Source organism: Siphateles boraxobius, unplaced genomic scaffold (assembly GCF_051911475.1).
Source record: "Siphateles boraxobius isolate OS27281-9 unplaced genomic scaffold, OSU_SipBor_1 104, whole genome shotgun sequence".
Classification (NCBI taxonomy): Eukaryota; Metazoa; Chordata; class Actinopteri; order Cypriniformes; family Leuciscidae; genus Siphateles; species Siphateles boraxobius.
Genome location: NW_027508705.1, coordinates 414,479 through 475,426, shown reverse-complemented (window position 1 = coordinate 475,426; position 60,948 = coordinate 414,479). Strand labels below are relative to the sequence as shown.

Here is a 60,948-nt window from a genome sequence, read left to right as displayed (position 1 = left end):
AACTTTTTTTTCATGGTCAAGATTTTAAGGTACTTGCAGAAACAACTGAACAAATCTAAACCTATTTGTCTGAGAAATATTCACTTGAGTAAAAAGCCCTGGTCTCCACAATGGCGTCCACAAGTTTAGAGCCACTGATTTAAGATATTTCTATTCTATTCTAATCTATTCTATTCTATTCTATTCTATTCTATTCTATTCTATTCTATTCTATTCTATTCTATTCTTGCAGAGTCTGCATTTACTCTGTGACTGATCTTAAGCAACAAGGATTACTGGACAGTCAAGACACTTGACACATTCCAGCCCATTTCCCTTCTTTACTTAAATGAGAGGGGGGAAAAAGCTTTGATCAAATTGATACATCCATGCCTGTTAAGCTCTAAGACTTGAAAAGACCAGCAGCACCACTCCAATTTGTCAGTCTCCTCTAGACTTTTCCATTTCTGCGATAACCTTCAGACACTTTCCTCTACTCTGTGCTAATGATACCAATGATTAGCACATTGTCCTGTCTTTCCTGGGCTGCCGTGAAGGACAAATGAAAGACGACAAACTTGACAAAGTAAAAAGCAAAGTCGGATTGATTACTGATTTAATTCGTGATTTAGTAATTGTTAAATGAATGGTTAAACATAACAATAAAATAATACGTTAATAGCTAAGTTTTAAATTTTAAACTTAAATCTTGGTCTGTTTCACAAAGCTATTGTATGGCTTCACAAAGCATGGAATGCAAGTCATGTGAACTACTTTTATCTATAGAAAGATATTGTGTGTAAATAAAAATGATCTATCTGTCTTCACATTCCTATGTACACAATATAACGCAAATGTTTCACGTTTTGCGAGTGAAAGGAATTTTTTTGCGATGGAACAAAGTTTCTTGGGGGAGTGCAAAATATTTGTGAGAGAACGTAAAACCATTGACTTATTAATATATTATTTAGAGTGTATGCTTTCTAATCTAAGTGTTGAGCTTCCTTAGACACAGTCTGACTTATAAGACAATAACACCTATAGGAAGTTCTACAGAGAGCAGGAGATTAATCTCCGCCTGAATTTCCTAACACACCGTCTACTAGAATGCATCCCATCTGCTAATGTAGGCGGTTGACTGGTGTTGGGTCGGATGATAAAGGATTCGGGATGATGTATCAGGGTGGGATGGATAAGCCGGACTCCAGTAACAATGAGAGGATGGTCCTGTCTCTATCCGGACGGCTGGGTTTTCATAGACGGGGGACAAGAGGACAGGAGAAGGGGTCAAGGGGAGATCGATGTCCTGTCCATGGGATGACAACAAACAAATTATTTACAGTCATTGTGTTAGACACATCCCTCATAATGACAGAGATAACAGACTCCACTATTAAACCACAAAGCTCTTGAAGTGACCACAAACTGAAGTGTCAAGACTGGAATGACAAGGTATACATCTGTGATTTTCTCACTTAATAAAATCCTCTCTACCACTGGACATGCTTTTCACATTGGTTGTACTTTTACAAGCTGTGAGTATTGCACAGGCCATAGGTAAGCACTTGTTTTACACTGCTTATTATTACTTGAGCTTTATTCTAAAGGATGCCATTTTGTTATTGTATTGATATAACCATATTTTTCTGAAGGACATTTGACTGGTGCTTGTGCAAAAGTCATGACCATTATGATAGAGTGTTGTGGGTGGTTGCTAGGGTATTGCAATGCAGTTGCTAAGGTGTTCTGAGTGGTTTCACTGTGTTGCTATGTGGTTGCTAGTAGGTATTATCTTAAACTGGTCCTTTCCCAAGTCTTTATGATATTCTGGTCTCTAGATATGGTTCAGATGACTCCTTCAATGACAATCATAAATCGAAAGTATCGCACTGAGTTCATTATGAGGAATGGTAATGGTATTTTTTTATTTTCTTTTGCAAGAACCCTTGCAAAATTATTTTAAATAGATGAAGAAAGCCACCACTACTGGTCACATCTATGTTTAGATTGATTTGTTTAGATCCTATAAATTAACTATAAATTATGCATAGTTAGATGCAACTAACCCTACAACAAATCTAATCCTAACCCTACCCTGTGTGTGCTATCTGGGTCTGGGTTAGTTGCTTGTGATTATGCCTAACTTACTATTATTACTGTAGTCAGTATGTAACTTGTGTAACTATGTAACCTCAAAATAAAGTGTAATGTATTTATTTAACTGTAGCTGTAAAGATAAAGATTTTTTAAATATTTTTTTTCTTTATATTTTTTCTAATTACATTTGTTATTACACTGTTGACCCTTCCCTTACACCTTAACCCACCCTTAAACCTACCCATACCACCAAACCTGTCCCTAAGCTTACCCACCGTATCACACCTCATTAGCAGCAAAGGTGTTTTACAATACAACATCAACACAATAAGTGCGTTGTACATACTTTTCAATGTAAGTACATAATACTTAAAGCCACGTAATATAAAGTGGGACCTATGCAGCAGATGTGAAAGAGGACATGATATATTATAGTGGTCTCCAGGAATAAAGTGTTTACAGCAAACATTCTTGACCTGAACATCCGTTTCTCCTTGACCTCCAGATGTGCTTGTATCAAATGAACATCCCTAATAGATAACCCTATCTACAGTCTGCCTGTGCTGATAGAACTACACTATTATTTACATTCAAAAAGATTTTGAGAAATGTCTCTAAGTGTGACATTAGTTTTCACTGCGGTCTTCTAAGGCAATATTACAATAAACCTATAACCCTAACTACCAAACTTTGATGCACAACTTGTTTGTACAAAAGGGATGAATGATACCACAAATCAATGGACATATAATGAGTTATCAGACATATCAGAATATCAGAGACTGGTGGGGCTCTTTTGCTTCGGTCTAGTAAACAATCTCCTGCAACCCTTCTGGACACCCAGAAAACACTCAGAATACCGTAGTAAACAAAAGGTAATGTCCTGGCATCATGGTGGTAATTTCCTTCAGATAATGCAAAATACACATTTAAATACATACACATGTATTTAAATTAACTATAAATTATGCATAGGTAGATGCAACTAACCCTGCATCATGCATCATGTGTGGATGGCAAATGTCCACCTACTTGAAAGTATTTGAGTTTGCACAGAAAGCTCTCTGTTGTGATGATTTGGAGATATGGCCTGGGAGAGTTGACCAGGGAACAGTGTGTTGCTGCCAATTTTTATTTGAACGGAGTTGATAATTTACTGTGGAAAGAATTCTCCCTCTATGCCTCATCAAGCGGCTGACGCTCCCTGGCTAATGGTCATTCACACTTCATGCTGCTTCATTTTTCATTTCCACATGGTCCAGCAGAGCAGCCCAACTTCATATAAAGACCTAAGTCATTTGTGGGGAGTGTTAGGGAGAGAGCAGCGATGCAGTGCAGAGTATTGATTAGACGCCTTTTGAAATCTACCAACCAACTGAAGGAAAATGGTTTTGCACTGACAGATTTTAACAAGGAGTTTTATATTCTCACTATAGAGTGCAATACTTCCTCTGTACTGCTTTAGTCATCTTTCTCTGATTAAAAACACATTCCTCGCTTTCCTCAAACCACTTCTGACAATACCTGCTTAAACCAGCATAAATTTCCATGATGGTCCTGAATGGTTAATCCATGTTATTGTTAGTTGATGGTAGTCTAAGCATGTGCAACAAAACTTAAAAACTTGTAAAGTGAAGCTTGCTGGTTAGGTTAGATATAGGTTAAGTGTGTGATTTCTTGCCTCTAGCATCACCAAATATTAAACATATAGATTTTTCAGTAACACTTTCTATGAAGACCATGCTTATAATTATTAATTATAGCTCCATTTATACTTATTTATAAGTAACTATTTATATTTTATAAATACATTTATAAAGACGACCTATACTGGATTATAAGAACAATTATAGTTACATTTATATTATTTGTATAATTACTTATAAGTCATGCATTTGTGTTTTCAATGCGCATGCTCATAATCCATTATACACTGATTTATAAGTATTAATAAGTCAGTCATATGGTTCCATGAATGTATTTATAAAGATGTAGCCTGCATTGTTATAATGTTATTATATTATAGTTGCAATGACTTTTTAGTAACTCGGATTTATTTCTGTCAAATAAGTGAATATGTTTTTATTATTAGCTGTGTTGTGTTCTTATAAATACTTATTGTGAGTGATAATACAGTTACTAACCTTTATAAATGCATTATTGATGTGCTCATCATACATTTTAAATTTATTTTTAAATGTAACAAATGAACAATAATTCCTGTAATAAAAAAACAAAGAGTTGAAAAAAATATAATATTCAATGTGGCATACTAACAAAAAACTGCAACAATATTTTTTAAAGTATAATTCCAAACTGCTATAAGCAATCATGCATATGACTGAGGAGATATAGATTTTAACAAATCATAATTACTATTCATGACCTCTAGTCAAGTCACCTTCATTTATATAGCGCTTTTAACAATATAGATTGTTTCAAAGTAGCTTTACAGTGATAATAGGAAATTAAAGTAACAGTGATTGTTTTGGCTTTACAGCACCTCTAGAGTAATGTTATTAACTTAGGGGCGGCTAACACGACACTGTCTAACAGAAAACCCTTAATGAGATCAGGCCGCTCATTTGCAAAAAACAATGAAATAGGTTCCAAGGTACAAGCCTTGAAAAATTTATAATACAGAATTATTTATCGCTTCTGCATAGCCACGTGACCCGGAATTATCCCGACAACGTTTTATCAGTACAGAGGTAAAGGGAAGGAGGCCTTCACAAGGGAGAGACTATTTGACACTTCAGGACTGCGTTGTCGTCGTGTCAAGGCGCAGGTCCTTCATCAGATCCGGATACGGCCTGGATCCGGCGGACTGCGGTAAACCTCTGGATAAACAGAGAGACTAATATTAGTGTAGACGCCATCCTTCTTATGATGTACCAAGTACATCTGGATTTATGGGAAGTGTTCCCGGTTCCGGCTGACCTAATCAATGCAGCCTAACATTGAATTTTAGAAGTCTATAATGTATTATGTGTATGCTACTGTAGGTCAAAGAGTTTTTGTGCAGATGTGCAGACCTCTAAAGCAAATATTAGCCATTAAAGACATAATTGATAACTAATTGGTACAGTAAACAAGGGTCTCTAGAACTATTTTATATTTGATCATTTATAAATCAGTGTATGTTATGAGCATCTGAAAAAACAAATGCATGACATAAGTAATAATAAAAATAATATAAATGTAACTATAATTGTTCTTATAATGCAGTATAGGTCTTGATGAGTCTTTATAAATATATTTATAGAATTGTAATACTTCTAAATAAGTATAAATGGGGCTATAATTCATTATAAGCATGGGCTTCATAGAAAGTGTTACCGATTATTCTGTTAATCGCAATATTAATTTGAATGATCCTGATATCAGTTCTTAAAATCACTTACTGGTGAAGTATGCAAATGCTTATTGACACGGCCCCGATCTAACTTTGGTCAACAGATTGTCCCCTCCACATGTCTTACTTATAGTTGTCTCTGTATATTAATTTGGAACATAGGAAAATATGCAGGTGTCACCCGTATGTAACAAATAATCTGTTGTGACCAATTGTTACCTGTCTCTGTCATTGGTCAGCCCTAGATCCCTGCTCAGCGTATATCAGTCTGAACGAACCGTGGCGGAATACAGACTACCATGTCAACAACTCTGCAGGAGTCCCCCTGTGCGATCGGCACGTGGCGGGGGAATGGTATCGCTTTACAGGGATGGCAGGGGATGCTATGCCAACCTTCTGTATCGATGAGAACCATTGTGGTACCCATGCCCCCATCTGGTTGAATGGCAGTCACCCTCTGCCTAGTGATGGTATTGTTACCCTACATGCTTGTGCTAGCTTCAATAATAACTGCTGTCACTGGACAGCTAGTGTGGACGTAAAAGCCTGTGCTAAGGGTTACTACGTCTACCGCCTTCCCCGACCCTCAGTCTGCTTCCACGTCTACTGTGGCCGTAAGTCTTCCTGCTGCCTCATTAGGTCTTTCTGACATGTTGGTTAAGAATTGACCTCCATCAGACGGTTTCGTTATGTGTTCTGCCATAGATTTCTATGACATATGCGATGAGGTTGAGTGTAATGGAGCTGACTGCCCTATCGAGCCAGAATGCCGCTGTTCTGAGGGGACGGTTCTAGGCCCTGATGCACAGACATGTCTGGGTGAGTAACAGTGTGGTCTAGGCCTGGGCAAGAGAAATGCTTATAGAGCAGAAGAGTTATTGCGATAAGAATGAGAGAGAGCTTTTGCAGTGATAGGAAAGAGACCACAAGACTGTTGAGAAACAATCCATTAATGTACAAAGGGTAAAAAAAAATATATAACAGAGTGCAAATTATCCAGCAATTTTCAGGGTGTCTATATTTTTAAAGGAATTTCTGTTGGTAAAATTAAGGACGCAATCTGTTGAAATTTGTCTTGCAGAACCCAAGTTGTTTATTTGCTCCCAATTGGTACTGTTGCTACGGTTACATCTCAGGATGTTCACAAGTCTATCTTTTAAGGATATGCAGTTGTTATAAGAACAGCCAGAGGCCAGGGGTAAATGGATGTTCAAGACTGTAAGGCATGGGTGTCCAATCCTGCTTCTGGAGGGCCACTGTCCTGCAGAGTTTAGCTCCATCCCTGATTAAACGCATCTAAACTCAAAATAGTCTTCAGGATTATTCTAAAATTCCAAGCTGATGGTTGGAGTAGGTTAGACCTAAACTCTGCCCTCTATGAGCAGGATTGGATACCTGTGGTGTAGGTGGCCAAGTATCCTGACACAATCTGACCCATTTGAAACTGTTAAAATGTATACTTAAAAAGAAAATGTACTTTAAAGATCCTCCAAACTTCCGTTTTTACTTAGCTTGGGGAATTCAAGCCTTAATTTGAAGAGTCAGACTCATCATGCTCCATCTGTAAAAAGACTTTCCTTTTTAACAGACATTTCCTGTACAAGTCTTCCTTCTTTCATTTGCATAATGAACACATTGGGTGAAGCAGTTCTGCTTCATAAGCTGGTAAGATAAAGTGTCAACTTTAAATGCTGTATTGAAGGGCAAAGATATAGCAGGACAAAAATGAGTAAATGGAATAAGTGAAAACAATTATATGTAATTGAAAGTGTTCATTTGCTGGATTAAATGTAATTAAGGACATCAAGCCCTCTGTCCCCTCATTGATCTTCCGTAATGCGTATTTTGGTGTTATTGTACACGATTAATAAGTTTGCTTTAGTCCAAATAAAAAAAAGTTTGTCTTTTTACTCTAATAATAAAGTTGCTCTATCTGTAAAAAGACTTTCCTTTTTAACTGACATTTCCTGTACAAGTCTTCCTTCCTCAATTTGCTTAATGAACACATTGCGTGAAGCAGTTCTGCTTCATAAACTGTTGTAGTGTAAAAAGTGTAAGTGTCAACTTTAAATACTGTATTGAAGGGCAAAGATATAGTAGGACAAAAATGAGTAAATGGAATAAGTGAAAACAATTATATGTAATTGAATGCGTTCATTTGCTGGATTGATTGTAATTAAGGACATCAAGCCCTCTGTCCCCTCATTGATCTTCTCTCTCTCTGTCTTTCAGTCTTTTACGTTAGCATATCGTTACCTTTTTATACGGTGGCCGAGAGGGCTCAACATGCTGGAACTGAAGAAATCACATGCAAATAGATAAAAACACCAGCAAATTAAGGAAACATCTTCATCAGTTTGACAACACGTGTGCTGCAGTAACTACTCACAATGCAACCAAATACAGAAACACACTGCAAATACTCCCAATGCACATAAGATCAGGATATTAAAATAAACAAAACAAAAATCACCTTTCAGGTCATCGACGACAGCACTGACGAGTAGACATAAGCATGTCTCAGCCAAGTTTGTCCCTTGTTGGGGTCCCCTGGAAACATTCTGTGCTATTCGCAGCACGTTTCTGTATTTTGCAGCACATGTTGTCAAACTGATGAAGACGTTTCCTTAATTTGCTGGTGTTTTTTCTATTTGCATGTGCTTTCTTCAATTGTAGCGCATTGGGCGTTCTCGGACACCATATTTTTACCCTTTATGAACTACTTAACTAATCACTATCTATTCCAATGCCAGAAGAACATAAATGACTGGCTTTGTTGCAAAACAGTGATCTCCCTACAGAGGGAGCATGTTAAGGCAGAATTTGGTCGCTTCTGACAAAAAGATTGTTCCAATAAAGTATACAAACAAAGTCTAATGTAGTATTGCATGTATCCTTCGTATAGAAGTGTGTTCCAAATCAGTCTTTTTCAGTTAGGCATGTAGACAGCAGAGGCAACTAGAACAGAGCCACAGCTCCATCTGTTTCTACCCCACATTCAAGTATCTGTTTTAACTGTGATCTGGTGTGTTATGTGTAAGATGTAAATGAATGTGAGAAAGGGAATGGAGGATGTGCAGAAGTATGCATCAACAGCAAGGGCTCTCGTCGATGTGAGTGTGGACGAGGTAAAGTGTTGGACGTAGACGGGAAGAGCTGTAAAGGTAAGAACATTTCTAAGACAGAGCATCCTCAATACGGGCAGACTTTCATTTAAGTCATGCATTGTGGTGTTTGTGCTTCTGTGAAGAGACTGAAGGATGTGACAATGTGAATGGAGGCTGTAGCCATGGATGCTCCTCAGAGGACGACTCGTATTACTGTCACTGTCCCCGGGGTCTGACGCTGGGAGAGGACAAACAGACCTGTCAGGGTGAGCTGAACCTCTCTCCTGCCTTTTGCTCTTTTTCTGTCAGGGTTCGTGGACTTCACAATGACATTTGTTTTTTTGTGCAGTCCCTGTGCAGTGTGATCCTAGTTCCATAGAGGTCTCGGTTCCCAAAGACCTGGTTGGAGGACTTGAACTCTTCCTATCTAACACTTCCTGCCGTGGAATTTCCAATGGCACTCACATTAACCTCAACTTTAGTCTGAAGACCTGTGGCACTGTGGTCCAGGTAAAAATTATTCCGGATCTATCAAGCTTTGATTTGAAAGTCAACGTGAAATCTAGACTGACACTGTTTACCTCCGTAATGCGTATTTTGGTGTTATTGTACATGATTAATAAGTTTGTCTTCGTAATCTAATAATAAAGTTGCTCCACCTGTAAAAAGACTTTCCTTTTTAACTGACAGTTCCTGTGCAAGTTCTGTGACATTCTCCTCTTATCCTTCAGTGACAAAAACAAATGAACAAACAAACATAAACAGAGATGGCAAGACGCTAATGTCTCTTCGTGTGTTTTGTATTCACTGCAATTACTTTGTTCCACTGATGATAATAAATGTGGCAGATGAGCAGAAATGTCACATGACTAAAACAGATTAGTTAGTATTAACCAATACACAAATAGTTTTTTTTAACAGAGTAATTTAATGGCAATAACATAAAATCATGCTAGAGTCAAAAAAGAACCTTACTATTGGAATATACCGTTCCAAAGGGTGAACTTGACCTTCAGCCTCCACATCCTGGTCAAAAAGTCAAGTCAAATTTATTTGTATTGTGCTTTTCACAGTGCGTATCATTTCAAAGTACCTTTACAGAGAGTCGTACTGTCATGTCAATTATGCCTTACCAAGATTTATCATAGAGCAAGCTGTAGGGCTAGACCTTAAGTCAAATGAAGTAAAATAGATGGCAAACGGTATTACATGTTGACTTATAAAATACTTAAATGTTCTCTGCGAATGTAGTGGAAAAACCTCTCCCTTTCTTTCTTCTTCAGGTGATTGATGAAAAAATCGTTGGCACCAATTTGGTGACAGGGTTGCCCCGGTCTAGTCCCAGCAACAATGGTGACTTGATTGTGCGCACCAGTAAACTACTGCTGCCTATTACGTGCGAGTTTCCGCGGCACTACGAAGTGTCAGATGGATACCTGCCGAGTCTGGGCAAAACAGCGCTGGAGTTAGCGGGACACAGCGAAGGAATATTCCCCTTCAGTTTGGAGCTGTTTAAAAGCGCAGAATTTTCTGAACCGTACAACCAACCTCCTCAACTGCGGTTGCGTGACTCGTTGTACTTCGGCGTTGAGCCTCGTGAGCGGGTGGATGGCCTTGCTGCCTTTGTCGAAAGCTGTTTTGCCACACCTGGTCCCAAGGCTGACCAGGCCTTAAAATATTACCTTATCAAAGATGGGTAAGTATTCAAAATAATTCAAATATTAAGGGATACTGTTCTGTATGCTCACAAAACCATATTGTATACTCCATGACTGGTGCTACAAGCCATTTTATTACATGGCTCTGTGGAATGCTTGATTCTGATTGGTCAATCGGGCCATCCAGCAGGAGTTATTCCCAGATAACAACCGCTCAAAACAGATAACACAGGCTCATCCGGGTTACTGAAGTCAGCAGCGCTATACGCTTGCTAGGAACGTTTTTTCAACCCAAAGTTTTGCATTTGTTTAGCTAATAAAATATAAAAACTCAGTCGAATCAATATTTTGTGTACAGCTATTTAATTATGCCATCCAGTATCGTGGACTCGCTCTCTTTTGTTTCATTCAAACGCAGCTGCTGCCATTTTGTGACTATTGTTTTGTACACTTTTGGATTATGATACACAAACAGTACAATTTTAAAACAGTCTGAAATCAATATTTCTTATCTCGATGATTATTTATGTGGCGAAATGCTGTGTAATAAGTGGTATGACTGTATCTTTTAAATGTCCGTCTAGTTTAAACTTGCCGCGCTAGCAACTGCTCTCTCCACAGAAGCTTTGCGTTAGAAGACCCAATAAAATAATTCAACTCAGATTAATATTTTGTGTCTACTTATTTACTTATAGGGCAAGTAGCCATGTAATAAGCGGGAAAATGTGCATTATCCGTAACTTAGCCATTTTGCTAACTTCAACTAGCCACTGAATTAGACCGTCCTATCCCTTCTACCACAAGATCCCTCTCCAAAACCTGAATACTTTAGCAAACCTGACACATAAAAGGCACAGAGTATGATGGTGTTTTCTGAATTGCTTATAAATCATTTTTGGCTGTTTTTTAGAGCCTACGCCTCTCACAGAGCGAGGGCACCTGAGTGTTATGTCATATCTATCGGTATAATTTATGTGTGATATTTTGAGGAAAGATTGCTTACAGCACCTTTACACAAAGGCAGAGTCTATATTTAGAGACTGTTGTGCTTTAATGGCCTTATGTTTCCCAGCTGCATTTCAGACGAAACAGTGCGTCAGCTTTCGGCTAAAGACCAGCTCTCCAAACACTACCAGGTCCCCGTCTTCAAGTTCATCGGCAAGGACAACAGAGTGAGTAGGGAATAGGTTCATGCAGGGAAATTCAGCTGCCTGCCGTGTCCTATGCATGTGTTTTTGTGTGCTAATGAGGTAGCTATAATGAGTGTGTGTGAGAATGAGTGGGTCATTAAATCAGTTATTTTATGCGTACTGTGTGTTAGGAGGTGTTCCTGCATTGCCGTGTGCTGGTGTGTGGACAGGCACAAGGAGAATCTCGCTGTACGCAGGGTTGCAGAAAGCGTTTGAGGCGACATCTCTGGACCGACCAGCACCAAGAGCAAGACGTTCTGTCCAGCGGACCCATCCGGATACTGCCAGACCCATGAGACCGCACATATCTTTAACATCTCTTACCTACATAAAGAAAACAACGCCATCTACAGGCTACTTTACTATATTTAAATACATGCATACTGTTTATCTACAGTAATCTTACATTTATGAGTAATATAAGGAGAATTTGTTAAAGTCTCATCTCACTTGCTTACGTCCACTGCTTCTGAAACTATATTAACATAAACCTCATCTACCAGACCAAAAAATATGCATTTACTGTAGGTGATGTGTGTGCAGTTAACAGTATAAGTCTGAGCATTTCAATAAAGCTTAGGGCATGAAACTGAGTGCTGGCATTTTACAATCTTGAATGGATAATTTGCATTTATATTCTATATTGTTTTACTAATGGGGAAAATAAAATTATTTTACAGCCAATAAAGGTATTATTCACAGTCTGTAGTCACATTGTCTCTCACAGGGCAATAAACATTCCTGTGTAATACTGTTCAACACTGATTCTACATTTAATTACATTTAAAACAAAAAGCCAAATTAAACTATTTGGTTTAGGTTAACATTTCAGTTTTCAGTATATGATATTTCAACAATTAAATATTAAACAAATTAAACAATAATGTTTAAACAAATGTCACTACCCTACTGAGGTGAAAAAATAAAATAAACAAAACAACAACTTACACTCAAAAAATTGTTTTTGCCTCTTGTTAAATTTAATTAATTAAAATAAGCAAAAGTAACACGATTGTTTAATATTTTGTCACAACTCAATTTAATTGTGTTGTATCAACCTAATATATTTAAAACTGAAGTTTACTTAATTCATTTGTGTGAAAACTACATGAATAAGTTTTGTTGACAAATAACTGGGCAGTGGAAATGTAGTTTCCAGCATGCTTTGCAAGGGACTGCATTAGGAGGGTAAATTTAGGGATTAAAGTGTTATTTTATGTGTTTTTCAGTAAATGGAAAGATGTTGGTGGTTAATGTTAGTATTTAATGTTCAGTTATGTTAGAAATTTAGAGGAGTTTCTGTAATGTTTTTGAATTTTGTGGTTACCATTATGCAGAAGAGTGACGACTGTGTTTAGGCTGTGGGCACTCAGTAAATCTCATTCACAGACTTGCACAAGTCATATTTTATATTATTAAAATGTTGTTCTAATTAAATTGAATGCTATTAACTATTATTGGCAGTAACTGTAGAGTCATATTAGCTAAAATTATAATGTTGGAAATTTTTTGGCAGGACAAAAATTAAATCTAGTTAACTTTACAAAACTTTATCTAGTAGGAATGACACAATTATCTTAGTAGTCTTGACTAAATGAATTTAAGTTCAAACAGCAAGATTGCGACAAATCATTTCAGACAAAATAGATTTTGTTGGAAAAATGTAATTCAATTTCGTGGAAACGTTTTTTTTTTAACCTTAATTTAAGTTATTTCAACAGCTTATTATTTTGAGTGTAAATTTAGTTCGGAACATTGTTTCTTAATTGTACAATACATGTTAAAAAGGTGACAGCTATTGGGGGAAGTTTGTATTGCAATTTTCCTGTTCTCTACATTTTAATGAGCTCTTTATTTAAATCTTTAGCATTAACTTTAATTAATATTTTGTTTATTGTACATATGAAATTGAGACTATATATTTTTATGGGTATTTTCTTCCTCTATAACAAACCCATACACAAGCACACACTCTACAAATTTATGGGACACTTTTACACATGCAATATAAAATCTTTTGTGTTTATTCAACTAAATTGGATCCATTAAGCAGCAGGGTTACTGGGTGAATCTCATGATAATGTCAAAAACATGTAATGGTCATATTTCACCCCAAAAATATAAAATGTGCCTCTTTTTAAGACCAAAGAGTTTAAAAAACTCTTGCTGCAAGGCAAAGAAAATAAAGATGCATAAATTAAATTATATATTTGTATTAGTAGTATTTATACGACACAATAGTATGATAAATATTATAATAATATAATAATTAGAATTTAGAATGAAAATGTCCCTAATTGTTTCTTTGAATTTTTGTGGTGACATGTGACCTGGGTGTGTTTTGATGAGATTCATCGCAATACTGACCCATTGTGTGGAGTAGTTTAAACCTGTAAAGTGTTTATATGTGTTTCTGTGGTTTGTAAGTCTTCACAGCTCATCCTTCTCTTCTCCTTCACAATAGCAGGATGACCTCTGCCCGTTCATGAAGGGCCTGCAGCCCAAAGTCCACACAGTGTTATACATAGTGTCCGCAAAGGTCTCGCATGCTAGAGAGAGAGAGAGAGAAGGGAAAAGAGGTTGAGAGGTTTTGTTGGGTTAGTTATTACAAATGACAATCCATATTGTGTTTTTATATCTCGGCACTGTTTGTATTTGATTTCCTATAGTTTAAGATGTTTTTTTTTCCAGCTGGGTCATAATAGATAATAGCTCTGTTCCAATATTTTGATCTTGTCACCAAGGCAGCATCATCTCTCTCTTCCCTCTCTCTCTTCTCTCTCTTCTTTCTCTCTCTCTTTCTCTCTCTCTTTCTCTCTCTCTCTCTCTCTCTCTCTCTCTCTCTCTCTCTCTCTCTCTCTCTCTCTCTCTCTCTCTCTCTCTCTCTCTCTCTCTCTCTCTCTCTCTCTCTCTCTCTCTCTCTCTCTCTCTCTCTCTCTCTCTCTCTCTCTCTCTCTCTCTCTCTCTCTCTCTCTCTCTCTCTCTCTCTTCTCTCTCTTTTGACAGCCTGTGCTAGAAATCTTATAACGGGCCATGTTTGGATCTTCCAACAGGACAGTGATCCAAAAACAAACATCAAAATCAAATCAAAAATGGGTCACTGAGCACAAAACCAAGCATCTGCAATGGCCATCCCAATCCCCAGACCTGAACCCTATAGAAAATGAGTAAGCTGAACTGAAGAGAAGAAGCGCCAACATGGATCTGGGAATCTGAAGGATCTGGAGGGATTCTTTATGGAGGAGTTGTCTCTGATCTCTGTCAGGTGTTCTCCAAACTCATCAGGCATTATAGAAGAAAAATCAGAGCTGTTATCTTGGAAAAAGGAGGTTGCAAAAAGTTTTAATAAAAAGGAGCAAATAATTGATCCCAACGTGTTTTGGAGAAAAAACATTTATTTCATAATGAGAATTTTTTTTTTTTTTTACAGTCATCTTTGATCATATTTACCAAGGGGGCAAATAATTCTGACCAGCACTGTATATATAAAATTTCTTTTCAAAAAATGCTTTTCACTATTCCCATAGTGTATGATTGCAGAAAAAAAAAATGTTCTTATTGAACATTTATGGACCAACAGATTTTGTGTGAAAATAAATCATAAAAGTGGTTTATTTTGGTTTATTATAATCTTATAAATGTATGAGGTGGCAAGGCTCACCAGCATGGGGCAAAAAGCACATAGTATTGATACAAATACTTAAGCTAACATAATGTGTTTTAAATAATTTCTAAGTTTATACTTGTTCAAAACAATCACTTTGGCAAAGTTTGCACTATTTTCTGTTTATTTTGATAAATAAAATAATTCATTTTTTTTCAATAAATATAGTGTCATTTAAATATGTTAATATAAAATATATTTTAAAAATACAAAAACAAAATTATTTTAAAAAGTAAAGATTCTAAAAGTATTGAATAAGATCCCATAATAATTTAATTTAGATCTACAGTAGTAACATTAAATCATATTTTATTATATGATATGATTAGTCATTATTAAAGTAATTATAATTTTAAATATGATGATTTCATTATAAATATGGTGATTATCTGTAAGGTGGACACCCAACTTAATATATGATATGTGAATCTAACCACGTCATGTCAACAAATGGAAAAGTCAGCCAGATATTTATTATCATTTTAATTATTGTACAGTGTACACAATAATTAATATGATAATAAATATCTGGCTGACTTTGCCAGTTGGTGAATTAACAAATTAGCTTTTTACCCCAAATACCAAACTTTTATTTATCCTTCCATTATTGAAAAACTGACAATCATTAACAAGACTTTTGTCTCAAAATATACATTCGTTTTAGCGATTCTCATTTGCTACTTAAATCTACAACGTTTTAAAAAACATAAAATATTAGATCAAAGTAGCACAGTCAACTTTGCATTGCTACCCGCGATCGCATTAAGGATCAGCCAAAAATCCACGAGCATCTTAAAAAGAAGATGTTTTGGAAAGTGCTGCGGCAAGTTTTTGTGCAATCTAGTGGTTTAGAGGAAAATAATATCAAAGGAGCCTTTTACCCCGAGGAGCCTTTAGCCCCGTTGTACCCTGTATAGTTCAGTCTTCTGATTGGTTCTCTTAAAGCCGACTGCTTTGGCCAATCAATCTGTTTTTCTATCTACAAAAGCTATTTATTGCCGACCCATACCGGCTCAACTCGCCATGGGAATTTTCCTAGCCCTCCACCCTCCCCAGCACCACCTGCCCAGATCTGCTAGAGTGTTTTCCCTACTTTCCTTGCAGCAGCTCACATTCTATTCACTGTATTTACATGCATGTTTCAGCAGTAGCCTTCGCTCGTGTCCATTATGGTCCGTTTTGGATGGATGTTTTTCAGTGAGATTGTCACTCTGCATTATGGGATTGGCTTCTGCTTTAGAACTGTTCAGGTACCTTTTGGAATAGCTTCTGTGTCTCAGCTCACTAGGTTTTGTAACAGGGTTGAAGTGTGTGTTGCATGTGAGTATTTCGCACCTTCAACCTTTGACATGAGGCCCAGGCTCTTCTTCAGGTCACCACAGATGCTATGGAGGCACCAGCGGAATTTGGTGTCACAGCGGTACTTGTTAGAGCCACAGGTTTCATAGCAAATGTCTAGCTGGTTACAACATTTGGTCATGGCTGGAACACCCATATCAAACTGTGGAGTAACAGCACATTAGAACTTTTACAATCTGGTCAAAATAAACCAATTAACTAAAAACAACCATTGGTATTACTGTTGTACTAAAACCAGAGTAATACACTACAGTACTGTCTATTAAATAAGACAGGAATATGCAGTATAAGGAAAATAGGTTAAGATTGTAGTTGTACTGTTAACAAACAAACAAACTCACACAAGTGCAGACACACAAAGAACTTGTTAGTCACAAAAAATGGAACTACCTGTACACCCTTTCAATGCCCAACTCTAATTATAATGTAATGTATTTTAAGTCTATACATGGCAAGTCAAGTCACATTTATTTATATAGCGCTTTTTACAGTACAGATTGTTTCAAAGCTGCTTTACAGTGTTTCCAGAAGAAAATAGCGTCACAGTCCAGCTTAAGTAAGTTCAGTGATGTTTCATTATTGTTGTAATAAAGTTATTAATTTAGTTCATTTATTTATAGCTGCTCTGGAGAAAACCGGGATGTCATCGTCCAGCTCAGTTCAGTTCTCATATAATGGTGTCAATGCAGGGAGATCAATAATATTGTTGAATTTTAAATTAAATGTCCCCAACTAAGCAAGCCAAAAGCCAATGGCAACAAAGGTGAAAAAAGGTGACGGGGCACTGTTACATCGGTAATTATTGTATATTTACTTTATATAGTAATTATATAAAATTATGCAAATTTAATTGCTTTGCAATGTAAGCAAAGACTGCAAATATATTGTATGGTGCTACGCATGTTCGTTTTGTGACAGGCTTAAAATACATCACCAAATTTCAATATCCAGTAAATATTCAAAGTTCCTGCTCCATCTTTGGTGTGAAAAGGATGAAAACTCTTGATTTGGTTAAATCCAATGTTATTTAAGGGATGCAACAATGGTGGTTAGACTCGTATCGTAATTCATAATGCTGAAACATAAGACAATTACATTTGTCGGACATAATAGAGGAGGTTACAGATATATTGCCTTTATAATTGCTTTCTAAATGGAAACCTTAAATTTCATAATTATGAAAAAAGCCAGAAATTACACAGAGGGCTGTCCATGAGTCTTGTGTGAAACGTATTTGGCACATTTGCCTTCCTCTTTCCAGACAGCAATCTCATCAGAGCTTTGGGTGGATGCCAAACTTAACTGTCCAGAACCTGTTGGATGTTCACTCTCTCTTCAGAGTCCTTAATAGTCCCTCAGGTTCAAGATTTTGTCAGGCCTTTAATGTAATGCTATAATTTAAGTTCTGGTCCACATAGCAACTTATATGGCCAAGAACCACCCAGTTAGAAAGGAAGAGTATCTAGTTTACTTGTTACTAAGTGCCTCAAATTATTATTATTATTATTATTATTATTATTATTCTTTTTTCAGATTTGATGCCATTAACCTGGCAGCTTCTCTAAAGGCCAACGCTTTATATAAGTCACTGAACTTTGAATCCCAAAGTCATTGATCAGTGCTTTTCCCCCATTTAAACAAGCAGGACCACCTTTATGTTATCAGATACACATTGAACAAAATGATCTACTTTTCTCTTCTGTCTAACTCTAACATGTAAACATTAACTGGGTGATTTTGATGGATCCTTTAATTATAAGTTTGATTGATTTGTTGACCAGTGCACACTTCGTAGGCCGGACAGGTCATTCATGGAGATGGTTCTTAGCAAAGCTTCAAGGCGGCTTGCCACTGGTTAATGTTAGTAAAGAAAAAGGGACACATACACTGTTCGGTACCTGGAAACCAAGAAGTGAGGTGCTACAACCATCAGGTTCTGGCATCTGATAGCCAACACGAGGCTGAGGAGCTTTACCTGAAAAACAAAAATGATACATTGGAATATAGAATATATCATATCTTTAATATAAAAATAATAATATAATATTGTTAATGATCTTCATTGCAAAAGTTATTTTTATTTTTTTAAGTGATGCCATAGAAGAACCATTTTGAGTTCCCTAAAGAACATACCAGTAAACAATTCCTAAAATAACCACTTTCTTAGTGTGAAGAACATTTAAAGTTTCCTGGATGTGAAAGGTTATTCATGGAACAATAGATGCCAATAAAGAACCTTTATTTTTAAAAGTGTATAATGAACCTAAAACATTATTATTTGGTAGTTTCACAATGTTCCTTGAGTCGTACACAACTTTGTCAGCTTTTTGTCAGCAGGGACAATGCAAAAAACTGAATCTTAACAAGTAACACCGTGTTTTGTACTAAAGATTTAACATTCGAGACCAAAGATGCATTTTTGTCCTGCAAATTCCTTTTTAGAATTTCTTTACCCACTGCCATTAATTCAATCTTATTCAGTATTATTACATTTTAAGACTTCTATTGAGAAATATCTAACATGGGGATGTGATGAAATAGAAGGGTACAGTTGTGTATCGCTTGCATAGCTATGAAAAAAACGAATTCCTGAAAACATTACCTAAATGTAACAAATGGAATTAAAACAGCAGAGGTCCTAAAACGGAGCCCTGGGGAATTCCAATGTCAATAAAATATTTCTGATCGTTTTTTTCCAAAGCAACACTATTTTCTCTGTAACAATTTTAATTGCCTGATTAATAACAGAGAAATCTAACATATATGGTATGCATTCATTTATACATGGAGCATTCCAGTTGACTGCATGGTGCAACAGTATAAAACATTTCCATGTTTGGTATTCAGAGCATGTTCTTTATCATTGCAAAAGAAGGTGACACTGTCCATGGAATATTAGTTTCATTATAAGATTAGACACGACAACTATTCTATTATCTTAGCTTTAGCATTTAGTCAAGGCTCAATTACCAAATGTTCAGTAGGACTTTTGAACCCTCATTAAGTATTATGCAATTATTTTGCTAAAACACACTGCCCTTCTTAGGCAACATCAAACATTAAGAATATTGAACATTTGCACTTACTCATATCGGTAATTAGCCCATTTTATGGATTTGTTCTGATTGCATTAAGTTATATTCATTTGCATTCCATTTTTTTTTTTTTGAAAAACTAAGAAAATACATGCAAGCCTGTCATTCTGAAACCAGAAAAGTAATTTAAAGGAGTTAAAATATAAAATAACTGCCTTCTCTTATTCATAGGCATATGAAATATGCTGATTCATCAGTGTTTTCTGTAGAGTGGTGTGATCTACTTGCCCAATGCAACACTGTGTCTGTCAACATGAGGACTGAGGACAGATCAGTGAGGGCATGTTTCAGATGTTTCAGCTTATCAATAAAATGAAATCGGTTTTTCATTAGTATCACACATTAGTTAATATTCAACTCTGAACTTAGTTTTGTAAGCTAAACTAAGTTATACTAGCTAAACTTAAATGCAGTTCATCCAAACATTAATGTGAAATAATTATTTATTCACCTTCTTTACTCTCCCATTTTGGTCCCAGTTTATATTAAGTGGCTTTAAATACTATGTACTTACATAGAAAAATAAGTACAATGTACTTATTGTGTTCATGTTGTATTGTTAAAAACTTTTGCTGCTTTTGAGGTGTGATACGGGTAAGGTTAGGGTCAGGTGTGGTGGTATGGGTAGGTTTAAGGGTGTAAGGGAAGAGTCAACAGTGTAATTACAAATGTAATTACATACATTTATTACAGCTGTAATTACATGCAGCTATTTTCAAAATATAAGTACAATGTAAAAAAAAAAAGTGCATTTTACACAATACATTTGATACAATATGTCCATTGTATCAAATTATTAATTTCAATGTAAGTACATAGTACTTAAAGCCACTTAATATAAAGTGGGACCCCACAGAAGATAGAAAGTAATACAAGTTTGGAACAACGTGATGGTGATGAATAAATCATTTTAGGGTGAACTGTTTTATTGTCTTTGCCAAAAGCATATAGTGTGATACAATCACAGATCTGAGAAGTGTCACCTTATGTGCACTGAGACAATACTATTTCACTTACCATGTCTACAGCGGTACTGACATACACCATCCCGGCCTCCCATCAGCTCCAGTATAGAGTCAAAATAGCCATTCACTGCCTGGAAACTCCCTCTGATAGAACCAAAGCCCCAGTCCGAATCATCCTCGGATTCTTGTGTGGTACTCTGGGTCTCTGCAGGTTTTCCCTCAACAGGGGCATCTGCCATCAAGATGTGTTCTGCCTGGTACTCCCCATTAACTAGAACATCTGGGGTATCACCAGCTAGAGCATCAGGTAAAACAGACCCGTCAGCAGGCGAATCCTCTGCCGCCCCATCAACAGAGGCCTGGATAAGTGTGGCAGCCAAGCCTGTGGAGATACACAGCAGAAGCAACGGCAACGCACGTGGAAACATGATTTAACAACAGGTCCTTGGAGGTCTGCAGGCTCCAAGGAGAAGGGGAGACAGATAAAGTCAAAGCGCTTAGAGGAAAAGAGGGAGCAGCACAAACAGACACTGTTGATAGTGCTTCGTGGAAGGGACTTTGACCTGTGATTAGATCAAGCAGACAGCAAGGCATTGATTGGTGCTAAGGTTAAAGGTAAGGTCCAATCTCTTGCTGAGGCTTGCTCTCTCAGTGAATCACAGCCACACTAACCCTGTGTAATCGACTCTTGGCTTTCATTATCTGCAGTTCACACTTCACCTGCAAGATGATCTCCTGACACACACAGTCATTTTACCTGTCACACACAGTCATTTTATCTATAGAGCTCTCGTGTTTCAACTATTTTTACCATTGAGACACTGTTGGTAATCTCAAGGGCCTATGTCTTGATTTCGTCATGCGCAATTAATCATGGTGATTGCAAGTATGAAGTAAGATTTTTTTTTCTTATTACACTTGAATAAACTGTATAACAAATATGTTTTTATTTTCTGGATTTAAATTAATTTGGATCTTTCTTTTTTTAAGAATTAAGTAAAAAAGTGGGTTTCACTTTTTTTGGATGGTCCCTTTAACACATTCTGTTGTCTATAAGCAACATTGCACCTACATGTCTACTAACTCTCATTAGAGTATTAGTAGAGTATTAGTAGACTGGTAGGGTTAGGGTTAGAATAAGTTGACATGTAGTTGCAAAATTACTTATAGTCAGTAGTGTCTGTTGGAGGACCATCACAATATAGAGTTAGTAGATATTAAGCAGACTGTACATTAATACTCTAATGAGAGTTAGTTGACATGTAGTTGCAAAGTTACTTATAGTTAACAGAATGTTCCAAAGGGACCATCAAAATAAAGTGTTACCAAAATGTGTCAGTGTGATAGTTCTGTTAGTTTAGTCAGAAAAGACATACAGTGTCAGGCTGAAGGAGCGGGCAGAATTTAGAGAATATTTTTCAAAAATTACAGGAGGTTGTAAGGATTTGGGGATTTTGATTTAGAACCCTAAAAAAAAGTTTGTACATTATTTTTATGTGAATGACAAAGTCAACATACCAGTCAGCAACATAATGTCGGCCCAGATCCGGCCCACATCTGGTACGCATGGAATCCACGTGCACCAGATGTGGCCCGGGTCTGGGCCGACACTCTTTCGCTGTCTAGGATACTATACCAGTGAAATGTTAATTTATTAGAAAGGTGTGTCTGTCATTGAATGTGCAGTTGTTCAGACAGTTTCTTATCATATGGACTGCAATGTCCCTGATTTCAGACGTGCACTGTGTAGGAACATGTTCTGGTTGATAACCAATAAGTGGAGACGTAAAGTTATGAGCTTTCACCTCTATTACTGCAAATAGATAAAAAAAGAGAATATTTATAGTGAACATGAACACATATTCTTATATAGTGCATTCTTATATTAATGTATAACTATCATGCAGCACAGTTAATAGTAGGGTAAAACGGGGGTAAAGGTGAACCGGGGTAAAAGGCGCATTTGATTTTATTCTCTTTTAAAACACCAGATGGCACAAAAATTCAGCTTAGCACTTTTCTTAACAACCGCTTTTGATGGTGCAAGTGGAAATTTGGCTGATCCTTGACGCGGTCGCAGACAGCAACACAAAGTTTGATTTGATATCTAAATTAAATGCCTATATTTTGAGGTTTTGTTAATGATTTTCAGTTCCCTTTCAGTCGATAACGTCGGACGTAGTCGACGCGACTGAAATGGGATCACGCTAGGGAGCCTATCATCTTCGATTACTATTGAACGAGCCAATGGAATTTGGCGTGCATGATTTGCATCACACACTCCGCCCCCGCGGCGCGGGTATAAATACGGAAGTGGATGCACGCACTAGTTGCCTTTCGCTTCGGAGCCGTTCGTCTTTGATGTCTCTGAAGAGTGCTGTTGTGTTCAACGAGCGAGTGTGTCGGTGTTCTTGCGGGAAGACCTCTCCAGTGTTGGTGTTCTACAGCGTGGTGCAGCGGTGATCCCGAGCTTCTCAGCTCTCAACTGCTGTTTTAACAGCATCAAATTTCTACTGTTTGTTTGTGTGTTGACGGTTGGTTAGAGGGCGAGAAGTGAGTGCTTCACTGTTAGTTGAAAGACTATTCAGTGTTTGCCGCGGTCATTCCCTGTGTGCTCCGGCACTGGTGACGGTCCCATTTCCTAAAAGAGCAACACGGGTGTGAGTGCGTCTTTTTCAAGATGCCATTCCATCCGTGCGTTTCTGGGTGCGGTCTGGCACTATCCCCTTCTGACGGTCACGAAAGTTGTGTCGCATGTTTGGGCTTACAGCATGCTGAGGCAGCTTTCGTGGATGAGACATGTTCTCACTGCGGGAACATGTCCATCTCGGTGTTGAGATCTAGACTCGCCTTCGTTAAAAGCGTTGGCGCAGTCCCCACCTCTGGGCCCCGCCCCTGTTCTTCCTCTGGGTTACCTTCCCAGAGGAGGACTGGGGTGCCGTCCAAGCTGGGTGATCTGAGGATCACAGTGAGGGGTAATCCGCCCGGCCACGCCCCGTGGGTCCCTCACTCCTCTTTCACACCGCAACCGGTGGAGCTCCCCATTGATCCCGCTGGTCCCTCTGTAATGGACGGGCCAGCCGTGTCATTTGGGGCCCCTCCAGGGGATACGTTGTCAATCGCAGCATCGGAGGGGGAGCTGAACTCTGGAGATGATGACTCGGCTGCACTGCCTCCCTCCGGGAGACCAGTGTTGCCCGAGCCAGATCCAGAGATGTCAGCTATGCTGAAAAAGGCCGCCGAGGCGGTAGGGCTCGTGTGGAACCCTCCACCGTGTCCCGAGCCGTCTCGGTTGGATGATTGGTATATCGGGGCGGGCCGTACTGGTTCTCAGTCCGCCGCCCCGGTTCCTTTCTTTCCTGAAGTGCATGAGGAGCTTACGAGGGCATGGATGGCACCTTTCTCTGCCAGAAACCGCCTGAGTAGCTCCTCCCCTCTCACTACCCTTGATGGGGGAGCGGTGAAGGGTTACGAGGCTATCCCTCCGGTGGAGCGGGCCGTTGCGATGCAGTTATGCCCAACGGCGGCCGCTTCCTGGAGAGGTGATCCTCGTCACCCCTCTAAAGCCTGTAAGTTCTCGTCCGCTCTTACGGGCAAGGCTTACAAAGCTTGTGGGCAAGCCGCTTCCTCCTTGCATGCCATGGCGTTGCTCCAGGTCCACCAGGCCCAGGCACTCATGAACATGCACGAGGGTAGTTCGGACCCTGAGCTCATGGGTGAGCTCCGCACTGCAACTGACCTCGCCCTCCGGGCGGCGAAGGTTGCAGCTCGCGCGGTGGGTTCGGCGATGTCCACACTAGTGGTCCAGGAGCGCCATCTCTGGCTCAACCTGGCCGATATGAGAGATGCGGACAAGGTTCGGTTCCTGGACTCTCCCATTTCCCAGGTTGGGTTATTCGGCGACGCTGTGGAGAACTTTGCCCAACAGTTCTCTACAGCTCAGAAGCAGACGGAGGCCATCCGGCACATCCTGCCTCGGAGGGACGCTGCTGCCTTCACCCGCCCCCCGAGGTCAGATCCTCCGCCTGCTCGTCGCCGAGGGCGTCCGCCTGCAGCCGCCTCAGCTCCCGCCGAACCACCGCAGCAGCCTTCACCCAGGTTCCGGCGCGGAGCCGGCCGCAGAAGGGGCGCCCAGCCCGCTCCAGGCGCTGCCAAGCCAGGTGGTAAGTTCCAGCGCAAAAGAAAACGCTGAACCTGGACGGGCTCTCAGGGATGGAGGAGTTGCTTGTGGAGTGGTCGCCGATCCACTCCCTCTGGCTGGTTGGAGGGCCGGCTGGAGTTTTTTGTTATGTGTGTGTCTGTTCCGCCGCTGGCCCCTATAAAAACGGGGTCAGCGGTACCCACATATTCAGAAAAAGAGCAATTTTTCTATTCCTGAGTCCCAAGTGGGCCAGTATGGCGGATGTGACCCTGTATAATAGCCTTACATCCCCCAGCTTCCCTTGGTCGCCAACAGGCAGCTTGGGGCGTTCGAGGACCCGGTCATCCGCCTTCTCACGTCCCCTGCCGCTGGTGGAGACAGGTAAGTGTTGCACTGCACACTAACACCACTGTCTCTACTTTGCTGCCCCACCTCAGGCTCGGCGACCCCGCTCAGGTCAGTGATAGTAACATCACATTAGGTGTTGAGCAGACGTGCTCCTGAAAATTCAGTGATATTCTTCACACCAAGTGTTGAGCAGTGCTCCTGACTTGTGCGTGCTTATCTCATCCTGCTGGCGAAGGATTTGATATAGCCGCTCCTCCAGCCGGTACGAAGGCCAGTTGTAAACTCGTTCTTCGTGCTACTAGGTGGTGGGTTGTGACCATCTTGGCCCAAGATTGGTCTGCAGCTTTGGCCTGAAGGACACGTGGTGTCCTTCCCCTCGAGTGCTCCAGAGCCCGTTGGGTCTTCAGGTCAACTGGAAGAGAGCTCGCCCACGGGCTGAGTATCTCTGTTTCAGTTTTGGAGAGGTACTCGATCCAACACGTCTCTCCAGTGAGAATGTGTTCAGCCGGTGTTGAAGTGAGAAAGGGTCCCACTGAAAAGATTCAGAGGCTCCTGGGGTATACGATAGCGACAGCCTAAGTTGGCTTCCTCCGTATGTGACCGCTTCAGCGCTAGCCTTACGATCGAGTCCCGAGGTGACCAAGGGCGTTTAACGGGGGCCTGGGCGACCCCCGACTACACGGGCATTCGTGCCTCGAGTTGTTAGACATTGCGGGTGTCACAAACTCTCCCGTCACCTCCTCCTTGGAGTCAGACGCTTCTGAGGGCGCCTTGTTCCACCCCTCCCGCTTACTCAATCGTGCCGCCATCGAGCCTCACGACAGTTATAGCCAGGGCAAGTGGAGACTCCATCCCCTGGGTCCGCTGGGTCTTGACCATTCCGGGGCCGCTCAATTGCCCCCCCGGTTTTATTTTTCCGCCAGTGTTTGAGTAAACCGAGCGGACTACCCTTGGACAAACACGGGGTCCCAGCTGTCCCAGGGGCCCGCAGAATACGTTTAACCCCAGTGAGCCTTCTAAGAAGTGACGGCGACTCAGGGTCGCCTTGCGCTGCTCAGGTCAGTGAGATCATCACACTTCATGTTGAGCAGAGTTGCTCCTGAAACTCAGTGAAGTTCATCGCACTCAGGTGTTGAGCAGCAATGCTCCTGTAGCTCAGTGAGTCCATCACAGGTAGCGCAGTGAATTCATCACACGCAGTGCTGAGCAGAAATGCTCCTGGTGCTCAGTGAAGTTCCTCGCACTCAAGTGTTGAGCAGTAATGCTCCTGAAGCTCAGTGAGTTTATCACACTCAGGTGTTGAGCAGTAATGCTCCTGAAGCTCAGTGAACTTGTCACACTCAAGTGCTGAGCAGAAATGCTCCTGTCGTTCAGTGAAATTCTTCGCACTCAAGTGTTGAGCAGAAATGCTCCTGAAGCTCAGTGAGGGAATGCTCCTGAAGTTCAGTGAACTTGTCACACTCAAGTGCTGAGCAGAAATGCTCCTGTCGCTCAGTGAGGTTCTTCGTGCTCAAGTGTTGAGCAGAAATGCTCCTGAAGCTCGGTGAGTTTATCACACTCAGGTGTTGAGCAGGAATGCTCCTGAAGCTCAGTGAACTTGTCACACCCAAGTGCTGAGCAGAAAATGCTCCTGAAGCCCAGTGATCTTCACATGTTGTGTTGAGCAATGCTCCTGTCTTTTGCGCCCGTCACTTGCACCTACGTGCCATGTCAGGAGAGGAACAGGTCTTCATAGTTGCCCCTTATTGGCCCAACTAGACCTGGTTCCCTTCAACAGCCTTCCTGACTTCCCCTGGAAACTCTTTCGGGGACGGGGCACGATGGCACACGCGTTCTTCCCCCGGAGATTCCGGGCGGTCTTACATCTGAACGCGGAGGTTCAGGTGGCTATCACAAGACATGTGATAGTTACCATCACTTCTGCGAGCACCCCCTAGAATTGGGTAGCGTGCTTACGCCTTTAGAAGTGGAACCTAGTCGTTGAGTGCGTCTTCTCTCCTGAGGAGATCCTGAAAGCTTTCGATCACTTCAGTGCTCTCTTTCCTGCAAAATGGGTTGCAGTAGGCTGTTTTCCTAAATCACCCTCAAAATGATGTTGCCTCGGTGTTTAAACGACGCTCATCGTGTTGCAGAAGTATGCAGAAGCACGTTCTGGTCGTCAGGTTCCTGAGGAGCAAGGTCTTGTAAATCCTTGTGTCCCTCTTTATCCTCTTGGGCCTTGTCCCTGGTGCGACTGCACTGCAGAGACCGCCCCTGAGCCACTGCAGGTAGTGAGTTAAAAATTCTGTTATATCAGTTCTCCTGCTCGCGTGGTCTCTACTAGAGGGTAGGGACTTGCTCGCTTTCGGTCAACGTATTGTGCCTGGAGTCTGGGCCGGCTAACTCTCACAGGCTGAGACCCCGGCTCGGATTGTGCCCAAGGTTCCTACCTCTCCCGTAATAGGAGCAGGTGGTGAGCCTGCAAGCGCTGCCCTGGAGGAGGCAGATCCAGCCCTGGCTTCTCTGTCCGTTTGCTTGGACGTGTACAGAATGCAAGTCATAGACCTCAGACCAGCTCTTCAAATATCTGTTGGAATTCAGCAGAGAGGGAAGGCTGTTTCCATGCAAAGTTGCACTTAGTGCTTGCCTTCATTTCGGCAAAGATCCGAGATGCAACATGTCCACTTAGGTGTTGAGCTCCTCTATGATGAGTGTAAAGGGCTCCGCCTGGGCGTTGACGATATACTTTGCTAAACAGATTCTAGAGTTGGGGGCTGGACGACACCTGGTTGAACCGCTGCTTCCCGTGGGCTCCCTTCTCATGAAGCCAGTTTCACCGTGAGCCCGGTTCAAGTGTCGGCTTGCTGCGCCATTCCCCTCCTATGGACTGGATACGTGCGCCTTTTTACTCCAGTTGAGTTCCCTTAAAATTGAACCCTGTTGAGTTCCTCCACACCCCTCCGACGTCGGACGTGCGGAACGTCTGGTGTTAGGCCTACCACTCGTAAGCAGTGTGGAACCTGTGTTAGGCTGGGTCCATATGTTGCGGTCCCTTCGGTGACCCCATATGTGTATTCTTCCACGATACGGCTCCCTGCGGTGAGCCCGTGTCTTCCCTCGGCAGAGTCTCTCTGCCGTCACTGTCCGGTGTGTCTCCCCCCGTCTTAGGCTGGAGCCACCCCAGTGACATTCCATATGTTAGACTGCCCGGTTTCCGCCCAGTTCATATGTGTATTCTCCACATTACCTCCCTCTGGGTTGGATGTGGCTTCCGCAGCGTCCCTTCCTTCCAACGTACGGGGAACGCTTTCCCAGTGGTCCTGTAGGAACAGCAGTGACTTCCCTGGCCTAAGCCCTGTCCTTCCCCGCCTTAAGTTTGCGGGGGCATCAGGAGGCTTTGGTTTAGGCACTGGAAGGTGGCAGCGTTAGTGGCGTGTTCAATGGTTGATCCCATTTCAGTCGCGTCGACTACGTCCGACGTTATCGACTGAAAGGGAACGTCCTGGTTGCGTATGCAACCCACCGTTCCCTGAAGGAGGGAACGGAGGACGTAGTCCCCTTGCCACTACCGCTGGACCACCGCTGACCCCGGGTTACTCTCGGCTCCTCAGCGAAAAGCAACTAGTGCGTGCATCCACTTCCGTATTTATACCCGCGCCGCGGGGGCGGAGTGTGTGATGCAAATCACGCACGCCAAATTCCATTGGCTCGTTCAATAGTAATCGAAGATGATAGGCTCCCTAGCGTGATCCCATTTCAGTCGCGTCGACTACGTCCTCCGTTCCCTCCTTCAGGGAACGGTGGGTTGCATACGCAACCAGGACGTTCCCTTTCGTCCTGGGAACTCCGACGTGTCGTCGGGGGAGTTCCCTGACGAATTGGGATCATGCTAGGGAGCCAATTGTCTTCGAGAGAATTAAAAACGAGCCAATAGACATAGGCATGCAAGATTTGCATTCCACGAGGCGGGTATAAAAAGCGGAAGTAAACATTGCGCAATGCTTTTTGTTTCGGAGCCATCCAGTGTGTCTCTCTAACTGAGCTGCTGTGTTTTCCGAAAAGAATTAAAACGAGTCCTCTTGGAAGGAGAAAGGATTCTCTGCGGCTGGTGTGACGGCGCTTCAAGTGACCATCGCTTCCCGCTCCCGGCCGTTTTCCCTCTATAAAAAAAAAGAAAGAGCTGTTTTAACGGCTGGTACTGGTATTGGTGAGTGCAGCACACGGGCTTGCAGTTTCCCCGTTCTGTCTGCCACGGTGGTCCCTCTGTGCCTCGGCACATAAAAGAGCATTTCTTTTTCCTCTCTAAAAGAGCAACACGGGCGTTTCTCGTCCTTTTCAGGATGTCTTTTCAGGGGTGGTGATGGCACAGTGGATAAGACACATGCCTTTGGTGTGAGAGACCCGGCTTCGAATCCACTGTGAGACACCAATGTGTCCCTGAGCAAGACACTTAACCCCTAGTTGCTCCAGAGGCGGGTGACCTCTGACATATGTAGCAATTGTAAGTCGCTTTGGATAAAAGCGTCAGCTAAATGAATAAATGTAAATGTAAATGTCGTTTCACCCGTGTGTTTCTGGATGCGGTCGACTTCTCCCTCAGGAAGATGGTCATAAACACTGCCTCTCGTGTTTGGGCTTAAAGCAAGCTGAGGTAGCGTTTGTGAATGAGTCATGTTCTCATTGCGGGAACTTGACTCTGGCGATGCTGCGTTCGAGACTTTGGGGCACCGCCTGAGGATCAGATGTCGATCGCGGCATCGGAGGAAGAGCGGTAATCTTCTGGTGATGACTCAGTGGGTCTACCCCCTTCGGGTGTGGTGGCTGCGGCTGAGCCGGATCCGGAAATGGCCGCTATGCTCGAAAGGGCAGCCGCGAATGTCGGGCTCGTCTGGAACCCTCCACCGGGTCCCGAACCTTCGCGGGTGGATGATTGGTGTCTCGGAGCGGGCCGTGCTGTTGCCCCACGGCCTACCATTCTTCCCTGAAGTGCATGAGTAGCTGAGGAAGTCTTGGCTGGCCCCCCTTGCGACCAGACATAGGCAGCCTCGCTCCTCCTTCCTCACCACTCTTGACGGCGGAGCGGCGCACGGATACGAGGGAATCCCCCCAGTGGAGCGGTCGGTTGCGATGCAATTGTGTCCTGGCGGGGTACCCCTTCACTCCCCTCCCGCGCCTGTAGGTTTTCCTCTGGTCTGACCAGGTATGCCTACATGGCGTGTGGAGACGCCGCTTCTGCCCTGCATGCCATGGTGCTGCTGCAGGTCCGCCAGGCCAAGGAACTCCATGACATGCAGGAGGGTGGTCTCGAACCAGGATTGCTGCAGGAGCTGCGTGCGCAACGGACCTCGCCCTCCGGGCGACGAAAGTCACCGCACGTTCCCTGGGTCGAGCGATGTCCACTTTGGTAGTCCAGGAGCTCCACCTATGGCTCACCCTTGCGGATATGCGGGAAGCGGAGAAGAAAAAACTTCTAAACTTCCCCATATCCCAAGGGGGCCTCTTCGGCGAAGCGGTGGAGAGCTTTGCCCAAGAGTTCTCCACCGCCCAGAAGCAGTCGGAGGCGATACGGCACGTCCTGCACAGGAGGCGGACTGCTGCTGGTCCGTCCTCGGTGGTCGTAGAGCCTCCAGCTGCTCGCCGCCAAGGCCGCCCTTTTACGGCCGCTCCTCCTCCAGGGCAGCAGTCTACCCCTGGGGGACGGAGGTCTGGTCGTAAGAGGGCGGCCAAGCCCGCTCAGACGCCTCCGGCCTCTTCCCGGAAGAAGAAGAGCGGAAAGTGTTCCTGAGACGGGCGACTCTGTGGGACAGGGAGGACGAGGAGCAGGTCCTTCTAGTGGCGCCGTACTGGCCCACCAGGACTTGGTTCACAGAACTCATGCTCCTCGCGACAGCCCCTCTTTGGCCGATTCCTCTGAGGAAGGACCTTCTTTCTCAGAGACGGGGCACTCTATGGCACCCGCGTCCAGACCTCTGGTAACTCCATGTCTGGTCCCTGGACGGGACGCGGAGGTTCTAGGTGGTCTACCACAGGCAGTGGTAGACACCATCACTTCCGCTAGAGCCCCCTCTAAGAGGCGCCTCTATGCGTTGAAGTGGAACCTGTTCGTCGATTGGTGTTTCTCCCATCAGGAGGACCCCCGATCTTCCCCGATCGGAGTCGTGCTTTCTTTCCTGCAAGATGGGTTGGAGCGAAGGCTGTCTCCCTCCACCCTCAAAGTGTATGTCGCGGCAATAGCCGTGCATCACGATGCAGTAGAAGGTAAGTCCCTGGGGAAGCACGACCTGGTCATCAGATTCCTTAAGGGTGCCAGGAGGATAAATCCACCTTGTGTTTTGCACTCTGTACCCTCTTGGGACCTAGCTCTGGTACTTAGAGCTCTTCAAAGTCCCCCCTTTGAGCCTTTTCTGACAGTAGAGCTTAATATCCTGTCCATTAAGACAGCACTCCTGTTAGCATTGGCCTCCTTCAAGAGGGTCGGGGATCTGCAGGCTTTTTCGGTCGACGAATCGTGCCTAGAGTTCGGGCCGGGACTTTCTCACGTTGTGTTGACACCCCGGCTCGGATATGTGCCGAAGGTTCCTACCACTCCCTTCGTGGACCAGGTAGTGAACCTGCAAGCGCTGCCCCAGGAGGAGGCCGACCCAGCCCTAGCTTTTCTCTGTCCCGTCCGCGCCCTGCGAGTTTACATTGACAGAACGCACAGCTTTAGAACCTCAGATCAGCTCTTTGTCTGTTATGGAGGCCAGCAGAAGGGGAAGGCCGTCTCCAAGCAGAGGTTAGCCCACTGATTAGTGGATGCTATCACCCAAGCATATGAGTCTCTGGGTGAGCCTTGTCCTCCCAGGTTGCGCGCTCACTCCACTAGAGGTGTTGCCGCTTCCTGGGCCTTGGCTCAAGGCGCCTCGCTGACAGACATTTGTAGAGCTGCGGGCTGGGCGACACCGAACACGTTCGCTAGGTTCTATAGCCTTCGTGTGGAACCAGTTTCCTCCCGTGTTCTGGCTACGGCCAGCGGGTCGAGGGAATAGGTTGTGTCGGCTTGCTACGCCACTCCGCCTCAAACAGAGGATACGTGCGTTCTTTGCTCCGTGGGCGCCCTATGTTGGTTAGCCTCGTGAGTTCCTCCTTCACCCTTCCGGTGCTGGGCGTGGCGGACCGCCCGGCGCCAGGTCTGCTACCTCTAGTAGGGAGTTGTTAGTAGACTGGGTGCTCCAGTGTTCTCTACTGTGACCCATCATGCCACGTGCAGTTTAGCCGTGTTTTCCCCTTGACGGACTCGTTCTTCATCCCTGTTGAGTGCGCTTCCATTTTCCTAAAAAGATTGGGACCACCTCAGGGACTGCCATATGTTTCACTGTCCCACTGAGTTAGTACATATGTGTATTCCTGGCCTTCCTCAGTCAGGCTAGGGCTTCAGCCGCTTTCCCCCTCTCTGGGGGGAACGCTTTCCCAGTGTTATCCAATATCCACTGTGTGGGTCTTGCGGAACAGCAGTGTGATTTCCGTGCTAGCTCCCGCAACTTATTTTAAGAAACTGCTGCAGGGTAGCTTAGCCGGGCGCTGGAAGGGGCCAGCACCATGGCGTCTTATTAGGGATCCCAATTCGTCAGGGAACTCCCCCGACGACACGTTGGAGTTCCCAGGATGAAAGGGAACGTCTCGGTTACGTATGTAACCCTCGTTCCCTGAGTACAGGGAACGGAGACGTGTCGTCCCTTCGCCATGTTGCTGTACCTTCCCGGAGGACTGGACACTATTTTTTAATCTATATAAATCTAAATGACATACTCCATATTTGCATTCCTATTAAACTAAATAAATAATTACATTTGATATGTTTATATCAATTTAACATAAAAATAATATACTGATGATGATATACCTTTGATTTTTATTTGCTGAAAAGTCTTGCCAGGATTTGCATTTTTGATCAAATGGTTATACCGATCTTGGATGTACTATTCACAGTCTTTAATTCAATAAATCACTATATTATTACATGTTATTTTGTGGGTTTTAATGAAAATGGCCAGATGTAAGGAGCTTTCAGAATCCAGAATCAGTTTTGGATATTGCTCATGTGCAGAACTGGTCTCAATGTCTACACAATTATTTCAAAGCACCACGAGACCACTACTGTACCATACAGAATGTAAAGTGCTGTGGCTGGTCAAAGAAGACTATAGTGAGCATTTTGACAGAAGGATGAAAAGCACTTGAATGTGGGATTACCTTAAAACAGCTTCTAAAGCCCCGGATGAGACCTCCAACTTCCAATTTCATCTTGAACTGTAAGCCAGTGGCTATAAGAAGCTGGATTGAGAGGTTGTGTATATCAGTAAAGAAAGCATTTGTTAGTTTTGTCAACTGCGCAAAAACACTTTGGAGTTACCATAGAACATAAGGATTTGGAGTATGGAAGATTGGAGCCACGTTCTGCAGTCTGATAAGTCAATGCTAGTCAACAAGTCCAACAAGTCCAACAAGTTAACCTAGCATTGGATGGTGTCAGGTATGTTCGTAGGAGACGACTGGAGTGTTTTAATACCAAATGCATTCTGTACATGGTCCCAATAGGTACGGCAGGGAAACATAATGGTATTGGGGACAAAAGTCTACAGCAGGTTTTGGGAGGATCTACAAAGTTGCCTCCACTTTGAAAATGGACCAATAATTGGGAATCCTGCTGAGCACAGTCTAAATGATTAGGGAGGATCTGTTTTGTATGGAAGCTTGTTTCCACCACAGAATAAAAAATATAAAAGGTAATTAAGCTTTTTTATCTCACAATTTTGACTTTTTTACTTCTCAGAATTGCAAGAAATAAACTTGCATGTTTATTCCATGTTTATATCTCGCAATTCTGACTTTATAACACGTAACTGGGAGATATAAAGTCAGAATTGCATGTTATAAAGTCAGAATTGTGAGATATAAACTCGCAATTCTGAGGAACAAAGTCAGTCTTTTTTCGCCTTAGAATTGGACTTTATAACTCGCAATTGCGAGATTATATCTCACAATTCTGAGAAAAGATTGCGAATTGCGAGATATAAACTCACATTTGCGTGTTATAAAGTCAGAATTGCGAGTTTATTTCTCGCAATTGTGAGTTTATGTCTCGCAATTCTGACATATATCTTGCAATTCTGACTTTATATCTTGTGATTCCGAGAAATAAAGTCAGAATTACGATATGTAAACTCGCAATTGTGAGAGAAAAAGTTTCAATTATCTTTTAATATGTTTTTTGGTGGAAACAAGCATCCATAGTTTTGAGATCAAATGTATACTTTGCTGCGTTCAAGCCATGTCGTAATTACAGTAAATAACTTTGAATTGCTTGCGGTACTTTGATGACTTACATCGATCGGTCTGCACAGCGCCCCTTCAAGTTGAACACATCTTAAATTACGAGTTTGCACATTGTAATTACAAGTTCTACAAGCATGTGAAGGCTTTTTACAGGTCTTAATCATTACTGTAATTATGCCATGGCGTGAACGCACCTTTTTCCAACATGATAACCATGTGCATGCAACAAAGACACATGCAATGAAAGTGTTCATGCTCAGCATTTTGAAGTCTTCAAATGGCCTCTTCAGTCCCACGACCTTAAAGCCATGAAATTTGAATAAATCATGCAGGTCTTCCAATGAAGCTCAACTTTGCGAAGAACTTAAGGAGTGTTGGAAAATGTTAAGAATGACACACTCGCAAAGTTTAGTGAGTCAATGCCCAGGAGAATGTCTGCTGTAATCAAAATCAACTAAATATTTATAACTGTAGTCAATATATGCTTTGTTTTTCTATGCCTTTTTTGCATAATACAATGAAACCTGTATTTAAAGGGACATTGTGTAGGAATTTCTCCCATCTAGCGGTGAAATTGTATTTTGCATTTAAACGAATTGTGCTCTCCAGCGCCTCGCTTTTTCAAATGCGTGTTGCATCTACGGTAGCTGTTATGTACCAAAAAGCTATGACAGGCTTCTAACAGCACTTCATCGCGCTTTCCTTCGGGTGAACAGGTTTGTTATTTCAAACAAACTGCAACTTGACACAACGAACAAACGAATGTTACAGTATGAATAATAACAGTGCAATGCAGCCTTTTAAACTTGCCGGGGCCGTGACAAGCGCCTCTCACTGCTCTGCTGCTCCGGTTCTGCTGCTTTCAGTTTCCGTAACTGGCTCTGAACGAAAACGCATCATGGAAACACGTTGGCCTAGTACTTTTTGACACTCTGTGTTATTATAGTTTTTCAAAATGGTGGAACGACATGGAAGCCTCTGTGGACCTACCCGTCACATGTATATAAAGATAATAAATTCTTCATTTACGAGGATAAGTCAGATAATTGGCAAAGGTATTTGTACACCATTGAGGACGTATTTATGAATAAAAATATTGATTTCATATAATAAAATACATAAAAAACTACACATTGTCCCTTTAATTATATGCTGGAGTTTGCCTTTCTTGCAAAATAGTTTTGCTATTTTAATACTTTAGTGTATGCTACTTCCCAATATAACAGGAAGCGGAATTGCCCATTACCGCTGTCGTAAATAATTTAAGCCCCGTTCACACTACAAGCGGCAAAGCGACATGATACCATTCATTTCAATGGGGAGCGGGCGATTTCCGGCGACAAGCGCGACAGTGACCGTTGGCGACCGGATGGGGCGTGTCTGGCGACACGACAATGTTGAGATCTGTTTAACTTCATTCAAATGAAGAGCGACTTTCGGGAGCGACAACCAATAGGAGCAGAGCGCGCATGATCCTTCTCCACATCATTGGATGTCATTCATAAAGGCAACCAGTAGTGGGAACGGCCACTAGCAACCTCATCGTCAGCCACTAGCGACATGCAGCGACAAAGTCGCTTGTAGTGTGAATGGGGGTTTACGGTACTGATCCACTTTTGTGACACGACTGAAGCGTGGTGTCGCACGCCTCTCCACATTTGTAAGTTGATGGGCGTTCCTCAAGTTTACCGCTATGGGCGTGGTTTTGACCCAGCGGCTAGTCTAGAACAAAGGCCCCTCGAGAGACTACTTCTATTGGATAGACGCGTCGCGTTTGACGGATTCATTTGCATAAAGATTCATTTTTGACACGCAGCATTTTTCCAAATGAAGCGCTGCCTTCCCGGGATGCTTTGCGGGCGCGTTAAAGTCGCGTGACGTCACCCATAGGAATAAAGCGGAGTCCTCCGCAACTGAAGTGTTGCACGGACAAGTGGATCAGTACCGTTAGCCTACCTCAGCCTACTGTCGCACGCACGCACATACTCTGTTTATCCAGCACCGGCTTTGGCAACAACAATGGCCACAGACAAGGTAGAGTATGATGCATGATTTTATGAAAGACATCACAAAGAAGAAAAAATATGTATGCCGTAAAGCAGTCGAATTTTGTAGTTCTTTTTGTGCTCCGGTTACTACCCGAAACCCGAAGTTACATAGTGCCAGTAAAAGCGATACAGACCACGTCAGGCTATGGCAGACGTGTCATTTAACGTTGTTAAGACGTGACGTGGATCATTTATTGTAAGTCGATGTACCATCACAAGGGTCTAGGAAATATATTATGAAGGTTGAAAAACTACATAGTGTTACTTTAAAGTAGCGCGAGAGCGATTCGAGAGCAGCCGCAGGACTCAGCCAGCGCAGATTCTCAAGAGCAGCTGCATGAGCTCTGATGACACAACTGTTCCACGATTGGCCGGATTCACCGCATGACAACGATCACATGTGTTTCGTGTTTATTCACACACCTTTAGTTACACTAAAGCTCACAAATCATTTTTTACAACTATTTGCATGTAGTCACGATGTTATATTGTGTCATGTTTATCAAAATAAAACTGATTAAAAAACGTTGATTCCACTTCATTGATAGTAGTAACTTTATTCTTGTTCAAACAGTTGCTGTATAAAGCAGTACATAAAGTATTGAATGGAAATGTCTCTGAAACATCTGTGTATTTTGCAAATATTGCATTTATTTCACTTCAGCTGTGGTAAAGTATACAAACAGCACGTGAGCGGTCACTACGGGAACCTGAATGCATCGGACTTCACGTCTCTATTTGCAGCTCCTCCCCGCCTGCACGCGGCAACTCTCGCCGATCGGTTACATCCAGCCGCAGCCGATGTCGAATACAACTACTGACTCGCATAATCAGCCTTTCATTCAGGTGTGTCACACAAGAAAGAATGTGAGGAGAAAAAAATAAAATAATAATAAAAAAAATAAATAAAAAATAATAATAATTCAATTCAAATTTATTTGTATAGGGCTTTTCACAATACATACTGTTTCAAAGCAGCTTTACAGAAAGTGCATTTCAGAAATGTACATAGAAAAAATACAGTTAGTTAATCATGTAGTAATTTAGGGCATAACATATCGCCGGCATTGAGACGTCTCTTCACAGGCGTCGAGTCGTCTCTTCACAGGCGTTTAGTCATCTCATCGCAGGTGTTGGGGCATCTGAAGTCTCCGTGAGAGGCTGGATACAAACTGGAGCTGACGGACGCTATTTACCTCGGGACTAGCGTCCCGAGATAACAGCAGAAGAGCAGATGGGAGATAATTAGCATAGCTGCTGTTCATAATATTAATGCATTCGATCTGATTCAACAGTGGTATAAAAGGTAAGCATTATGTGAATGCTTGGCTAAAGAGATGCGTCTTTAATCTAGTTTTAAACTGGGACAGCGAGTCTGAGCCTCGAACAATATCAGGAAGGCTATTCCAAAGTTTAGGAGCTAAATGCGAGAACGCCCTCCCTCCTTTAGTGGACTTAGATATCCTAGGAATGACCAGAAGCCTCGAATTTAGTGATCTTAAAGAACGCGATGGATGTCACGACAAGCACACACAAGGAATTCAGTGATCCAATAGCGGTCTTTATTTAAAGGGTAATCCGTACTCACAACAGTCCAGGCAAAGGTCAAAATCCAGAAAAGGCAATCCAATAACAAGAAGACATACACAAGGAACCGACTCGAACAGTAAACGGAAGTGTGGGGACAATAACAAGTAAACTGTGACACATACTAAACAGGCAGGGTATATATACACAGGGAATCGACAATGATAATGGGGAATTGGCTGAGTGCAATGATCAGTGATAAGGAACAGCTGAGTGCAATGATGAGACAAAGGATCGTGGGAAATGTAGTTCATAAGTGAAGGACACCGTGGGAAAGGAGGACATCTAGTGGACATCAGGGGAACACAAACCCAACACTGTGACATAACCCCCCCTCTACGGAGCGGCTACCAGACGCTCCATGACAACAACAAAAAACACAACACAATACAATAGGTTGGAACGGTGGAACGGTGGAGGATCAGGGGGAAGGAAGGTGGGCCAGGTCCATGAAGGGAGACAGGAACAAGGGGTGAGGGTTTAACCGGGGACCAGGGCAAAACAAAAAATCTATCGGGCATCCAGGGGGAAACACAAAGTCTATCGGGATGCCAGGGCGAAACGCACAGTTCATCGGGAGGCCAGGGCGAAACGCACAGTTCATCGGGAGGCCAGGGCGAGACGCAAAGTCCATCGGGCGGCCAGGGCGAAGAAGACCTCTCGGGCGGCCAGGGCGATGACGACCCCCCGGGCGGCCAGGGCGGCGAAGACCCCTCGGGCGGCCAGGGCGGCGAAGACCCCTCGGGCGGCCAGGGCGGCGAAGACCCCTCGGGCGGCCAGGGCGGAGCAGACACCGGCTCAGGAACAGCAGACACCGGCTCAGGAACAGCAGACACCGGCTCAGGAACAGCAGACACCGGCTCAGGAACAGCAGACACCGGCTCAGGAACAGCAGACACCGACTCAGGAACAGCAGACACCGACTCAGGAACAGCAGACACCGACTCAGGAACAGCAGACACCGACTCAGGAACAGCAGACACCGACTCAGGAACAGCAGACACCGACTCAGGAACAGCAGACACCGGCTCAGGAACAGCAGACACCGGCTCAGGAACAGCAGACACCGGCTCAGGAACAGCAGACACCGGCTCAGGAACAGCAGACACCGGCTCAGGAACAGCAGACACCGGCTCAGGAACAGCAGACACCGGCTCAGGAACAGCAGACACCGGCTCAGGAACAGCAGACACCGGCTCAGGAACAGCAGACACCGGCTCAGGAACAGCAGACACCGGCTCAGGAACAGCCACAAGAACTGTAATAGTCACAAAAACAGACACAAACACAGAAACAAACACTGGCTCTGGCTCTGGAACAGGCACTGGCTCTGGAAACAGGCACTGGCTCTGGAAACAGGCACTGGCTCTGGAAACAGGCACTGGCTCTGGAATAGGCATTGGCTCTGGAACAGGCATTGGCTCAGCCTCCGGCTCTGGAATAGGCATTGGCTCAGCCTCCGGCTCTGGAACAGGCATTGTCTCTGGAACAGGCATTGGCTCTGGAACAGGCATTGGCTCTGCCTCCGGCTCTGGAACAGGCATAGGCTCTGGAACAGGCATTGGCTCTGCCTCCGGCTCTGGAACGGGCAATGGCTCTGCCTCCGGCTCTGGAACAGCAGACACTAGCTCCGGCTCTGGAACAGCAGACATGGGCATGTCCAGGATCCGAAACAAACGCTCCAGATAGTCCAGATCCAAGAAGGCAGACGGCACTGGCTCTGCCTCCGGCTCTGGAACGGATACTGGCTCTGCCTCCGGCTCTGGAACAGGCATTGGCTCTGCCTCCGGCTCTGGAACAGGCATTGGCTCTGCCTCCGGCTCTGGAACCGGCAATGGCTCTGCCTCCGGCTCTGGAACCGGCAATGGCTCTGCCTCCGGCTCTGGAACCGGCAATGGCTCTGCCTCCGGCTCTGGAACGGGCATTGGCTCTGCCTCCGGCTCTGGAACGGCCATTGGCTCTGCCTCCGGCTCCGGCTCTGGAACAGCAGACACTGGTTCCGACTCTGGAACAGCAGACACGGGCATGTCCAGGATCCGAGCCAGATGCTCCAGATAGTCCAGGTCCAGGAAGGCGGACGGAACGTGAACAGTCTCTCGCTGGGCAGACGTGACGTGAACAGTCTCTCGCTGGGCAGACGTGACGTGAACAGTCTCTGTCTCTCGCTGGGCAGACGGAACGTGAACAGTCTCTCGCTGGGCAGACGGAACGTGAACAGTCTCTCGCTGGGCAGACGGAACGTGAACAGTCTCTCGCTGGGCAGACGGAACGTGAACAGTCTCTCGCTGGGCAGACGGAACGTGAACAGTCTCTCGCTGGGCAGACGGAACGAGAAACAGTCTCTGACTGGGCAGACGGAACGTGAACATTCTCTGACTTGGCAGACGGGACGTGAACAGTCTCTGACTGGGTAGACGGGACGTGAACAGGCTCTCGACCACCTCCTCCACTTCGACCTCCACGGGTCCCGCGAAACTTGACTAATCGGGTCCCCTTAAAAAAACTCCCTTCTCTCCCGCTCGGTGGCTGGGGAAGAGATATTGAGAAACATACCGCTGGATCTTGTGACGACGGAGTCCTTCTGTCACGACAAGCACACACAAGGAATTCAGTGATCCCATAGCGGTCTTTATTTAAAGGGTAATCCGTACTCACAACAGTCCAGGCAAAGGTTAAAATCCAGAAAAGGCAATCCGATAACAAGAAGACATACACAAGGAACCGACTCGAACAGTAAACGGAAGTGTGGGGACAATAACAAGGACTCCGTGACACATACTGAAACAGACAGGGTATATATACACAGGGAATCGACAATGATAATGGGGAATTGGCTGAGTGCAATGATCAGTGATAAGGAACAGCTGAGTGCAATGATGAGACAAAGGATCGTGGGAAATGTAGTTCATAAGTGAAGGACACCGTGGGAAAGGAGGACATCTAGTGGACATCAGGGGAAGACAAACCCAACACTGTGACAATGGATTGTAGGGCGATAGAAGGTCCATTAAATACACAGGAGCTAAACCATTTAGGGCTTTATAGGTCAGTAGTAATACTTTGTAATTGATACGGAACTTAATAGGTAACCAGTGTAGATATGATAAAATTGGTGTTATATGATCATATTTTCTTGACCTAGTAAGAACTCTAGCAGCTGCATTTTGCACTAACTGTAGCTTTATTGAGGATGCAGGACAGCCAGCTAATAAAGCATTACAGTAATCTAGTCTCAAGGTCATGAATGCATGAACTAACTTTTCTGCATCAGAAACAGATAGCATGTTACGTAGCTTAGCAATGTTTCTAAGGTGGAAAAAGGCTGTTCTTGTAACATATGAAATATGATTTTCTAAAGACAAGTTGCGGTCTAGTATAACACCCAGGTCTTTTACTGTAGTGGATAAAGTAACAGGACATCCTTCTAAATTAAAGTTGTATTGTACAAGGTTTTGTGGGTAGTTTTTTGGACCAATAAGTAATACCTCCGTTTTATCTGAATTTAATTACACGTCAGGAAATTACACGTCATCCAGCATTTTATATCTTTAAGACACTCTGTTAATTTTAAATGAGTTAGTGTTTTCATCTGGTCGTGATGAAATATATAATTGAGTGTCATCAGCATAACAGTGGAAATTAATTCCATGTTTTCTTATAATATTACCAAGTGGCAGCATATATATTGAGAATAGCAGAGGGGCTAACACCGATCCTTGCGGCACTCCATAGTCTACTGACGCTATCTTCGATTTTTCCCCATTTAAACAGACAAAATGATAACGGTCTGATAAGTACGATCTAAACCAGCTTAATGCCTGTCCCTGAACACCAGTGTAGTTTTGTAGTCGATCCAAGAGTATTTTATGATCTATAGTGTCGAACGCAGCGCTAAGATTGAGTAGAACTAGTATTGAGATACAGCCTTGGTCAGAAGCTAAAAGTAAATCATTTGTAAATTTAACTAGCGGAGTTTCTGTGCTATGATGCGGTCTGAATCCTGACTGAAATTTTTCATAGATATAATTTTCTTGCAAAAAAGAGCACAATTGAGCGGTCACAACTTTTTCTAGTATTTTAGACATAAATTGAAGATTTGAAATGGGTCTGTAATTTGCTAGGTTATTTGGATCTAATTGTGGTTTCTTAATGAGAGGTTTTATTACTGCCAGTTTGAATATATTCTTGGAACATGACCTAAAGATAAAGACGAGTTAATAATATTGAGAAGAGGCTCTTCCACGACAGGTAACACTTCTTTCAGTGTTGTTGGTTTAGATGCAATGATAAGTTTATTTAGCTCTTCCTGTCCTATAGTTGTAAAGCGGTGTAGTTGTTCTTGAGGGGCGATAATTGAGGCTGAATCATAAGACACCATAAAAGATTGTACATTTACAATTGTGTTTCTGATGCTTTCTATTTTCTATTTGAAGAAATTCATAAAATCATTACTACTATACTGTAACGGAATATTTTGCCCTGGTGATGTATGTTTATTTGTTAGTCTAGCTACGGTGTTGAATAAAAACCTTGGATTATTGTGGTTATTTTCTATTAGTTTGCGGAGATGCTCAGCCCTGGCTGCTTTTAGAGCCTTTTTATAATGTAACATACTGTCTTTCCACGCGATTCTAAAGACCTCTAAATTAGTTTGTTTCCATTTACGCTCTAAGTTACGAGTTTCTCTCTTGATAGCATGCGTAGCACTGTTGTACCATGGTGCTTTAGTTCCCTTTCGTTGTCACTCCGAGTTACGTCGGATGACGACGAATGGGGTTTCGCTTAGAACACCTATCGACTTCGAGTATTACAAAACGAGCCAATGGCAAAGAAATGCCATGGGTCTGCAGAATTTGCATGGCGTAACTCCGCCCCACCTCGTGGGTATAAAAGAAGGAAGCCGGCAACAAGCAGATATGTTTTCGCTTCGGAGCCAAGAGTATTTCTTCACTCCACAGTCATCTCTGACTTCGCTCTACGAGACAAGCTTCTCTCTCCGGTGTTGGTGTGATGGCGATCTGCAGCGAGCTCACAGTGCCTGCTGATCTGTGCAGTAATCTGCCAGTGTGTGTGTGTCTCCCTGTGCGCTTCAACATCGCGGAGTTTTTTCTCTCCTCTCATAAAAGAGCTCGCACGCGGCACGTCTTTTTAAAGATGGCTCGCCCGTGCATTTCTGGTTGCAGCGGACTGGTATCGGACTCTGATGGGCACGAGCGCTGTCTAGTGTGTTTGATCAGATGACGGCCATGCTTTCCTGGGACGATTGGTTTTGGGTAAGGCCGCCGACCCTCGTCCGCGGCAAACCCCAATACCTCTCTTCCCGGACCTGCATGATGAGATCTCGAAGTCCTAGAAGACCCCCTTGTGTTCTCAGGACCTCTCGCTGATATCATCCGCCTTTCCTCCCCTCGTTGGGGCCGCTGCCCTTGGGTACACTGGGGTTCCCCCGGCTGAACGCTCTGTTGCGATGCTATGTGTCCTCAGAGTGCTTCTTCTCGGCGCAATCCTAAGCACCCGCCCGTGGCCTGTAGTTTTTCGTCTACGCTTGTGGCGAGATCCTATAGTGCCACGGGACTGGCAGCCGCCTCACTGCATGCCATGGTCATTCTGCTGGTCCACCTGACCCAGATGCTCATGGACCTGCACGAGGGCGGGACTGACCCAGGGCTCTTCACTGAGCTGCGCGCCGTCACTGACCTTGCTCTCCGAGCGACGAAAGTGGCCGTACGCTCCCTGGGTCAGGTGATGCTCACCATTCTGTGGCTGAACCTGTCTGATGTGCTGGATGTCGCGCGGACCCGTCTGTCCGACATTCCCATATCCCAGGTCGGCCTCTCCGGCGGTGCGGTTGAGGGCTTGACCAACAGCTCTCAGCCGCTCATGAGCAGACTGACGTTGATTCTGTCCCGACGGCCCCGCCGTCCGCCCAGATCCCTCGGTCTGCCCACCGCCGAAGGCGCCCTCCCACGGCTCCCACCCCGCCCGTTCACCTGGGCCGGCTCTGGGGGCCGCGGGCGGACGCCACAGCCCCTCTCAAGCCCCGCCCCCCGCTACACTCCGGGTTAAGCGGCGCTCCTGAGACGGGCTCCTCGGGGATGGAGCAGACTGAGGTTGACTCTGTCCCGACGGCCCCGCCGTCCGCTCAGATCCCTCGGTCTGCCCACAGCCGAGGGTACCCCCCCACGGCTCCCACCCCGCCCGCTCACCCGGGCCGGCTCTGGAGGCCGCGGTCGGACGCCAAAACAGTCCTCTCCAGCCCCGCCCCCCGCTACGCGCCGGGTTAAGCGGCGCTCTTGAGATGGCCTCCTCAGAGATGGGACTCAGTTCTTTCCAGGAGCTGGTAGCAGGACCACTCCTTTCCCTGGGTGAGGGCCGGGGAAGAATCCTTATTCTCCAAAGAACTGACTCTCCCGTCTCTGAGCACAGAGAGTTCGGACGTCACAGAGCGCCGCCCACATGCCGTGCTCTCCTCGTCACCCTCTGTTCCGGAGGTGGTTGCCGTCCACGACCGCTACGCCGCTGTCCCCCTCTGTCGCCAGACCCCTGACAGAGCAGGCCCCCGTGGAACGCTGGTCCTTCCCTGGCCTCCTCGGTCAGGGTGCGGTTTTGACCTTGCCCCCACACCGGGCCGCTATGCCGTCCACGTCTGGGCCGGTCATTCCGCTTCACTGCACCACCGGGGGGACGTCTGCGGTTCTCGACGCCGCTGGCACAGTTGGGAGCCTGCCTAGAGCTTCCCTATCTGTTCCGCTGGGTCGCGCGAACCATCGGCTCGGCTATGCGATTCAGTTCGCACGGTCTCCTCCCCACTTCAGGGGAGTCTGCTCCACTTTGGTCGATGGCTATGCCCTATCATGAGAGCGGAGGTTGCTACCCTACTGGCGAAGGGTGCGATTGAGACTGTCCCTCCAGCCGAAAGGAGGTCCGGGTGTACAGCCCCTACCTCATTGTCCCGGAGAAGTCTGGTGGGTTACGGCCAATCCTGGTCCGAACCGCTCCCTTCACAGGCTGCCGTTCAAGATGCTCCTGGCCAAACGCATTTCTGGATGTGTGCGGCCACAGGATTGGTTTGCAGCGATCGACCTGAAGGACGCCTACTTTTATGTCTCCGTTCTCCTTCGACTCAGACCATACCTACGGTTTGCTGTCAGGGCGCGCGCATATCAGTACGCTGTTTTCCCATTCGGGCTAGCCCTGTCTCCTCGCGCCTTCACAAGGTTGTTGAGGCTGCCTTTGTTCCTCCATGGGAACACGGGGTTCGCATCCTGAACTATCTCGGTGACTGGCTGTCTTAAGCTCACTCCTGAGACCAGGTTTGCGAATACAGGGACCCAGTGCTCCGGCACCTAGCTCGTCTGGGCCTTCGGGTCAACCGGGGAAGGAGTAAACTTTGCCCCGTGCAGAGGAGCTCTTTTCTCGGTATGGACTTGGTCGCCTTCTCCACTCAGCCATTGCTGACTTGCCTGAGACTATCAAGCGCAAGAGTGCGGTTCCACTGAAGTTTCTTCAGAGGCTCCTGGGGCATATGGCATCTGCAGCCGCGTTTCGCCGACTCAGATTGCTTCATATGAGACCGCTTCAGCTTTGGCTCCGCGACCGAGTCCCGAGGTGGGCATGGCAACACGGCACCCTCCGAGTACCAGTTACTCCGACCTGCCGTCAGACCTTCACCCCATGGTCGAACCTCAGTTTTCTACGGGCCGGAGTGCCCCTGGAACGAGCTTCGCGGCATGTTGTTGTAACGACAGATGCCTCCTCCACGGGCTGGGGTGCCATGTGCAATGGACGTGCTGCCGCGGGCTCCTGGACAGGACCCCGACGCCTCTGGCATGTCAATTGCCTCGAGTTGCTGGCCGTACGTCTTGCTTTGCGCCGCTTCCGGGCCGTGCTCAAGAACCAACATGTACTACCGTTCAGACAATACCGCCACTGTAGCGTACATCAACCATCAAGGTGGTCTACGCTCCCGCCGTATGCCGCAACTCGCCGCCACCTCCGGAACAGACGGCAACCACCTCCGGAACAGAGGGGGACGAGGAGAGCACGGCATGTGGGCGGCGCTCTGTGACGTCCGAACTCTCTGTGCTCAGAGACGGGAGAGTTTGCTGCCCCGGGCGTCCCCTGGTTGCTGAGTTTTGTAATGTCCTGGACTCATTTGGTTTTATTCAACATATGAACCAACCAACACACGTCCTTGGTCATACTCTAGACCTTATTATGTCATCTGGGTTCTCTGTCGATAATGTATGTATTGAAGATCAATCCTTTTCTGATCATAAGCCCATTGTTTTTACGATTCCCGTTGTGAGCTCTGTTACAGTGAATAGATCTGCAGGCTCTTATTCTCGCTTCATAAACTCACTTACAGCCTCTCAGTTTAGTGAGAAATATTTAGCTAATGCCGTTGAAGGATTGATCTTGAATGCTGAGCCTTCCATCGGGCCTGACGATTTATTCTCTCTTTTTTATGCATCTTGTTCTGATATTTTAGATTCTATTGCCCCTTTTAAGATAAAACAACCAAAGCAAAAATCGTACTATTGGCTGGATAATGATACTCGCTGTCTCAGACAGGCGTGTCGTAAAGCAGAGAGGAAATGGAAGCATGATCGTTTAACTGTATCATTTGAGATTTTCAAGGAGTGCTTGGTTAAGTTTCAGAGTGCTGCTAAGTTAGCTAGATCTAAATATTTCTCTGATTTAATTGATAAACACTGTCATAGACCTAAGATTTTATTTTCTGCGATAAACTCTGTAATTAGTCCAAGGTGTCAATTTCGCGGGGAACCCTCGGCTGAACGTTGTGAGACATTTTTAACGTTTTTTGCTAATAAAGTGTTAGCTATTTGTTCATCTTTAACTTTACAGCTGCCAGATCAGTCTTCAAATTCGCTGTTAAGTCCGTTTTTCTTTTATAATTTTGCGCACGTCTCTTTAATGGAACTCTGTGAAGTGGTTAACAAGACAAAAACAACTACCTCCACAATTGATGTAATACCTTCTGATATTTTAAAAGCGGCTTTTCCTATAATTGGCCCCAGTGTCCAAGCGTTGATTAATTTGTCTTTGGACACTGGGATAGTTCCCAATAGTTTCAAGCATGCGGTTGTTCAGCCGTTGCTTAAGAAACAAGGTTTGGATGAGGGTTGCTTTAATAATTTTCGGCCTGTCTCTAAGTTATCATTTTTATCAAAACTTTTAGAAAAAGTTGTCCTGTCTCAACTGCACTCGTTTTTAAATGCTGCAAACTTACTAGAACCTTTTCAATCTGGTTTCACTGCCCATCATAGCACAGAGTCTGCATTGCTAAAAGTGTTCAATGACATTCTACTCGCAGTTGACGCCGGTAAAAATGCCGTTTTGATCCTACTTGATCTTACGGCTGCCTTCGATACTGTAGACCATAGTATTCTTATTTGGCGTTTGGAGCATTTCTTCGGTATCAAGGGTACGGCCTTACAGTGGTTTAGATCTTATCTTAAAAACAGGTCTTTTTCAGTGGAGATGGGTAAATTTTCTTCATCTTCTGCACCTATTATTAGTGGAGTTCCACAGGGCTCTATTTTGGGTCCCCTTCTTTTTAATTTGTATATGCGTCCATTGGGGGATATTATTAGGAAGCACAATGTATCATTTCATTTTTATGCAGACGATTCACAGCTGTACCTGCCGTTGAAAGCTGGTGATTCAATTCAACCTTTGTTGGAATGCATTGGGGACATTAAGAAATGGTTAGCGCTTAACTTTCTCCAAATTAATGAGGACAAAACGGAAACTATTGTTTTTGGTTCCCCAAAATTGAGGAGCAGTACTATTATGGAGCTAAGCAATTATTTTCCTTCTGTTTCCTCCCAGGTTAGGAACCTTGGCGTCATCATGGACTCAGATTTGTGCTTAACTAAACAAATAAATTCAAAAAGCATCTGAGGTCGCTTCATGCCATTTATATCCCCGGAGCCCTGAACTGTGCAGCCGACGAGCTCTCACGGCTTCAGCCCCTCCCGGGAGATTGGCGACTCCATCCCCAGTCGGTTCAGCTGATTTGGGACCAGTTCGGGGACGCACAGATAGATCTGTTTGCCTCTCACGACTCGACCCATTGCGACCTGTATTATTCCCTGACCGAGGGCACGCTCGGCACGGATGCACTGGCGCACAGCTGGCCGCGGGGCCGCAAATATGCGTTTCCCCCAGTGAGCCTTCTTGCGCAGACCCTGCGCAAGGTCAGGGAGGACGAGGAGCAGGTCATTCTGGTCGCGCCGTACTGGCCCGCCTGGACCTGGTTCTCCGAACTAGTACTCCTCGCGACAGCACCTCCTTGGCCGATTCCCCTGAGGAAGGACCTCCTTTCTCAGGGACGGGGCACCCTATGGCACCCTCGTCCCGATCTTTGGAACCTCCACGTGTGGCTCCTGGACGGGACGAGGCAGGTTTGAGTACCCTACCACCAGCGGTGGCGGCTACCATCACTTCCGCTAGAGCGTCGTCCACAAGACACGTCTATGCGTTGAAGTGGAACCTCTTCGTCAACTGGTGCTCTTCTCACCGAGAAGACCCCCGGAGATGTTCGATTAGTGTCGTGCTTTCCTTCCTTCAAGATAGGCTGGAGCGAAGGCTGTCTCCCTCCACCCCTAAGGTCTATGTTGCCGCTATTGCCGCACACCATGACCCGGTCGAAGGTAAGTCTGTTGGGAGGCACGACCTGATCGTCAGGTTCCTGAGAGGAGCGAGGAGACTGAATCCTCCTCGCCCTCCTCTCGTTCCCTCTTGGGACCTCTCAGTGGTTCTAACCGCCCTGCAGAGTGCTCCCTTTGAGCCTTTGCAATCAGTGGAGCTTAGTTCCTGTCTATGAAGACAGCGCTCCTGGTTGCATTGGCCTCCATCAAGAGGGTAGGGGACCTGCACGCATTCTCCGTTGACGAAGCGTGCCTGGAATTTGGGCCGGCTTACTCTCACGTGATCCTGAGACCCCGGCTCGGATATGTGCCCAAGGTTCCTACCACTCCCTTCCGGGACCAGGTGGTGAACCTGCAAGCGCTGCCCCTGGAGGAGGCAGACCCAGCCTTGGCACTGCTCTGTCCAGTACGCGCTCTCTGCGCCTATGTAGACAGAACGAAGTGTTTCAGGACCTCAGACCAGCTCTTTGTCTGTTATGGTGGGAAGCTGAAGGGGAAGGCTCTCTCCAAGCAAAGGTTGTCTCACTGGATAGTGGACACCATTGCCTTGACATACCAGCAGCAAGGTCGACCATGCCCCCTTGGTGTGACTGCCCACTCCACCCAGAGTGTGGCGTCCTCTTGGGCTCTAGCTCATGGCGCCTCGCTAGCAGACATCTGCAGAGCTGCAGGCTGGGCAACACCTAACACATTCGCCAGATTCTACAATCTCCGAGTGGAGCCAGTGTCCTCTCATGTACTCGCTTAAACCAGCTAGTACTGGACCCGCTCAGGTGTCTTCGCTTGCTCGCCATTCCACTCCACGGACTGGATACGTGCGATATTCTCCTCAGGTGAGCTTCCCCGAAAGCCCTGAGTTCCTCCAGCACTCCTGACGTCGGCGCCAGTGTCTATTGCCTGCGCGTCGGCTAGGTGCCTCCCGTGTGCATGGTCCCTCCTCTGAGCGACCCCCACATGTGTATTTCCACTGTAAGCCTCTCTGAGCATGTGTCTTCCCCTTGGCAAGCCACCTTGCCACCCCTGGGGTTGAAATATTCCACCTGTGGCTGGACACCCCAGTGTTCTCCATATGCATCCCTCTGGGTCATATGTGTACTTTCTAAGTCCCCCCCTCTGGGTTGGCAATAATTGCATATTTCCTCTAAGCTATGGGATATGCTCCCCAGTGTACCTTGGTATTCCTGTGCTAAATAGGAGTCCTTCATCCGTGCCAGTCTCACGACAAGGATCTCAGATTTACGCAGGGCACTGGAAGACAGCCGAGAAGGTGGCGTGATTAGACTGGTAACCCCATTCGTCGTCATCCGACGTAACTCGGAGTGACAACGAAAGGGAACGTCTTGGTTACGTATGTAACCCTCGTTTCCTGAGTAGGGAACGGAGACGTTACGTCTGCCTGCCACTTTCCGCTGTACCGCGGGGATCGCCTGAGCTCAGTCTTGGCTCCTCAGCGAAGAAACATATCTGCTTGTTGCCGGCTTCCTCCTTTTATTCCCACGAGGTGGGGTGGAGTTACGCCATGCAAATTCCGCAGACCCATGGCATTTCTTTGCCATTGGCTCGTTTTGTAATACTCGAAGTCGATAGGTGTTCTAAGCGAAACCCCATTCGTCGTCATCCGACGTAACGACTCCGTTCCCTACTCAGGGAACGAGGGTTACATACGTAACCGAGACGTTTTCTCTCTAACCTTTTTTAATCTAATTGGTGCAACAATTTCTAGTGTACTAGAGAAAATGGTGCTCAAACTACTAGTAATTTCCTCTAGTTCATCTGTTTGTTTGGGTTCACTGAGCAGCTGAGATAGATCTGGTAAGCTATTTGAGAATCTATCTATAGTGGTTGGAAGGATTGTTCTGCCTGGTCGGTAACGTGGCGCAACATGACAAATTTGAGCAGTACGTATTATGCAAGTTATCATGTAATGATCAGTGACATCATCACTTTGCGGTACAATATCTATATCGGTTGGATTGGTTCCATATGATATAATTAAATCTAGTGTATGATTTAGACGATGAGTGGTACCACTGACGTTTTGCTTGACCCCAAAAGAGTTTAATAAATCTGTAAACACAGCCCCTAACGCATCATTTGTGCTATCTACGTGTATGTTAAAATCTCCAACAATTATTGCTTTATCAACATTGACCAATAGATCTGAGAGGAAGTCTGCAAACTCTTTTATGAAATCAGCATAGGGCCCTGGAGGTCTATATACAGTAGCCAAGGCTAGAGATAATAGGGATTTCTTTCTTACATCTAAGAGCGTAACATTTAGCACAAGTACTTCAAACAAATTAAACCCGTGACCTGTTTTCTGAGTAACATTTAGAATATCTCTATAGATTGTTGCAACACCGCCGCCACGACGGATCAGACGGGGCGCATGCTTATAACAGTATCCTGGTGGGGTAGACTCATTTAGACCAAAATAATCATTTGGTTTAAACCCGGTTTCAGTAAGGCAAAGTACATCGAAACTATTATCTGTGACCATTTCATTTACAATAACCGCCTTAGGTGTGAGCGATCTAATGTTTAGAAGACCTAGCTTTAGAAATTGTTTTTGTTCACTGATATTGAGATTTTCTGGTTTAATTGAAATAAGATTTTTCCTAGATCCTACAGTAGATTTATTGTTTGGCCTCACTAAACGAGGAATAGACACAGTTTCTTTATAATGCTCTACACTACTTATATCAATTAAGTTGGGACAGCAAAGACTGTGATTTGGACTTTGACTTACTAGTCATATGGTGTGTAACGATTCTGTAACGTAATAACGTAATGATTCTGCTGGGGTGCAGGCCATCAGCACGGTAGAGCCTAGGTCGCTCCCAGAACAGATTCCAATTATTTAGAAAAAACAGTTTCTGTTCATTACACAATGACATTAACCATTCATTTAGTGCAAACAATCTACTGAAGAAGAAGACTGGAGTAATGATGCTGAAAATTCAACTTTAAAATCACAGGAATAAATAATATATTAAAATATATTAAAATCGAAAACATGTATTTTAAATTGTAATAATATTTCACTATATTACTGTTTTTTGTTGTATTTTTAATTAAATAAATACAGCATTGGTGAACATAAGTGACTTCTTTTAAAAACATTAAAAATTGCACCGACCCCAAACTTTTGAACGGCAGTGTATATATATAATACAAATATAAATGAAAGTCAAAAGCACATTTTTAGTACATAGTCATTCCTGGAGACAAATCCTGTTCAAATTGGCTATATGGGCTATTCTACAGAATCTGTTTAAAGTTAGAGTTGGAAACATCTTGAAAAGAAAATTGTCTTTTCCCATAAATTTCTTATAAAGTATTCTTTTTAAAAGTAGGCCAATACATTTTATCATACATATTTTAAAGTTAAGGATTCATTAGTTTGATATAGCTCATAGCCTCTCTCTTCCTCCACCTCTGTATGTTCTGAAGGGCCCTGGATGGGGTGCTGCTGCCTACATCTAGGTTGTCTTACTGTAGGCCTACCGTCTTTTAAGTGGTGATTTGGTAAGAAGAAACTTTGCCGACCAATAACTCTGCTGATAGATTGCAATAGAATGAATTGACAGTCATGCAGTAAATTGATCAATTATCTTAAGATAAAATATCAACAAGCAAATCTCGTTGAAAATTGCAAATCTCTTTTTCTCCTGAACTCAACCGCTCGAGACACCGATTAAAAGCATGGGCAAATATTAGGCTAAATTTTAGTGCAAGTTTTATGTAGACTTTTTTTTGTTGCGTTGGGTTATTATTTTTGTTCCCATAATGAGCTACATTTTAATGTTTAGACTAATGGCAGTGAAGATTGCTTGTAGCCTAATAATTCAATGTTGTGCTCTAAACTGCAGAAAGCAGTCTGAGTTCAAAGAAAAACAACTCTCAGAAGATAACTCATCAACATATAGGTAGCTTTCACCGACGTTTTTTTTATTTTAATTTTTTTATTTGCTTATAAAACAACCAAATAACAAATATAAGGATAATTGAACACTTACAACAAAGAAGCAATGGATGACAGCATAAATAAAATAAAGGAAGACAGTAAATACGAATTAAGTATGAAAATAGCTTTCACTGACGTGACCGCGGAGTGGAAACATTTAGTACGTCGCCATGCGCACTTACTAGACTGTTTCTTTCAAGGGTTTAATGCTGAGGAGGACTCTAGCCTATACAAGCACGCCTCACTGTAAAACCCAGCAAGTTAAGCTAACTCATTTCATTTGAGGAAACCGATTGCCTCAATTCAATTAAGTTTATAAAAAACTTATTTGAATAGTTAAAAAAATAGTTATGAGTACTCTGAAATTATTTCAGTTGAGTTCACTAAAAGTAGATATACATTGCAGTCAAGAAATTAAGTGATTATTCAGCATTACTGATGAACACCTGCTGTTAACAAGCAGAATCAATGAAGGAAAGAGGAGCACAAGAACTCCAACTGACTTCCAACCACAGCCTTAGATGAAATCAACTGAAGATAAAAGATGTTTAAATCTCTGAAGATCTCAGCAGAGGAGGATTAAACAACTCCACAAACAGCATTACAAGCTTCACTCATTACTAACCAAGTTTGACTTTTGTCATGCGTCTACAGAAATTGTTATTGAGAATGAACAGAGGTTTAGATGATGAGGATGATGATGTATTGTTTAATTTAAAGAAACCATGATAGTGGTCGGTGTTTACTTTAGTTGGGCTCCTGACCCTTGACTTTATTACACCAGTTTTTCCTCTGGCTGCTGTAACTGAGTGTTTAAATAACACATTTGTTACGGCACAAAAGCCAAAAGAAAATATGAGAATGTGGTTGTGACTAGATGATGAAAATCAGCGTTTCTGTAGTTCTAATGAGACATAAGAAAACTACTAATTTGACTTGCTTTACGGCAAGCGTTACAATTGCTACAATTGCTCGTTTGTGATGTCGCAATACATCATACTTTCATAAAATCATGCATCATACTCTACCTTGTCTGGCCATTGTTGATTCCAAAGCTGGTGTTGGATAAACATAGAGCATGTGTGTGCGCGTGCGACAGTAGGCTGCGGTAGGCTAAATTATTTACGACAGCGGTAATGGACAATTCCGCTTCCAACCTGTAGGGTGACCGCAGAGGAAAAGTCACTTGGTGCTTTAATCAGAGATTAGACTCTGAATGAGATCAGTGAATCAAGTCACAAAATGATTGATTGTCATCATCAATCCTCAACCCGATCATACTTTTGTGCCATAACAAATGAGTTTTATAAACACTCAATAGCGGCCATCATGGTGACCTTGAACGAAAATCAAAGCATCAGCTTCTAAACCTCTGTTAATTCTAATAAGAACTAGACGAATGGCATTAATAAAAGTCAAACTGGTTAATAATAAGTGAAGCTTGTAATGCTGTTTGTGGAGTTGTTTAATCCTCCTCTGCTGAGATCTTCAGAGATTTAACATCTTTTATCTTCAGTTGATTTCATCTAAGACTGTAGCTGGAAGTCAGTTGTAGTTCTTGTTTTTCTCTTTCCTTCAGTGATTCTGCTTGTTAACAGCAGCTGGTCATCACTAATCCTCAATCATCACTTAATTAATTCCTTATTAATACAATGATTATTCAATTATCATTCTGGGATCTAGAATTGTTCTATAGCTCATTCAGTTTGACTACTGTCAGACTACAGTTTCAGTCATTCAAGTTTCAGTAATATGTGAGTGCAGTGAACTCAATTTTATTTAGTACATATTTTCTATAATAGCAGCCTTCCATTTGAGAAGCGCCTTATAGATGTTTGTCAATAGAGGGCGCTAGACACAAAGGAATACAAATAAACTTGTCACACAACTTCAGCACTGCAGAACGTGTCATGTAGCATACACTTGGAAGAGGGGAACAGTTGAAACATGTTGAAAAACCTGACCAATGACCAATGATTTTTGCTCCACACATGCATGTCCTCTTCAACTGGGACAAATTTAAAGGACGCAGGGTTCTCTAATCTTTTAACAAAGTGGGTCTGTGTCTCTGTCTCTTACCATCCCACATGGAAAGAAACTATATGAGGATATATGCACATATATGAAACCTATATGCAGTTTATATGCACATATATGCTGCATATATTTCCAGCATATATGCACATATATGCTAATATATATGCACATATATGCGTATATATGGCACATATAGGCAAAACTGAGGTGCATATATGTGCATATACAGGCCATATATGTGTCTCCTGTATTGCTTCTTTATATCCACATATAAGCCCTATATGTGCATACATGTCTCCTAGCTCATGGCAGGATCTGGTCATTTTGTAGCTCATACCTCACTTTGGCAACTGTCATACATGATGCCTAGCTCATATTTTCTATTATCAAGGCAATAAGAACTAAATAAAAAAAGAAATTATGCAAGAACTGTATGTTTGAACATGTGAAATTGGTATCACACGTAATTGGCATGTTATGGAATTTAATTATGGCAATTAAGTGAGAGGAGATGGAAAGCTATGTGAAAGCTACATTTACAAGGTCAATTCTCTCTTGTATGAAGATAGTGGAAAAGAAGGAACTTACAAAATGGTTTGTGGTTTTTTTATTTTGTCAATCAAGCCCTTTTTTCAATTTCAAGTCACTTCCAGATTCACATTACAGCATCCACACATTCACTGTTACATCCACCAAATGCAATGCAAAATGCAATGTTTTCTGTATTGTCTTGATGCAGTTTCTAGATGAATATGGCTGAAAGGTCATTACAGTCTAAATGTAGCAACAACAAAAAAGAACATAGAACATACATTCAAGTAATCATCATCATCATCATCATCATCCCATCTCTGAGCATTTCACTGTGGTTAATGAGTTTGAAGACAAGCATGTATTTTGAGTCTGTAAAGTTTTTAAAAAATCGAAAAGCCCAAAGATCTGTATCTCTGCTAAATGGATTTAATGTATGTTTGCGATGCCATTTATCTTTTTTTTCTTTTCTTTTATTTAATTGTTGTCCAAATTATTGTTGTTTCAAGTTATACTTATCAAATGTGAAAATGTGTAAAAGAAATGTGTCAAGGAAGGACTTCATATCAAACTCTGTAATTTTGAAAAAAATTCAGCGACAGCGACACAAATTGAGTTATGTTAGTAAATAATCTTCTTTTGTTTTTTAATTAATACATTTATTTATTTTGTATTGCAAATGAAAGGATACAAGACAATCACAGTGAGAAAGAGAAATTTTACATTTTGTCAATATAAAAAATTAAAGGTGCTTTACATCAGACTCAATGATATTATTTATTTTAGAAACCTTTGAGTTTAAAGGTTTTGAAATTTTCTTAAAAGAAGAAAAAAGGGACTTTATATCAGAGGAGAATATTCTTAAATCAAGATCATTGAATGGTTCTGTCTTTATAAGGATGAATCTTGCCCAGAAGACAAAGTAATAATACCGTATAATCAAGATTTTTATCGTTAGAATGAAAATCTGACAAAAAATTATAGATTCTTTCATTTGTGTGTTAAATAATCTGCTAAAGTTATTGTTGTTTAGCAATGATGCAACATTTATTATTTATTAACAATTAGCTTGGTATAGGTAGCCTATCAATTCATTTCTATATCAATGGATGGGTCTATAATTTATTTCGAGAGACAAAAAGTACTTGACGGTCAGGTTTATGTTCTATCTGGCTTAAACTCAGCTATACCACGTTTAGGTTTAGTTGCCCCTAGTCTTCTCTACTCACTTTAAAATGCATTTTCTTTTTAATTTTCTTTTGTTGCCTGTCTTTAGCTTGTCTGAGATCGCCTCTTCTGGTAAGACCCTGTTTACTCACACTAAAGCATACTCCACATGGTTTCTGGGGCAACATTACAGTAGATATTGGAAATATCTGAACTTGTTTTTTTACAGTCTATGATGTGAACACACAAAAGACACATTTATAATAGGCATGTATACATGTATGTAAATCTCTCTCTAAGTAAAGAGTTGAACTGCACACTCACTCAAATATTTTGATTATTTCCAACATAGTTTTTTAAAATAGCTTACTGGTCTGGACTAAAATGTAGGGTATGTGCCCTTAATGTGGGTTTTATCATACTCTGTCTTTACCAAATTCTTTTTAACTTGCATCTCATAAAGGTGTGTTTGCTTTAGCTATAAGAAAATGAAAATCTATCTCTAAACTTATAAACACTCATTATTTTTTCATGACTTACAAAATAAACAACTTACAGAGACATACATGGACATGGTTTTAATGTCATTTTCAATTTTCTCTGCACAGTCCATCATTGGTGGCCAAAAGAAATCAAAGTGGGTTGACACTTTTTTCACTATTGTTCCATCAATAAGTGCTTGTGCCACTGTACTTTGAAGATCAGGAGCAAATTGATGCAATCCACACACACACACACACACACGCACGCACGCACGCACGCACGCACGCACGCACGCACGCGCACACACACACACACACACACACACACACACACACACACACACAAACAAACGATAAAATCACCATGGATGTCCTTTTAAAAAATAGTTAAAGAAGAGGGGTAAACCATAGGGGAGTCATCATAATTCATAAATGTCAATAAAAAAAATTGTGAACAACAGTATTGTGTCTTTCTTTTAAATGGCCCTTGGAATTTTAGAAAAGGTATAAATTGTGTTTGTCTTCATAAAATGCTGTGTAGGATACTGTTTTGTAGCTGTACAAAACATTAACGACCAATAGAGAATGGTACTACAGCTAATCAAGGATCCATATAATTACACGGTACTGTATGTCTAATGGGCTAAATTTGGTTAATACCTGAATGTAACTATAAATTCACAACAACATATTGCACTCAGTCTTCCATATAAAAACCTATGGTGAATAGGCCTATAACTGCATTAGGTCATATACTTTTCATAACATAGTTGATCCAACTGTGTATTTTTAAATTTTCAATTCACAAAAACACATAGTCTTCTGTAGGCTGAGTGAAGAGAGTGAAGCCCAACTGAATAGCTAAAGACATTTTAATCCGTGCAGATCTAAACTGTAACGTTTATATTTAAATGAACAAAAAACAAACAAAAAAATGTCTATGTACTGGTTATTCACGTGTAAGAGTCGATTTATGTTATTTTGAAGTATATTCCCCTACTGGACGCATCAGGAACAACAGGGGCGTAAAACTGTCAGGGGCGTAAAACTGTCAGGGGCGTATATCTGCCGGCTCCAGGTCTGCAGCCTCCCCATATAGGTAAAAATTGCGATATCAGCGTTGGAGATCTGCTATGTCCTACTTATCATCAATCGTAAGTATTCCTAATTTTAATATTTATTAGCAGGGTTTTTTTCTGGAGATGGATATTACGGTGGCAGAGAAGTATAAACTTAGAAATTGTATGGGCTGAAAGTTTAATACGTGTTTGGCAAAATAAATGCTATGTTGTTAGCTGGTGGTGTTGGTGCTCATATAGCCGTTGATAAGATTCAAATTAGAATTATATTTATTTGTCTCTTTCTGGAGAAATTCGTAGAGGGTTCACAAAAGTCATGGCCTAGAGAATATAATTCATGAGTAAGTTAACTTAACGTTACATACACTCCTCTGCCTTCAACGGCTCAAGAAGGCAATCGGCTCCAGAAAAAAAACTTGGGGAATTTGAATTTGGGAGAAATATATATATTTTTTAATTGCGTTCACAACCAGGTTTTCTCTGCAGAGCCTTATGAATGGGCTTTGGAGGGTTGTAAGTTAGCTTGCGTTCACAGCTGCAGGAAATGTCTTTCGAAGAGTAACGTTAACGTTAGAGTTGCTGGGTGCTATTTTGATTTAGTGATTGTAATTGTTTTTTCTTTATACAACCTCTTTCTAGAAATCCCTCAAATGAAAAGTGACCTCGCCATTATTGCTCAAAAGGTAAGTTCCTCTGATTTTCATTGCTTTTTAAAATTGTTTCTCAATCAGAGCTGTAGAGACTTGTGATGTTGGGCTGATTGATAGTGTTACTAATTTGATGTATTTGCACTTTAATTTATTGAAGAGAATAACTATATTTTTCTTCTATGAACAAGACTGGAAGGAGTCCTGTGGAGGATCTAGATTCCCCTTTCTCGACTTTTGGAGAAGTGCAACCGGTGAGTAACCCCCTTGCATTTTTATTTATTTATTTAGTTTACTTGTTACTCAAACAGAGCTATATGGATTTTTATGATGTTTGGCTGATTACTTTGCATGTAACTTTAATTTATTGACATTATTAATGTTTTCCAAGCCCCCCCTGTAAATAAGAATCTATAGTGGCTTGCTTCGATGAATACAAATTGTTGTAGAGTTTTACTAAGTTTCTTTCTTCTCCAAGACTCCAGAGAGGAGACCGAGCCATTTAAAGAGAGTCCCATGGTGACTGAGCGCTTTCGAGAGACACCACAGGTGTGTGTAACCCTTTTATACCTCAGATTTTTCTGTACTTATTTTACTTAAGGCTCCAACTGAGCTATAGGGATTTTATGTTGGGATAGTTGGTGGTAATATGTAATTTACTTGCCCCATATGCTTACAATTGTTGAAGTTTTACAATTGTTGAGTTTAACAATGTTTTTCTTCTCTAACAAGACTGCAGCAACAGCTGAGACATCAGCGAAAACGCAGGTGAGTAACATTATTTAGTGAAGATGGGTATAAACTGTGTGCTTGTAGGAGCCAATTAGTGTTATACGAGACAATCATCCTTTCCTCCTGCCCCCCTTCGCTCCCCTCCACCCACTGTTTTCTCCTTCCCTACTCTCCATCCAACCTCCTCCTTCCCCCCACCCTGTCCTCTCCTTTAATAACGTTTAGGGCAATGATTAATTTGTTTCATATCTTTATCATTAATCTGCATTTATACATCATAACCTATTAACTATTGGGAATTTATTAACTATCAATATGAAACATAATAACCTTTCTAAAAGTTGCCAATAAATGAATATTGTGATGTGAAATTATTTTTCACATTGATGTTATAAAGGGGTGTTTTGCCAGGCAGAACCTCTGCTACTGCCATGGTGTGGAATCTGCTGCTGGGCACATGGTGTGGAATCTGCTGCTGACGTGTTTACATGACGCATTTTTTATTATGATCAGCCCTTTATCCAAAACATGTCCAATCGCAGCTGTACTGTAAGCACTTTGGGTTCCTGATGAAGCACTATATTATTATTATTATTATTATTATACTGTCTTATTATTTTTGTCTTCTCTAGATGCTACATTGAAGAAGTGGCCGGCAACCAGCCGAGGACAGATAGGCACATCTATCAATATCGAAGCTCACAGAGCTGAGAAGATCAACAAGATAAATTGGGTTTTTTTCTGTTCAGTTTTTTTGTCTTATTTTTGTTCTTGTAATATTTGATTATTCTTAAGTAAATAAATAATTAAAATGTCTACATCTTGGGCTATTATTTATTTTGCCTAGTAGCTATGGATTTTAATAATTATACTAATAGGTAATATATAGCTACATATATGTTTTAATATAGGTTTTGATATAGGATTTTAATATATGTGACATATATAAAATTGGCCATTTTCCTATATTATACGTCCATTTATGTACAGATATATACGTGCATATATGTACAGATATATACGTGCATATACGTACACATATATACGTGCATATATGTACCTATATAGGTACATATATGCATGTATATAGGTACATATATGCACGTATACATGCATTTATATAGGTACATATATGCACCTATATAGGTACATATATGCACGTATATATGTGTACATATATGCACGCATATATGTGTACATATATGCACGTATATATGTGTACATATATGCACGTATATATGTGTACATATATGCACGTATAATATAGGAAAATGGCCAATTTTATATATGTCACATATATTAAAATCCTATATCAAAACCTATATTAAAACATATATGTTTATATAGGTTCTTTCCATGTGGGATTGGAAAAAGGTAATGGCTAACTTGGATCACATGAGTCACCTCATCCTATCAATGGCAGTGACATCAGTGGCCAGTGTTCTTTTATGACAGTCAGTTATGTTCACGTTACTAAGGTCAGGTCAGGTTATACCTGCCACTGGTAACCATGTAACCCTGTGCCACCTGCCTCATGCAGAGAAGGACAACTCTGCCAAAAACCTCCGCTGCCTTGCGGCTATATCTCTTCCTGGGAAAAGGCTTCAGGAGTAAACCTTGAGGAAAAATCTGGAGCTGGAGTCCCATAGGCAGCGTGTGGTTGAACGCAATATCACTCTGGCAACTCCTGCGACGGCGCTGGTCCCAAACTGTATCGGTTCTGCCGCTCCGTTGGATCAATCA

The 60,948-nt window shown here is 43.0% G+C and overlaps 2 protein-coding genes and 1 long non-coding RNA gene across 5 annotated transcripts; 2 read left to right on the top strand and 1 right to left on the bottom strand.

Moving 5' to 3' along the window:
• Positions 1-1,413: 1,413 nt before the first annotated feature.
• Positions 1,414-11,979, top strand: oit3 (oncoprotein induced transcript 3). The gene is made up of 9 exons (XM_077246640.1): positions 1,414-1,536; positions 5,671-6,045; positions 6,137-6,250; positions 8,473-8,595; positions 8,682-8,804; positions 8,888-9,048; positions 9,822-10,234; positions 11,269-11,368; positions 11,518-11,979. Exons 1-9 carry the CDS (start codon positions 1,482-1,484, stop codon positions 11,680-11,682), a joined length of 1,629 nt encoding a protein of 542 aa, XP_077102755.1. The 5' UTR covers positions 1,414-1,481; the 3' UTR covers positions 11,683-11,979.
• Positions 11,980-13,387: 1,408 nt separating this feature from the next.
• On the bottom strand, positions 13,388-21,010 carry pla2g12b (phospholipase A2, group XIIB). Of its 2 annotated transcripts, none has more exons than XM_077246768.1 (4): positions 20,522-21,010; positions 18,296-18,384; positions 16,386-16,551; positions 13,388-13,935 (listed from the first exon to the last, which is right to left on the bottom strand). In XM_077246768.1, the coding sequence occupies exons 1-4, from the start codon at positions 20,895-20,897 to the stop codon at positions 13,817-13,819; spliced, it is 750 nt and encodes a 249-aa protein (XP_077102883.1). In that variant the 5' UTR covers positions 20,898-21,010; the 3' UTR covers positions 13,388-13,816. The 2 variants fall into 2 exon arrangements, with proteins under 2 accessions (XP_077102883.1, XP_077102894.1); XM_077246779.1 differs by having other exon boundaries at positions 18,308-18,384.
• Positions 21,011-57,845: 36,835 nt separating this feature from the next.
• Positions 57,846-59,241, top strand: LOC143753675 (uncharacterized). 2 transcript variants are annotated; one of them, XR_013207795.1, is made up of 4 exons: positions 57,846-57,901; positions 58,466-58,509; positions 58,665-58,727; positions 59,206-59,241. It is a non-coding gene; the product is annotated as an uncharacterized LOC143753675 (long non-coding RNA). The 2 variants fall into 2 exon arrangements; XR_013207794.1 differs by lacking the exon at positions 59,206-59,241 and adding an exon at positions 58,952-59,022.
• The last annotated feature ends 1,707 nt before the right edge of the window (positions 59,242-60,948 follow it).

What these genes read in the sequence shown, in the direction of transcription:
- pla2g12b (XM_077246768.1), bottom strand. Translation starts at nt 20,897, where the DNA reads ATGTTTCCACGTGCGTTGCCGTTGCTTCTGCTGTGTATCTCCACAGGC. An exon ending in GTTTCCAGGTACCGAACAGT is followed by an intron (nt 16,552 to 18,295) that starts GTATGTGTCCCT and finishes GTTACTCCACAG; the next exon opens with TTTGATATGGGTGTTCCAGC. An exon ending in CCTCATGTCAAAGGTTGAAG is followed by an intron (nt 13,936 to 16,385) that starts GTGCGAAATACT and finishes CTCTCTCTCTAG; the next exon opens with CATGCGAGACCTTTGCGGAC.
- oit3 (XM_077246640.1), top strand. Translation starts at nt 1,482, where the DNA reads ATGCTTTTCACATTGGTTGTACTTTTACAAGCTGTGAGTATTGCACAG. An exon ending in TGATGCACAGACATGTCTGG is followed by an intron (nt 6,251 to 8,472) that starts GTGAGTAACAGT and finishes GTTATGTGTAAG; the next exon opens with ATGTAAATGAATGTGAGAAA. An exon ending in TCATCGGCAAGGACAACAGA is followed by an intron (nt 11,369 to 11,517) that starts GTGAGTAGGGAA and finishes ACTGTGTGTTAG; the next exon opens with GAGGTGTTCCTGCATTGCCG.